Below are 72,089 nucleotides of genomic sequence, written 5' to 3' on the forward strand. Positions count from 1 at the left end.
TAAAACTATTAAGCTATGCCTTATTGCAGACTATGTGAAATTTTCTGCATATGGGATTTGTCGTTGTCATTTAATGTTCAGTCGTTACACATGGCTTTTCATTTGTGATTAGCTGTATGAGAGTGTTCAACTGCACACTACTTAAGAAATTTGTGGATTTCAATTGAAGAAAAATGAGATGGCACCTCGTTAGTCGCCGGAGGCTACGTGGCATAGAGGAAAAATAAAATAAAAATAAAAATAATAATAAAACTTTAATAAAATTTGTCTAGGTCAACAAATTCTAGCTAAATTTGGCTAGATTGACTCGAATGATAAAATATGAAAATATATGGCTCAATTTGCAAAATTGAAAGGTTTTTTACTACATTTAGGTTTATGACTTTTTGGACAATTTTCCCAAAAACTAATGGATTCCTCAAACTATTCCAAGTTCAGAGAAGTCTTGGTGAGCCCTCGAGATGGACCTAACTTCACCCTTATTAATAAAATCAATACAACTTCTTCTTTTTCCCAATTATTTTTTATTATTAATCTTTAGTTTGGTCTGTTAGTTATTTGAGTATATCTTTCCTTGTTGCATTTGGTATTGTTTTTTTTTTTTTTCTTTAATGTAATATTCTAATCTTAGTTCTTTAATTGCAATCCATGATCCACATAAATCATTTTCTTTAAAAATCTTACATTCCATTAAATTAAAATTTCAATTCTCTGATGTTATTTGTTGCCATAATTTTATAAATTCACTACCAAATACTAAGTTTATCTTATTCATCATCTTGAATCAATACAAAAATTGAAAATTCTTGCAATGTTGGAAGCCAATTCTTTGGCAATTTATAGTGAAAAGGTAGCGATTTTATCCAGATAGCAAATATGTGACATCCTGAATTTTTCAGCATGTTTTATACTAAATTAATCGGGAATTTCATTGACGCGTTTATAGGGCTATTCTCAGAGCTGATCACTCTTAAGATAACTAGACTATCTGGGTAAGTAACTAAGAAATTTTAAGGCAATAAACTTGAGAATTCAACCAAGAATCGGCTTCTTGACCGTGCTCATCTTTAGAGGCCATTGCGGCACAGTTAAAAATCGATTTGAAATCAAAGATAGGTCTATTCGACTGAAATGTGTGGCTGATCATGGGTGATTCCACTAAATTGGAAAATTCTCGTCGACCGACACCAATCTGATTTTATTGTCGTTTTGGTACCCTGTGTCTGTAATTAAATCCTCGAGATTTTCACAATAATCGAGAGCCGCCATTGAGTCGAGTGGATTCATAGTGGTTCGAAGAAAATCGACCACGGGTCATTTGCCTTAAAAAGTTCTGAAAACTACTCGATAGCCTAGATCGCGCTAAAAACGCGTTAAATGGAAATTAATCGCCGATTCAAGTCCGATTTCAGAAATTGAAGATTCTATCATGTCACAATAAATTCTAAGACCCACGACTCAGTCTTAGAAAAATTTTCTGACAACCAAGACTTTTTGGGAAAAAGTCTGTTTAGGGCTGTTTTCGTTCAGTTGAAATTAGGGATTAATTCTAGTTGTGAAATCGAGAAGCATGAGGGATCCTTGGATAAGGAAAATAATCAATTTGATAATTGAGGCATCAATTGATTTTTGTGAGAGTTAATTGAGAGAAAATCAAGAGGGAAATTGGATGCAGAAATGCAAGTGGGAACCAAGTGCTTTAATTTGAAATTTCTTTTGGGAATCTATGAGCTTATTCAAAGAAAATGAGATGAGAATTTTCTATTATAAGAAAATTCTTTTCTTTCAAGTCTTCTTCCCATTTTATTTTCCCATTTTTGGCTAAATACCTTTTCTCTCCCCGGGCTTTTTTGGCCGTAACTTCTCTCTCTCTCTCTCTCTCTCTCTCTCTCTCTCTCTCTTCTTCTCTCTTTTCCCTCATGCGAAATTTCCTCCCACCGACTGCCCCCCTCTGTTGGTTCCAACTTTGCTTCTTTCACTTTTTCTTCTTTGACTTTTCAAACTTCCTCTCTCTCTTATCTCTTCTTCTCTCTCTCCCTCCTCTTGTTCGAATGAACCAATGAAGCAGAAGCAGAGGTAGCAGCCACCGAGAGAAGAAGATCGGAATAGCTCGCCGTCGCCGCCCGCGCACTCCGCCGCTCGCCCTCCGCCTCTCCCTCACCCTCTTCAATCGCCGTCGATGCCTCTTTTCCTCTCCCTCTATCTACTGCTCGACGTCCCAGCAAATATGGGAAAATGCCGGAGCAGACAGCAGCAATCAATGTTGCATGGAGGAACCACTGCCCGTTGTTCCGCCGTTCCTGTATCCACCACCACCACCGAGCTGTCGTCCATCTCCCCTCACGCCAGTCCAACACCGTCTAGCTCCAGTCGCCTCTGTCCAACCTTGTTCGGCCACCTCTGCCCACTGCTCGACCACCTCCGGCCACCATTCGGCCTCACCGAAGCTCCCCTCACCCTCCGCCGGCCTTGCCTCGCCATCTCAACCACCGGACCAGCTTCGGCTAGCCAAGGGCAGTAGCTGGGTTAGTGGGTTTCCAGCCCCTTTTGGCTCATTTTTGGAGCGTTTCTGGGCCCCGAACCCAAGTCTTGCTTTGGGAAGAAACAACCCTCGTGTCGTCCCTGTCGGTTTGAACCGATTTGAGCTAAATTCCGATGAGTATTCTCACTAATCCTTGCTTAGTGGATTAATTATGCTTATGGGTTGATTAAATTTAATTAAGTGCAATTAGGTAGTTAGATTAGAGTAGATTAGTGATTATTAGATAATTGTGATGCATATTAGACATTTTGATTGTGCAATTAGCAAGTAGATATAGTCTACTATTTATTGAATGCATCTCAGGATTTTTCCCAACCCTAACCGGGCTTCAATTAGGCAAGATAGGCCTAAATTGGATTTTTAGTAATTAATTATTAATTTTCGAAATTATTTATTTATTTATTTATTTTTCCGAAAATTCAACCGGAATGACCGGTGACCGGAATTTCATGCTGATCGTCGTGGTGCGATCCGTTTATTTAATTGAGCTTCAAATCATGCCGAATTGATTTAATTGTGGATTTTTAGGATATGTTCCTAAGTGGTTGTTTTTGATTATTTGCTTGGGAAATGATCAGGTATTGTGGTCAGTATCGATAGTAGAGTGGAGGTTAAGTGTGGCATCATTAAAAGGGCACATGGACTCGGTGAATCAATGCATCACTTTGGCGAAATTGTGCCTAAGAGAATGCACATGGGGCCAACGTTTCGGAATGGCATCTAAAAGGACACGTGGCTCAATGATCTGATGCGTCACTTTGGTAAACTAGTACCTTAGAGAATGCACGTGGGTCCAGTGTTTGAGTAAGGCATCGTGAAAAAGGGCAAGTGGCTTGGTGACTTGATGCATCACTTTGGCGAAGAGGTCGCCTTAGAGAATGCACGTGGACCCAAGGTTTGAGTATGTCACCCTGGAGATTGCACGTGGCTCAGAGACTTGGTATGTCATCCTGGAGAATGCACGTGGCCCGACTTCTAGATATTCCACCGTGGGTATGATTTGGGTGACATGTAATCGACAGGTTCAATTTGTTTTGAGTAAGTGGGTGCCTATTATGAATTGTACTGACTTGCAAGTGGGATATGAGGCCAAGGTAAGTCCTCTAACCTGTGCGTGTTTAGGCAGCCCATAGTGTATTGGTTTACTAATCGGGGCAGCACCTCCACCTCCTCGTCTCGCTATACATTTCAATATTCCCCAAGAGATGACCGAGCTAGAAATCCACTTCCACATTCGCCCCCACCCAGAAGGACTAGAGTATATCCTAGTTAAGTCAATCGTTTGGGTTGACGTAGGAGAAAACACCCTGAGGCCCCATCATTATAGGTCATGGTACCGTGAGTACTTTGATGGGCGAAGAGAGGGACCCATTCCAGAGAATGACGTGCCAGTGTACATTCTAGAAGAAGCATTTGGGGAGGGTACGGCAAACCATGCGGATGGGTCGGTTGTGAATGTTCTGGACCCGACACTTGAGGCTAAAGCTCATGCTCCTGTGTACTCGATTGACAATGACAACTAGAATGACGAAGGTGGTGAGATCGAAGAACAGGAGGTAGAAGGACCGGAGGGGGACGAGGAATGGGGTGTAGCAGAGGAGGTACCGGAAGATGAGTCAACATCTAAAGTTGAGGATGAGCCTAAAGAAGAAGATGAAGAGCCGGAAGAAAACGAGCTCAGTGAAGTGGAATCGGAGGAGGAGGATCAAGACGATCCCGAGTACAACCCGGATGAGGATTAAGATCCCATCCCTTTTATGATCCATGTATATGTGTAGATAAGTGTGAGCCTAGAAAGTCATGCATGGTATTGTGAAATATACTATGAGCCTATAAAAGTGTGGTTGTGAATTTCAGTATGAAAAATACGGCATGCTTTTCTATCCCATTGTTTTATTGTCTGGGGATTTATAACTGCTTCCGCATGTGCAAATATAAATTAAAGGGTCGGCGATACATAGTCCTGGGATATCTCATTATAAAATCGACCAAGTAGAAGGATGTGTGCATGCCCGAGGATCGGGGTGTGACAAATAACATATAAAGAGTTTAAAGTGGGTAAATTAGGTGGTTACAGATTTTCAGAAGTTGGATTAAATATGTAAGTATTTTAGTAAATGGGTTGGGTTTGGTTTGGTTTTGGGTCACTAAACTTGTCTTGCATATAAATTGGTCGATTTGGATTGAATTATTTTCGATTTAACCAAAATCCGACCTGACTCAACCCACCCATTTGATAGCCCTAGCTGTGAACACCTGATATTGGTACAAAAGCTATTGAGCATGTGAAGCTAACACTATGGGCTTTGGATGTAATTTAGAAATGGAAAACACTCAAGTGTGCGAGTTATTATAATACTATATTCTTCGATTTATCAATAGATTAATTGCTAATTCTCCTATGGACGTAGGTTTTGATACTTAGACTGCACCACATACAACTCTCATGTTCATATTTACTATTCCTCGTTTTATTTAATTTTTTTGGATAATCTTCATCTTGTCGTGTCACGATATAATTCAAAAATCCAGTCCGTTTTATAACACTTGTTGAGATCTCGTGATTTGTCTTCAAAGTTAAAGTGTCTTATTTTACTTCGCAGGTCTTTCGTAAGGTAATTTGATAAAAGTGATAATGTCTTTGGTGACTATTTACCACATCATGTACCTGGCGAACCAGGATTAGTAGGAGCACTAAAGCCTCTAGATGATTGTGATAAATTTTGATTTCGTTTAGATAGTAGTAGGGTGTTCATGCTTTTGATGATCGATAACTTGTCTAAATTCAAACCAAACAGGATCTGGTCAAGTTTCTTGGTAACGACATGGACATAATTACTGATTGTTACAATTTTTTCGTCAAACACAACATCGACATAATCTAGTGAGTTCACTTCAGACAAACACAAGTTTCGTTAGCTTTTCTCTATTTCAGATCGATACCTTTGAGTTACGATGCCTGTGACTGCAAAAGCAGAAACAAATATTTCTGGTGGATCATTGGGATTTCTTGAATGATTACTTGCAAAGGGTAGAATCAATCCCTTGGTGACGAACGAAAATTGACTTGGCAGAGATGTAAAGTCTTCAGCTAAATCTCCGTTTTGTGATTGCGGATGCAAAAGAAACAGTTATATCACTTATGGTGAGTGATGTGTGGGAGTGAGTGGCATTGAGTAAATGGTCCCAATGCTGGTAAAAGAGGTTTTTGGCTCCCATTGCTTTTGTATGCTGAGCATGCTTAATTGGGAAGTTGCTACAACGGCAACTGGATGGACTAAGGAAGAGAGCGCGTAAGTTGCTGAAGCCATGACATTGAGGAAGCTCTGTTTAGTCGGACACCGCAGCAGAGTATCCAGACTTGATGAAGAAAGATGAGAGGATCGGATCAAATGACTTTCATATTTATTATTGATGATTGGTACCTAATCTTGTTCATTTTTTAAAAAAGATTTTTGTCAAGCAGCTTGGATTGATTTTATACCTATCCACTAACATATGAAGTGATCATACCAGTACGTAATCATTAAAGTGACAATTAGCAACCAAAATCCTAATTGCAATAAACTTTAGCACGTGCAATTAAACATTCACAAATGTAATTAAATATGCAATTTAAACATGCATTATAATCAATGGGCGAGCAAATAAAGGCCTAATTACACTAAGAAGGCAAGACATGACAATTCCCAACAAACCCTACATTTTTTTTTTGAAAGTTTTATTTTTGTTAAATTTCTTTAAAAAAATTTTAATTTTTTTCTGCCGGGCCGAGGTGGATTCGGTCTGACCCGACTCAAGTCTAAACCGATTGGGGCGAGTCGAGTCCCAGCCCGCCCGAGTCCGGCCCGATTGGGTTAGGCCTGACCAGCCCTAGTCAGGCCTTTGCTTAGCCCGAATTGGGCCCAACCGATGGGCCTAAGTGGAAACAAAGGCCGAGTGGGCTAGATCTGTGGATCTGGCCCAACTTAGCCTGCACTCCCTGGTCGCGACTGCTACTCAATCCCAACCAAGGGTGCCAGGACGGTGTGCACTTGGGCGACTCCGCCAGCTGAGGCCGGGACGATGCCGTCTCGGTTCGGCGGGGGAATGGCTCGGCTTCCAGGCAGATGGCGGCATCCCTCTGATCAACAACAATCCTAGGGGGGCTCTACACAGAGGAGTTGGGGAGGTGGAGGTTGCTCGGGCATTTCAACGAGCAGGTGGTACACACTAATGGAGCTAGGGACTTTCAGCTCGGCTGAGGCCCGAGTGCGGACCCTGAGGACTAATGGATCACAACAGGACGTCAAGCAAGGCAACGGGGAGGATAGGGAGCCGGAGCTCGCTGGAAACGGTCGAGGGAGCTTCGGCCAATTCGATACCACACACACACACCAAGTGTTTAGTGAAATGCCTACTTGGGTTATGAGGAGATGGCAGCGGTCGATGTTTGTCGGGTGGCTTATCGGCGGCAATAGGGCATCTCGGGGAAGCGTCGACAGCGGTAATGGTGGCCCGAAGACTCCTCTCCTTTCACTTCCTCTCCCTCTCGGTTCTCTCCGATTGCTATTTTTCTCCCCCTTCGCTGCTCCTCTTTCTCTCTTTTCTTCTATGCAAGTCCACGCATGAAGACCCCTGCAACACCAGCTGGCTGGCCATACTGCTCCTGACCCACGGATCACGTTGCTCGCCTGCCCCTCGCGATCCTACTGTTCCTTGCCGCCGCCCTCTTTTTTTCTATTTCTGTAAGTTGCGTGCAAAGGACGCCAGGGGGAGGAAGACAACTGGGCTGGGCCTTGTGCGAGTAAGAGAGAGAAAAAAAAATGGGGGCAGGTTGGGCCAAGGCCGGATTTGGCCCAACCCAGCCCCTTAGCAAGTTTTTTTTTTTTTTTGGTTCATTTTTTTGTTAATTAATTAATTTTTTTACTAAAATTTGTTTATATGTATTTGAAAAAAGAAAAATTAGGTATCAACACCCATGTGCATGAATAGTGAAATGGATAGGCATAATTACTATTTTGCCCCTTCTAGAAGATGAATGGCTTAATAAAACAAAAATTATAGGCATGAAGAGGGGATTGCCGCCTAAATGATGGATGGAAGAGAGAGAAAGTCTAGCCTAGCTAGTCTAGCTTACCTATCATAATTCTAGCTTAAGCATGATGGTTTGTATTAAATGGAACTTGGAAGGGAAGTTTGCAAGAAGCAATCTTGGCCATCCAATTAAATGGAACTTGAAGAGAAAGTTTGCAAGAAGCAACCTTGGCCATGCAATGGCTTTGGCCATGAGCAAATCAAGGAAATTGTGTTTTATCCATTAATGCTTAAATGAGAAAGTCGTGGATGAGCTCTCTCTCTCCTTCTATCTCATTTGCACCCCCCCTTCTCTCATTGCTCTCTCATTCTCTCATTTCCCTCACTCTCTCTCTCCCATTTCCCCCTTTAGCCGAACCCCCTCATCCTTTCCATCTCTCCCTCATGCCATCTCCATTTCTCTATTTTCCTCTTGGTTGGAGCAGCCGTGAAATACCAGAAGCCACACGCCCTTTTGCCATCATTGGTTGCCATCCGTGTTGCCATTTAGCTCATCATCAACTACCCCTCACCTCCTGTGCTGCCATCCATAGCCTTGCCGAGCCGCGTCGTTGTCGCTGCCACTTACTAAGTCGAGGTCTGGAATTGAGCAACTTCCTAACCTTGTTTTAGGGTTGTAGTTGTGCTTAGGAGTAGAATTAGGATTAGATTAAGATTGATTAAGGTGATGAGCTATTGTGATAAGCAATAAATAAAGGCGATAACCTATCATGATAAGTGATAATTGGATGTGATAAGCTATTGTGATAGGCTCTGCTTGAACACGATAAGCTATGGTGATAGGCTATTATTGGATGTGATAAGCTCTTGTGATAGGCTATCTTTGAATGCAATAAATTATCATGATAAGTTATTATTTGATGCAATAAGTTATTGTGATAGGCTACTATTGGATGAGACAAGCTATCGTGATAAAGTATATAGATACGATAAGCTATCTCGATCGTGATAAGCACTTATTATGTTGTAAGTTTTAAAATGGTAAGTGCTTATTCAATACTAATTTTAAAGATAGTACAAGCTTATGCAATCTCTATTTCCAAATGATAATTGTTCTTGTCATTCTATATTTAAAAGTAACGAGTACTTAGAAAAGACTACTTTGAAAGATGAGTTGTCGAATTGTTTAAGGAAATCATGATGTGATGTTATATATTATGTAATTGACGCATAATTACTTTGGTGGACGATTAATTGAGAGGTGATCACATTGCATTGTTGCATGACATCTTGGTATGCGATTATGGCTATTGTATGATGTATGAGCACAATACACTCTTGCATTGGCTAATGGGAAAGATAAAATTGGCTTGAGTAGTGATTTGCTTGTGTGTGATCACAAAATGGTTCTGTATTCATATAATTACGAGGGATAATACCCAATGGATTTCGAATGCCCCATGTCAACGGGATGCCATTTGCGGAAGGATTTTGGAACAAAGCTCCTTAATTAGAATGTCATCGTTGAGTGAGATCGAGACGTTACCATGCCAGATGGGATAGGAAAATGCCCAATTACGCTAGACCACCGATGTGAGTGTCGGTCTTGGCCGAGAGTGGTCGTAATAATATGGACTCTTGTGATGCCTCATGCATAGAAGTATTGTTATTTATATTTAGATTATTAAATTGTGATCATCATACGCTTGATGGAATGGTGCACTCACATAGTGACTATTTATGCTATAATTAGACACATGGTAGGATGTCACATGTTGAGTGGCTTAATTCCTATTTATAGATAATGTGAAGCAAAGGTTTTACTATTGATTTGCCATCGATAGATGAGTTGCATGATTAGGGCGACTCCAATGTGAGTTACCTCCTTACGCAAGATTTAGGGAGATTACTTGCTGAGTTTATCTCATTGTTGTTGTTTAAATGTTTCAGGCTCTAAGCATGTCTAAGCCATTTTGCTACATCCGTTTTGGGGTCTCTATTGACCAAAGTTCCGAGGTGACCTCATATCCGATCGTGGGGATAGACACTCGTTACAAGATATACATAACCACCATTTAGGTGGATGAGGGGTTAACTAACTTAGTTACCTATTGGTTTATAGCTTGGTACTATTGGTAGGGGAGTATCTGTTTGGCCCTCTCCGAGGATTCAATGGACCTTTAGACGGGGACCTAGGAACGGCAGCTGGGATCCCATGGACTTGAACATTCCTGATGGTGTTGTTACCAATCCAAAGTCTAACCTGGATGAAGACCCCAACCTTGAGCCATGGTACTTGGAGCCGATAAGGTGTTAGGGGCGTGTAGGGTGCATCACTTTTTGAGGTCGCCCTCATAGCATAGAGGAGCTATGCCAATCTAACCCCCTTTGGATGAGGATGAAGGAATCTGCTCTGCGGTCATGTGTATATGGCCAAGCCTTTTGATGTAAAAAGTAGTGTGTAATGGCTAATATGTATATATATGTGTCTTATGCTATTGATGTTTATTAATAGTTGGGTAGTTTTATTTCTACTTCCGCTTGTGTATAATCAAAAGATAAAATGGATGGGTCGAAGACACCTCTTGGAACGTCGCAATTAAATGACCGGAGGGAAAGAGGGTTCTCACACGTCCGAGGTTCTGGGTGTGATAGCTAGAGAACGCAATTGGAGCCATCGAGTTTGACATCACCTGAATCATCCATATCAAATCCAATAGCATAAAAAATGACCAAAACTCGAGAGGACCAATAACGACGACACGAGAGAGCGCTTACGTCAAGATTTCACCAGGAGGTGAAATGTAAAGTGTGAGAGATCACCGGTGACGAGACGATGAACATGCTGTCACCAAATCAATGAAACCACAAGAACGCAATGGCAAAGTGTCCTCCGCATTGAACAGCAACGTCAAACCATGGTGAATTTGACTGTCGGTGATGCAGTAGTGCTCAAAGGCATAATGACGACATACATCATAATAGAAAAATAAAAGCCCAGAGCAATTGCTCTGATACCATGATAGAGATAAAAGATTTAGAAAAAAGCTATGTATCTTGTAGTAAGGCACGAGATCAGAATAAATAGGTACAATGGAGGCCATTTTAGGAAAGAGCATTCTAGGAAAACAATCACAGAGAATAGATAGAGAATAATTCTAGAATATACAAAATTTATAAGATATTCTAATAATAGTGATCAGCCCAGAAAAGAAAGAATTGCAACCTTAATCCTCAAGTCATGACTTATAAGCTCGAGAAGCCACTGGAATATTATCAAATGATCATAAACGAAGTCGAACTATGACTTTCTTTTCATTAGGGTGCAGAGAAGTGGCAACTTGGGAGAAAGAAGAGTTTCTTATTACCTACTATCCACGAAACATGCTCAGGAAAACAGAAAAAAGGCACCAATGACATTAAATGGTCAAACAGCAGTGATGAGCTTATCGTTTATGCAGGAATGCTTATTTTATCAATATTGCACAACGAAAGAGTTCAATGCAACGTAGTAGACGTGAGAACTTTGGAACATTGATAACAAGAATGTTTTCAGGATGAAGATGAATATTGATATTGTTCTCCTTCTGCAATCTAGAAAACTAGTCCAAACTTTTCGAAATATCCGATTGTTGTAGAAGAAAAGATCTTTACTTGATCATGCTGCTTTGATGATACTAGTGACTTTACCCTTTTTTTCACAAGAAAAGTGAAAAAGAAACAGTACAAGTATGTAAAAGTTATCGAAGATCACTTCCATATCAGATGCCACGCCTAATCTGCAGGATGACTTCCTCAATAAACTGAATCTTTAAATGATTGCACCCCTAATCATTAAGTAATTCATGTCTTGTAAAGAAAGTGGAACTAAAACCTTCTTTTCATCATGCTGCAGAGAAGTGGCGGCTTGGGAGAAGAGCAGGATCTTATATCCTACCTCCCCAAAGATCATTCTCCGGAAAAAGAAAAACCTGTAAAAAGTATTAATTGACAAATGAAAAAAAAAATGGTATTAAATGATCGAAACATCAGCGATGAGCTTATCATATTTGAAATACTGAGCTCATCAACTTTTGTGCGACAAGAGAGTGCATATCTGGCAAATGTCAAAAATTTTGGTACTCAGTACCAAACGCGATTGACTTTTACTACTATTTCCAGAGGAAGACATCTGCAACATGAATATCTTCAAGATGAAGATACCTATGGATAGTGTTCTATAGCAATCTAGATATCTTCAGTCTTCGTCAGATAATAAAACCTTGCACGAGATATGCTCTTCACTAGGTTATCTTCTTTGAGTTGGTAAAGGGGTCGTAAAAGAAATGAAGAAGAACGGTATGAGGATTCATAATTCATCAAAGACCATTTCAATATCAGGTAATATGCAACTAATCGCCAAGTCGTTGTAGTTGTTATAGGATGATTCATCCGTGGACTTGAGAAGGGGAAAATGGATAAAACCTCTGAAGATCTGGTAATCTACATGAAAACCAGCTGAACAAACTAGACATTGGGTAAACCACTGGGATTCGCCCTAATGGCCACCCTTCCAACATAGAAGGGGGAGGTGAGGGGTTCAAATCCCCACCTTCTCAGGGGGGATGGGGTGGGGAAGCGTAAGTTTCAGGAGTGGGTTTCGACTCCCACGCCCTGTAAGAGGCAGGGCAAAAGTTTGAGAGTGAGTGTAGAGTAAGAATAGCGTAGGACTGACTGACCAAAAAAAAAAAACTAGACATTGGGTCAAACATTATCATTAATAAAGAGAGAGAATGTTGCCATGCAAGTCCTCACTCCTCCCTCAAGCAAAACTAGTCTGTGCAAGGATTAGAACTTGCGATCAAAGCCCTACCTCCTGTCCACTGCCACGATGAAGTTTCTTCCGATTAGCTTTCTCATCTTGGCTTTGGCAAATACCGCTGCTTTAGCTTACGACCCGAGTCCTCTTCAGGATATATGCGTGGCCACCAATGACCTGGAATCTGGAGGTTGGTCCTCAATTCTTGCATTAGTCATGTATTTCATATTTAGCTTATGATGCTGAAACCAAAACACTGATTCTTTTCTTATGCAGTATTCGTGAATGGAAAGTTCTGCAAGAACCCGAACCAAGCCACAGTTGATGATTTCCTCTTTACGGGGTTCAGGATTCCTGGAAACACATCAAATCCGCTCGGATCAAAAGTCACACCGGCTTTTGTCGACCAATTTCCAGGACTCAACACTCTTGGGATATCCATGGTTTGCATTGACTTCGCTCCCGGTGGCCTAAATCCTCCCCACACTCACCCTCGTGGCACCGAGATTCTAGTCGTGGTGGAGGGTAGACTACTTGTTGGGCTTTGTCACATCTGACGAATTAAACAACACCCTTTTCACACCAAAAAGACGACACATAAGACAAGCTCTCAAGCTGGCGACTGTGCCCCTGTTCACGCGATTTCTTCTTCGGTTGATTCCAGGTGGTTTGACCGACTGTTGAGGCTGCCATTTGGCAGCGAGAGACGCCTTGGGTCACTCTTCAAAACCCCCCGAAGTTTCTCCCTGGTACGTCGTTCTTTTGGGCCGATTATGGAGGAGATCGATTAGGGTTTTGTCCCGATTCTGCTGCTGTTTCTTCGTTCTGTTGTTGTGATGGCCTCGGCTTCGGCTCAGGCCCATTGTCTTGATGAAGGGCCGAGTGCGTCTGCTCCGGTACCCCAAAAACATGGCCATTCTTCCTATGATGATTCGTCTAGGAAAGATAAGGGGCATATGTCCCCGATTTACCCTGTCCCGACAGAAACAGACTGCCTAGGTACTGCTCATGGTCCTGCTGGTTTGCGAGAGGAGAGTAGAGACAGATCCTTGTCCGGTGTTGTTGTTAATGAGAACACGGGTGGTGATTCCCAAAAGGAAACTGCTGCTCGTGCTCGCTCCTCTCGCACTACGGTTGGGCCGAGAGGTAGAAGCAAAGGCAGATCAGGCTCTAAACGCCCTCAAAGTGTGTCGTGGTAGCCAAAGTGGCCTCTAAGGGATACGACCTTGAGTTCTTCCCTCCAACTTATGTTAATAACAGGCCAGTAGTTGAAATGACAGAGGAAGACCTCCAAGCTGCTAACCCAAAACTGCAAGAATGTCTCGTGGGATACTACATAGGTAGGAGGATACCTTTGTAGTTTCAAGCAGCTTTTAAAAAGCTTGGGGATCTAACTTGGTTGAAGTTATGGCAAATGGAAAGGGGTTTTTCTTCTTTCATATTCCGGACAGGGAATTTCGAAGGAAGGTGCTGGAAGGAGGGCCCATCACCGTCTCCAAGGTGCCGCTAGTTCTTCAGCAATGGAGACCGGATTTGGAGATGAGGAAAGATGCTCACCTCATGGTTCCTATATGGGTTAGACTCATAAATCTCCCTGCTGCTTGTTGGTCTTCACAAACTATAAGCAAAGTTGCTAGTGCTGTAGGTAAACCGCTATATGTAGACCTGAAAACAAAACAGATGAAAATGCTCACTTATGCTAGAGTTTGTGTAGAAATCACAGCTAAGCAGCCTCATTGTCAGTTCGTCGAGGTGGTACATCAAGGCGAATCTTGCCTGGTTGAAATAGAATATGAATGGAAGCCTACGGCTTGTGCAGGTTGTGGTATCTTCGGCCATAAATGCAATTTTGTTAATGCTCAATCTTCTGCTGATCAGTCCCGACAGCCTTTGAATGAGAGAACCCCTGCTCCTGCTGCAGTATCCTCGCCTTCTACCCATGTTCCTTCTCAGCAAGTGCAGGCCGGTGACAAGACACGAGATAACCCCCTCTATGTTAATTCTGATGCGGGTCTTCAAGTAAGAGAGGACCCTTAGAGTCCTCACAAAGACACTAATCTTGCTGAGAATCTTCCACCTGCTACTAGTACACCTACTGTTTCGACTTCTATATGCGAGGGAAGCCAGGATCTAGTTTGCTCTGCAAGTATACCTCCGGTTCTTGTTGAACCAGGTTGGAAGCAAGTCTCGAAGAAGAAAAACCGGGTTAACAAAGAAGCTGCCTCCTTCAGTCTAGTTCCACCCAATGAAGGTGGACAATCTCTTAAGTTGAAAGGTGCTGCCTCGGGAAAATCTGGTACTGGTTCTGTGCCTCGAGGCGTTAAAGGTTCCTTACCTAAAGCAGTTGATGGCTCTTCCTCTCTATCAAAAGCCAAGGCTATTCATCCTCCTTTGAACTTGGCTGAGTGTTCTGATGAGATTGACAATCCCAGTCCTTATGATGGTGCGGATAATGAAGACTTGCTCTTGGTTGGCTGTCCCTCACCAAAAGGCCTCCCCTTGAATGCTCCTGTTGAGACGTTACAAGATAAACTACTGTTATTATGCCCAGATCACCCACCTTCGGTGACTCCTATTTCGGCTACTAGTCGGAAAAGGACCACTAAAAAGAGGTAACCCTCTCTCTCTCATTCTCCATTGTAAATATGTACATATGCATTTGGAATATAAAAGGCCTCAATGGTCTTCTCAGGCGGGCTGAAGTTAGGAAGTTTGTCTCCATGCACAATCTTTGTTTTATTGGTCTTATTGAGACGAAAGTCTCTGAACCTAATTTTGATTCCATCTCCTCCTCCTTGTTAAATGGCTTGAATTGGGTTGCGAATTATGAATTCTCACCTCACGGCAGAATCTGGGTAGGTTGGAACCCAGAGTATGTTAATTTTGAAACTTTGGCGATCAACGACCAGGCCGTACATGGTCGATTGAGGATTAACTTTTCTGGTATGATTTGTTGCATCTCTATAGTATATGGGGAGCATACTTTTATTCGTCGTCGGCCTCTCTGGGAGGATCTACTACGCATGAACAATCTTCTGCAGGAGTCAGCTTGGTTGGTGGCCGGAGACTTCAACGCCTTAAAGGATCCCTCTGACCGGTTCGGTGGTTCTAACAACTGGATTCCATATTTCGATGAATTTGCTAATTGCTTAGCTCAAACTAAGTTAGAAGATCTCAAGTACGTTGGCATTCATTTCACTTGGTCGACGTCTGCTGGTGCGACTAGAAAGATGAGGAAGATTGATCGGGTGTTGGTCAACACTAAATGGAATATGGATTTCTCTTTCTCGGAGGCCTCATTTCTGAACTTGGGTATCTCTGATCATTCGCCCATGGTAGTCAGAGTTCTCAACCCGGTGATCACGAGGAGGCCTTTCAAGTACTTTGATTATTGGGCAAAGCTCCCGAACTTCACCTCCATCGTTCAACATGTCTGGGATTCGCCGGTTGATGGTTTCTCCATGTACAGGCTTGTGTCCAAACCAAAAATGCTGAAAGGTAGACTCAAGCATCTCAATAGAGAGGTATATTCGAATATTTCACTGAGGACGGATGAAGCTAGAGAAGCCCTTTGGGTTGCACAGCTTGATCTTCAACTTGATCCGAACAATTCTGAGTTGGCTGATCTAGAGAAGGTGCGACGTAGACTCTTCGTGGACTTGCGCATAAATGAAGAATCGTTCTACAGACAAAAGTCAAGAGTCCGGTGGCTTAAAGAAGGGGATCGAAATACTAAATTCTTTCATCTTTCGGTTAAAAAAAGACAACTTAGAAATATAATCCTCTCTGTTAAAAACTCCTCGGGGGATTTCATCACGGACATTGACTTGGTTCCGCAAGTCTTTGTCTCTTACTTTGCGGATCTTCTTGCTCCTCAAGTGTCCCTCACCAAGCCTTCCTTGCAAGAATTAAAGGAGTTTATTCAAAGGCCGTTGTCTATGGACCAGGTTAGCTCCCTTTCTAGCCCGATTCTTGACACTGAAATTCGAGATACTCTATTCTCTCTTCCAAGAGGCAAAGCTCCTGGCCCGGATGGTTTTACAGCGGAATTCTTTAAGAGCAACTGGGATATTGTTGGCTCGTCCGTGATAGAGTCAGTCAAGGAATTCTTCTCTTCTGGTCGTCTCTTGAGAGAGGTAAATAACACTATCCTCACCTTGGTACCTAAAGTGCCGAATGCGTGTGCGGTTTATGATTTTAGACCCATTGCCTGCTGTAATACTATCTATAAGATTATTACCAAGATTCTGGCTAATCGACTTGCTGTTGTCTTGAGTGATGTGGTTGATCCTTCCCAGAATGCTTTTATAAAGGGAAGAAGGATTAGGGATAATATTTTGATGGCGCAGGAGCTCTTTGCCGGTTTTCACCTAGACCCGTATCTCCCTAAATGTGCTATCAAAGTAGATTTCCAAAAACCATATGACACTATTGACTGGGATTTCCTTCAGCTTACTCTTATGGTTTTTGGTTTTCCTGATTCTCTGATTCGGCTGATCATGGTTTGTGTACGGACTCCGAAATACTCTATTTCAATCAATGGAGAACTGCATGGTTTTTTCATCGGTGGGCGGGGCCTTTGTCAGGGCGACCCTATGTCTCCTTATTTGTTCACCCTAGTGATGGAGGTGTTCTCAGGAATCTTGAGTGCTCGCACTTCACTCAAGGAATTCAAGTACTTTTGGAGATGCAAAGCGGTCAAGCTTTCTCACCTCTTTTTCGCAGATGATGTCTTTCTTTTTAGTCAGGCTGATCGGGTGTCCATTACCATGCTAAAAAAAGGCTTGGATTTATTCTCTTCTTGGAGCGGTTTGGTTCCAAATAAGAACAAGAGTGAAATTTTCATTTCAGGCGGCCGTCCTTCTCTACGTAACTACATTTTATTGGCTTTTGGTTTTCAAGAAGGAAAGCTACCGGTGCGATATTTAGGAGTGCCTATCATCTCCTCCAGGCTTGGGAAAACAGATTGTATTGCCCTGATTGATTGGATCACAGCTAGGGCCCAATCTTGGGCTCATTGTTTTCTTTCTTTTGCTGGAAGATTGCAACTGATTAGGTCAGTCTTACATTCCATCCAAGCTTTCTATCAAGTGTCTTTACCTTGCCGATTTCAGTCCTTGATAGTATTGAAAAAATTTTGAGGCAATTCTTATGGAAAGGAGCCACCCTCGGTAGGGGAGGGGCTAAGGTTTCGTGGGATGATATCTGCTTTCCAAAGATGGAGGGAGGCCTCGGTATTCGGAAATTGAAAGACTGCAACAGAGCAGCGATGATGAAATACATTTGGATTCTTTTCACATATAAAGAATCCTTATGGTGCTGTTGGATTCACTCCAATTTTTTAAAGAGGGATAATTTTTGGATCGCCTCATCTCCTAAAGTTTGCTCATGGGCTTGGAAAAAAATCTTGCAACTAAGAAGAGATTCTCGGCTTTCCTTCCTTTGGAAAATTGGTAACGGACTTTCGGTATCCTTATGGTTTGATCATTGGCACCTAAATGGCCCTTTTGATCTTCTTATTCCAAATCATCTCATCCAGAACTAGGGCCTTCCTAAGCATGTGGTTGTGGCTGATCTCCTTTCACCAATGGGCTATTCCTTTCGATCTCTTTTGGGAAGTTGGGGACTCTCCATCCCGACGCTATCCTTAGACCCGGACCTTTTCTCTTGGCATTGGCATCCATCCGGTTCCTTTTTGGTGGGTTCTGCTTGGGACCACATCAGGGCTAAGAAAAGTCGAGTTCCTTGGGCTTCTCTTATCTGGAATAACGACATTGCACCCAGGTTCCAATTCAATTTATGGTTGATAGCTAGAAATCGTCTGCCTACTCAGGAACTTCTTCTTTCTTATGGTAGGATTGATTTCGCTACCTGTGCTTTCTGTAATGAAGTTCCTGATTCCATTGATCACTTGTTTTTTGATTGCCACTCATCGACGTCCATTGCCTTCTTTTGGGAAACTCGTTGCAACCTCCCTTGGCGCCCTAGGACTTGGGTGCAGAATCTCCAATGGGCTATGTCTTTTCTTAATGGCAAAGATTTCTTTCACAGTATAGCTCGCTTTTCTTTTGCTGCCATGTGCTACATTATTTGGAAGAAAAGGAATGCCATCGTCTTTCGTGGGGAAACGATACGCCGCTGCACTGAAAAATCATATTGTCAAGATTGTCAAGGATAAAGCCATCACTTTCTCAAATGTCCCGGATATCCCAAGAAATAGAAGACTTAAGAGAAGTTGGGGTTTCAACCCCTCCATCTTTGCTGATCACTCTGACATTACTTAGCTTCGGAAGTGGAAGCTCCTGTGCGGTCCCGTTTCAAGCCTTTTGGCTCACCGATTCTCGGCCCTCTCCTTATAGTTCTTTGAGGGGTTTAGTGCCTTGGTGTTTTTTTTGTGTGACCTCTTCGGTCTTTGTTCTCTATTGTTGCTCTTTTGTTTCGGCTCCCCTCCACTCTGCTTGCTGTTGCAATTAGAGTGTAAGTCTTGGCGCCGTCTGTTTGTTCTTTTGTCCAAGCTATAAAATTCTTTACCTTTACCCAAAAAAAAAAAAAAAAAACAACACCCTCTTCACCAAAGTCCTGTACAAGGGGGACGCGTGTGTTCCCTATTGGTCTCATTCACTTCCAGTTGAATATCGGAAACACCTACGCGTTGTCCTTTTCCGGTCTTAGCAGTCAGAACCCAGGAGTCATTACCATTGCTAATGCCGTCTTTGGAGCGAAGCCACCGATTTCTATTGATGTTCTCACCAAGGCCTTTCAAGTGGACAAGAAGGTTGTTGACTATCTCCAGGCACAGTTTTGGTATGATGACAACTAAATGATCTATCATAAGTTACACAAAATAATTAAATTATGAGACTTACTACATTAGTCTTATTTCCATAAGTGGTTGCTTTAGACACATGACTACATACCACACGTATGATTGATTTGGAGTAAAAGATTGTTATCTTTCTAGTGGTTGCTCTAGATCCATAACTAGACTATGTACCACATGTATGATTGATTTCGAATAAAAGATTGTTCTCTCTCATGTATGACTAATTTTGAATAAAAGATTGCTCTCTCTCTCTCTCTCTCTCTCTCTCTCTACTAATGGGAAATTAGTGTGCAATAACATTGAACTATGTAGAATTTAGAACTTGAAATGATGTCATCTAAGATTAAATATTGCTTCCTATATCTACGGAATCTGTTCTTAGAAAAGGGTATCACGAAAAGAATGTCCAACCCTATAAAAAAAGTCTTATTTGAAATAGTCTTGTAAATGGGTTAAGAGACTGTAAAAAGAAATCATCAAGGGGACCGTTTATCCATCTGGCCCTCAGGTGGCCAAAAAGAAAGAAGAACAGCTTGTATTTCCATCTTTATCTTAAAGGGAGAAGTTTCCCTACAATCTCTAAATTTCCTTATTGTATTGAATTCAAGTGTGACAAATTACAATTGATGACATTTCTCACGATATAACCAACACAAGTTCACCTGGATAATTATTTGCAGGATTTTCGAGGCCTACAATATCACTTATAAGGGTTAATATTACCAAAAATCCTAAATTGTTACACTTGTAACAAATTTACCATAAGCTAATTCTTTTACCACAAAAAACCCAAAACTGGTACACATATGATAAATTTATTCTCCATTAGTTTCCGTTAAATTTTACCATCAAATTTCTTAGTTTAATGACACATAACATTTGACGGCCATAATTTCAATGTCAACTTTTTCCAAAGCTAAGCACTAGGAGCGATCGGGAACTGTTCATTGGTGCTCTCTAACTGGCTACTGGTTCACTGTTTCTGTGGTTTCTCGTGCGGCTGTTTCCGAGCTTGTTGATCGTTCGTTGGAGCTGGTTTTTGGTGGGAAGTGGCTCCTCCTTCCCCTCTCTAAAACCCCCATAAGCGAAGCCTGGTACGTCTTCCTTTTAAGCTTCGAATGGCTGAAGTAGGTTAGGGTTTTTTGCCCGTCTAGTCTGCTACTTCGGTTGTTGGTTGCTGCGATGGACCCTGAGTTGCGACGGGCCCAAGATGGGGATGAGGGGACTAGTTCTCGTGGACTCTCTCCTGTTATGAGTGGGAAAGCTCCTTTTAGTGGCTCACCCATAGACGAACAGGGCCGTAGCTCTGTCCCCGCTGACCCAACTAAGGATTCGCACCTTCCCTGTGCATCTGCTGGTACGTGTTCTGTTAAAAGGGGTAGGTCGCGGTCAAAGCGCCCTCAAGGCAGAGATGTTTCAAAAAACCCAACTGGGCATACTTGGGTTGCTGTTGCAAAAACGATTACCAAAGGCTATGACCCTATGTATACACCGCCGACCCTTGTCAACAATAAATATGTGATTGAATTGACAGATCAAGATATGGAAGCTGCTTATCCTAAGCTTCATGATTGTCTATTGGGGTACTTCCTTGGTCGACGATTGCCATTTAAGATCACTGAAGAAGCGGTGAAGAAAGCATGGAGCCCGAACTTATTCGAAGTTATGTCTAATGGAAAAGGCTTATTTCTGTTTCACATTTCTGATAGACTTCGCAAGAAGCTTCTTGAAGGCGGGCAAATAACTGCTGCCAAAGTTCCGCTCATTCTCCAACAATGGACGCCGGGCCTTGAACTGAGAAAGGAGACTCACCTTTCGGTTCCGGTGTGGGTGAGGTTGTCAAACTTACCTTTTTCCTTCTGGTCTGCCCAATCTATTGGCAAGGTTGCTAGTGCGTTGGGGAAGCCTTTATATGTAGATCAGTGAACAGAACAATTGAAAATCTTGTCCTTTGGTCGCGTCTATATTGAGATAACAGCCAATCAGCCCGCCTATGAAGTGACTGAGAAGGTGCACAATGGCAAAACATGTGAGATTGGAGTAGAGTTTGAATGGAAACCTGTTGCTTGTGCTGGATGTGGCATCTTCGGTCACATTTGTAATCCCCCTGCTGCAAGGCCTTCTACAAGGCCTTTTGCAGCTCATGTTGCTACAATACCTCCTGTTGCAGAGGTTGTTCCTCAAGCCCAGGTTGAAGGTGATGGCCTTGCTCGGCGAGTCACTCTGGATCCTCAATTGCCTACCTGCGAAGATGTCCCGAACAAGTCTCGTTCAAAGAATAATCGACCTCTGCTTCTGGAAGGAGCCCCGCTGGTCCCTAAACCTGTTGTCCAGTAGCTTGTTGCGACTAAGACCAATGATCCCTCGGTGTTAGCTGATAAAGGCATCTCTACTGGTATCTCTCCGACTTGTATCTTTGAGACAGAGGAAGGCCATCAGGTAGGTTTGACCTCTCCCTCTTCTCAAGCCAATCCCATTCTTGCTGATTTGGGGTGGAAGAAAGTAAAGGGGAAGAAAAAGAAACAGCTGGCAGCTGCCGATGCTGCCTCGTTTGGTTGGACCTCGCCTAGCAAAGCAGGGCAAATTCTTAAACTCAAGACTGCTATGCCATCTGAGTCCCTCCCTGTGTAGCCCTCTAAGCCCCCCAAAGGCCCCTCAAAGCCTACTCAAAAGGGTGGCATTGTTTGTCCATCCTAGGGTGTCAAGAAAGCAAATATGCCTCCTGTCCAACCTCTTGAAAGCTCGGATGATGAGATCAGCTCCAGTAGATTTGCTTTGTCTAGTGATGAAGACGTGCCTTCATATGTCCCCTTGACTCAAAAAGCCCCTGATGTTTCTGTTGGTGCTGGCTCCATCCAAGATCAACTCCTGCAGCTTCGGCCAGACCCCCTGGACCGTCTCTACCGGTTATTCCAAAAGCGACTTCGGCTAGTTGCAAGCCCCCCAAGCAGAGGTAGCTCTCCTTCCCCCTTTTTAGTGATGATGTTTTTTGGCTTTTGGAATATAAGAGGCATGATGAACCCTATCAGAAGGGTTGAGATCAAGAAGTTTGTGGCTTCAAATAAGTTATGCCTTATTGGCCTTTTTGAGACAAAGGTACCGGAGCCTTTGTTTGAGTCTATCTCTTCTACCCTTCTTAGAGGCTGGAATTGGCTAGCTAATTATGAATTTTCTCCGCGTGGTAGAATTTGGATTGGGTAGAACCCTAATTTTGTTACGTTTGATTTTATCTCTCTCAATGATCAAGCTATTCATGGCTGTCTGAAACTAAATTCTTCTAACATTACTTGTTGTATTTCTTCGGTTTACAGGGAGCACACTTTTGTGTGCCGAAGGCCTCTTTGGACAAACCTCCTTCACTATGATGAATTATTTCAAGATTCTGCTTGGCTTGTTGTGGGTGATTTTAACGCAATCAAGGATCCTTCGGATCGCTTTGGGGGTTCCAATACTTGGATTCCCCACTTTGATGAGTTCGGGCATTGCCTTGCGCAAAACGGAACTAGTGGATCTTAGATATATGGGACTCCGTTTTACCTGGTCCACCTCTTTAGGGTCAGCCAAGAAGATGAGGAAAATTGATCATGTGCTAGTTAACACCAAATGGAATATGGATTTCTCCTATTCGGAAGCCTCTTTTCTCAACCCGGGGATTTTAGATCACACTCCTATGGTTGTCAGGGTTGTTAATCCAATCTCGAGGACGAAGCCTTTTAAATTTTTTGATTTTTGGGCTGAACATCCAAACTTTCGTGCTATTGTACAACAGGCATGGAATAGCCCAGTGAGAGGGGTTCCCATGGTTAGGCTTGTCTCCAAGTTGAAGATCTTGAAAGCTCGCCTCAAAGCTCTTAATCAGGAAGCTTTTTCAGAGATCTCCTTGAGGACTTTGGAAGCAAGAGAAGCCCTACGGTCTACCCAGGTTGGCCTTCAATTTGATCCCAACAATATTTATCTTGCTGAGTTGGAAAAAGGCCAACGCCACATATTTGTTGATCTTCGTGATCAAGAGAAATCATTCTATAGGCAGAAATCCAAAGTAAGGTGGTTAAAAGAGGGTGATCGCAACACAAAATTCTTCCATAATTTTGTTAAGTCCAGACATCTTATCAATCGAATTCTCTCTGTCAAAGACCAATCGGGTTCAGTTATTACGGATCCCAGCCAAGTGTCGAATGTTTTTGTGTCATTTTTCTCGGATCTCCTTACTCCGCATTCTGGCCTGTCCAAGCTTTCGCTACAAGACCTGTCTATACTTATTCGAAAGCCCCTTTCGAATGACCAGGTATGTTCTCTCGCCTTACCGGTCTCCGATTCCGAGATCAAAAATACTCTTTTTTCGCTAGCTAAGGACAAAACTCTAGGCCCAGATGGTTTTATGGCTGAGTTCTTTAAGAACAATTGGGATATAGTCGGCTCTTTAGTCCTAGAGGTTGTTAATGATTTCTTCTCTTCGGGCTGCCTCCTTAAGGAAGTTAATGCTACCATTTTGGCTTTAGTTCCCAAAGTGCCCAATGCTTGTGCGGTGAATGATTTTAGACCTATTGCTGTTATAATACTATTTACAAGATCATCACGAAGATCCTGGCCAACCTTATTGCTCCGGTTTTAAATGATCTAGTAAATCCGTCTCAAAACGCCTTTGTCAAAGGAAGAAGAATCAGAGATAACATCCTGCTTGCCCAGGAGTTGTTTGCCGGCTTCCACCTTGACCCATACCTTCCAAAATGTGCGGTCAAAGTGGACTTTCGCAAGGCTTATGACATGATTGATTGGGATTTTTTGGAACTCACTCTCTTAGCCTTCCGGCTTCCTGAGTGGATCATCCATCTAATTATGGTATGTTTTCATACACCAAGGTACTCTATTTCTATCAACGGTGAGCTTCATGGCTTCTTCCTAGGTGGTAGAGGCCTTCGGTAGGGCAACCTGATGTCACCTTATATGTTTACTCTAGTTATGGAAATATTCTCGAGAATCTTGAACCTCAGGACTTCGGTCAAGGATTTCAAGTATTTTTGGAGGTGTAAAGCGACTAAGCTCTCTCATTTGTTTTTTGCTGATGATGTTTTCCTATTTTTCTAGGCTGACTGGAATTCTGCTGTGATTCTTAAAAGAAGCTTGGACATTTTCTCTTCTTAGAGTGGATTAATTCCTAATAAGAGTAAGAGTGACATCTTTCTCTCGGGTGGGCTACCTTCTCTTCGGAACAATATCTTGTTGGCATTCGGGTTTCAAGAAGGTAAGCTCCCGGTTCACTACCTTGGGGTACCTATGATCTCATCAAGGCTGGGGAAGGCCGACTGCTTACAATTGATTGATCGCATAACTGCAAGAGTCCAATCTTGGACACATAGATTTCTATCATTTCCAGGGAGACTCCAGCTCATTAGGTCATTGCTTCACTTAATACAAGCATTCTGGGCAAGTGTTTTCACCTTGTCATCCTCGGTTATTTTGGGTATCGAACGTATCCTTAAACAGTTCTTATGGAAAGGCACTTCCCTTGGTAGGGGGTGCCAAGGTCTCGTGGGTAGATGTTTGCCTACCTAAGGAGGAAGATGGTTTGGGTATCCGTTGTTTAAAGGATTGTAATAGAGCCTCCATGCTCAAGTATATCTAGATCCTCTTCACAGATAAGGAATCCCTCTGGTGCCGTTGGATTCGCTCCAATTTTTTTTAAAAAGACTTCTGGGTTTCCTCTTAACCTTCAGTTTGCTCCTGGGCCTGGAAAATGATCCTCCAGCTTAGAAGTTTCTTTAGACAATCGTTCGGTTGGGAAGTTGGTAACGGCCGTTCTATTTCTGTTTGGTTTGACAACTGGCTTCCATGCGGTCCATTACACTCTCTAGTTCCCACCTCCCTTATGGATAACTCTGGCCGCCCCATTCATGCGATTGTGTCTGATCTTTTCTCCTATGCTGGTAACTCAATCAAGTCTCAGCTGGAAGACTGGGGTCTCTCCTTTCCGTCCTTATCCCCCGTAAAGGACCGCTTTTTATGGCGTGGGGAGTCTTCTGGATCGTTCATGGTTGCCTTAGCCTGGAATCTTATCAGAGCTAGAAAAGAACGTGTTCCTTGGGCTCCTCTTGTATGGGATGGCACCATTGCTCCTCGGTTCCAATTTCTCTTATGACTTATTACGAAGAATCGGTTGCCAACACAAATGCTCCTCCTCTCGTATGGTAGGATTGAACATATTGTCTGTATTTTTTGTAATGCCCAGCCAGACTTTATTGACCATCTCTTCTTCGACCGTAACACCTCAGCCACACTGGTTTACTTCTGGGCTTCCAGATGTAGCCTACCTTAGAGAAACAACACTTGGGCTGACAACCTTGTCTGGGCAATGGAGTTCCTTTCCGGTAAGGACTTCTTTCACAGCATTGCTCGTTTCTCTTTTGGAGCATTTTGTTACCTTATCTGGAAGAAAAGAAATTGTATGATCTTTCAAGGTGAATCCTTAGCAATTCCAGCTCTCAAGTATCACTTAATTAAGGTTGTTAAGGACAAAGTGATCACGTACAAGAACGCCCCTACTTCTTCAAGGAACCGTAGACTTCAAAGAGGTTGAGGCTTCGACCCTTCCGTGTTTATCTAACAGCCTCGGGTTGGTGCTTTTCATTGAGTCGCTCCTTCCTTTGCCTCCTGCCTCATCAGCGGTCTTCTCCTTGGTGTGTGTAGAGATTCGGTTGGACCGCTCCTTGTTGTTCCTTGTGCTTTGTTGTTGCGTAGTCTAGCTTTTCTCATTGTATTGCCCTTCATGGCTTCTCCTCGGCTCCCTTCCACTCTTCCTATATTTGCCGCTAGAGTGTATGTTTTTGGCGCCATTTTGTGTACATTTGTCCAAAGCTCAATATAATTTCTTACTTTTACCAACAAAAAGAAAAAAAAAAAAAAAAAAAAACATTTGACGGCCATATCATTTTGGAGTTTCACTCTCAATTTGTCATAGATGTACTAGTTTGTCATTTTTCGATATATTAATTCACTTTAACAAAAACTAACGGAGGCTAAATTTGTCACACATATACCAGTTTAGGGTTTATGATGGTCGAAAAATTAATTCTGAGTAAATTTGTTATAACTATTCCGATTTGTGGTTTTTGACGAATAAAAAATTAGTTTGAAGTAAATTTGTCACAAATGTATCAATTTGAAGTTTTTCGTGATATTTAACCCTATTTTTAAATATGTATGCATGGACAAGGTCAAAACCTTCAATAAGATAAAGCAATCGATAAACAATCTCAAATAGACCATCGTTGGACATAATGGGAGAAATGTGGAGGCACGAATGCATTTCTTCCTACCCACTAATTTCTACAATTTACAAAAGCAACTGGAAAGCTAAGGGCGCATTTGGTAACGATTCTATTCCAGGAGTAGATTTCGATCGAAATGATTCTTTTTTATTCTGTTCCCGAGAACAGATTCTAAGCATTTTAAGCCGTTTGGTAACTGTCCAAAATTTCTGATTCTAGAATAGAATTGCATTTGATACCATACTCATTGATTGGTCCAAATCAATTTATTTTTATTTTTATTTTTTTTTTTTTTTTTTTTCTTTTTTTCTTTTCTTTTTTCCTTTTTCCTTTTTTTTTCTTTTCTTTCTTTTTTTTTTTCCTTTTTTTCATTTTTCTCCTTTTCTTTTTTTCTTCTTATGGCCGTTCGTCGGACCGGCCATCGGCCAAACGAGAACCAACGACCTCATCGGAGCATTGCCGACCCTTAGCGAGGCCGGACCCTCATCGGCCAAGCCTCGCCGGTGCCCAAGCCAACCTCGGCGAGGCTGGCCGAGGCCCGCCCGGCCACCGACGAGGCTAGGTGAGCCTTGCCAGGGCCAAGCGGCCCTCGCGCAGCCCCGGCAAGGCTTGCCTTCGGCAACCGGCACCGACGGGCCATGGCGGACAACAACTAGCGTCGGCGGCGAACGACGACCGGTGGCGGTGGCAGGTGGTAGCGAGCGGTGGTTGACGGTGGTGGACAGAACCGCGAGATGTCGGTCGATAAAGAAGAAAAGAGAAGATGAAGAGTTGGTTTTAATTCTTAGATTTATTCCCAGAATAAGAATCAATTTTTTTTTTAATTCTTGATTATGTTCCAAATCTATTTTCGGGAACAAAAAAATAGAAATTTGTTCCCGGGAACAAAAATTTTACCAAACGTGATTTTGTTCCCAAACTGCTCCCGAGAACAAAAAATCAGAATCAGTTACTATTGAGATGGTTACCAAACAGGTACTAAGTTGCTTCTCAACCTTAGCTTGGAATGATCTAAGACTCACTCTATATGGCAATTGTACCGAAAACAAACTTAGACATATCATGAAGATGGACATGACTCTGATCGAAATCCTTGTGTAATTCCTAGTAATTATGCAGCGGAAAATGTCTAGATCACATACCAAGGAGAGCCAGCAGATAAAACAAAACATAAGCTATCAATCAACATATAGGAATTCAAGAAAAAAAAAATCCTAACAACCCTGAGCCAAACCCATAAGGAGTACTCAAGAACTGTCGGAGTGAAGAAGAGTGTCTGCATAAATTGACATTATTATTCAAGTTTGGTGGAGGGACTCGGGTTCGGTCCTCATGATAAGTCCATGTTATAATTCTCAACTATTCCCTCAATTGGTGTTTTTCCTTCTCGCTCCGGTTGCATGGAAGCTTAGAGTAGGAAACTTGCAGATCGACAAAGTGTTCAGCTTCGCACACTCTAGTGAGTTCACTTCAAAGATACAAGTTTCCTTAGCTTTTCTGGTTTCCCGATCGACACCTTAGAGTTACATTGTCTGTGACTGCAAAAGTAGTCACAAACATTTCTTTTGGATTACTGGGATTTCTTGAATGATTACTTGCCAAGGGTAGAATCAATCCACTGGCGACGAATGAAAATTTACTCGGCAGAGGTGTGAAAGAAACAGTAAAGCACTTACGGGGAGTGATATGTGGGAGTGAGTAGCATTGAACAAATGGTCCCAATGATGGTTTTGCTGATATTAATCTAAAGGGAGAGGCTAGGAAAAGAGGATTTTTGTTCCCATTGCTTTTGGGTGATGAATATGCTTGATTAACAAAATACTACAACTCAGACAAACTGCTTCGAAGAAGCAATAAACTCGGGAATGGAGAGTCCCACCAGAAGAAACCGGACAGTTAAAGACGGTGCTTACGATCTTATAGCTGGAGTCATCCTAAGTAATTAACGTGGGATTGGTCAAAAGAGGAAAAGAGCAGAGGCCGCGTGCTTAAGTTGCCGAAGCCATGACTATTAAGGAAGCTCTGCAATGTAGGATGCTGCAGCAGCATATCAAGACCTGATGAAGAAAAAAGAGAAGATCGGACGGATCCAGTGATTTATGTATCTATTATTGATGATTGGTTAATACCGTATTGGATCTTAGCACCAGCGAAAGGCCTTACCAAAGTTATGTCAAGATATCCGATCTGCTTGGCCACAAATTACTTTATTTAGGCCCTCACAACCAATGGTTACTAATCGAGTAAAGAGCAATGGTCACAAATTTGGAACCTTATATAAGACGCAAGCAACTGGATATCGACTAATGCCGGAACTCACTAAACAGGAATGAAGCAGATTACAAATATAACCAAACTTAGGTGGAGAAGAAGATGAACAAATATGATGCAAGATCAGACAGACTCGCTTTGAGAGCAATAAAATGCTGTGAAGGTAATTCTGAGCAAATGCTATTAAACATGACTCACATTGCCAAATGTTCACAGCAATCCAATGTTCCAACCAGAGAGGACAAAATTCATAGAAATTTGGGTATTCAAACAAAATTCTCATGCTATTTAGGATATGATCGACATGGGGTGGTTTTCAGCAAGACATGAAAAAGAAGCGTCCACTAATGTAAAGACCGAAGCACAAATCAACTGCCCTAATCAAATAGAGAGAATCCCATGTCGTCGTCACTCTCCTCTTTCTCTTCCTTCTTCTCCTCTGCTGGAGCTGCTTCAGCAGCCGGTGCTGCACCACCTGCGGGGGCCGCAGCAGCTGCACCTCCTCCAATGAAACCACCACCACCACCGCCTCCAATGATCACCTGAGGCAAGAACAGGTTTGAATCAGTACAGAAAATGATGCATTCAGCACGAGATGAGCCACCACATGTCTATGAATGTCGTGGTATTCTAACCAACATATACTTAAAAAGTTCTACTGCATAAGAAGCCCCCAGCAAAGGAAACAGAGAAACAGAAATGCGTCCCCCATGGTGACAAAGCATCCCCAACATACATCATTCAATTTCATTCATGAGCCAATTATTGCATAGACATTTCACAGAGACATCTCATAGCCCCAATAAACATGTAAAACACAATAAACTCAATAACCCATGTTCTTCAAAGATTACTTCCATGTTGCATCTAATATCTCCAATGCATTTCACATTCTTTCCAAATCAAGAAAGGAAGCGTAAAATATCCAACTCGACACCACAGTGAACTGTCTTTGCATCAACAAACTTCATCACAAAACATGTCAGTACATTAACATTCTGTCCAAGACCAGACCACTCCCTCTTCCGACCAATTCCGACCAAGCAAATCCTCGCAATCTCCTTATCTCAAACCATGCTTCAAACAATTAACTACCGACCCAACCGTAACATAAGCTCATGAAATTCCTTAACAACAGTTTAGTATGCATATACACACGAGTAATCACTTTGATAATTACTAGAGCATCAACGAGGATCTAACAATACCTTCACGAACAATCGAGAAACAACGAGGATCTAACAATACCTTCACGAACAATCGAGAAACAACGAGGATCTAACAATACCTTCACGAACAATCGAGAAACAATCCGAGACCTTACTCACGAAAAGAGCATCAAAACACAAATTCCCCCCCAAAGAGAAAATCCCCGAGTCTCTACCAAATACTATCTCGACACTTGCGCCACCACTTCAATTACAGATCGCACACTTCCTACGAGAAAACGCAGCAGATTCGACACGACGTATGAACCAATCGAGTGCGAGCGCAGCGGGAGACCTGGAAAACGGCGGAGGAAGGGGTGACGAGCGAGAAGGAGGACTGGACGCCGCCGGAGGAGTCGGCGGCGACGGCGGACTGGACGAGCTTCCGCTGGAGCTCGAAGGAGGAGGCGGCGCAGGCCTCGAGGTCGCCGGAGACCTGCTTCGCCGTCCACTCGTCGCCGGAGCTCCTGCAGACGAAGGTGAAGACTCCCATTGTGTCTCTTCTTCGGAGGAAGCGAGCGAGATGGCGGCGGAGGAGGAGGGAGAGAGATCGGAGGAGTCGAATGGTGGGAGAGTGGAAGAGAAGGGACGACGGGGCAGATTATATGTGGGGAGTGCGGCAAAACCCTAGTTGTAGGTGAATTTACGGTTTTATCCTCCATTGATTAGAGAAATTCCCGGCTAAGACATACTAACCTTTTTTTTTAAATTAATATTTGAAAAATCCTAAACTAATACATCTTTGACAAATTTCTCCCAACTGACTATAAAAACCTTAAATTGGTATAATTAAGACAAATTTGCCATAAATTAATTTATTCAACCTTTAAAAACCTTAAACCGGTATATTGTCCGTTAAATTTGATTAATACAACAAAAAATCACAAAAATGTATAACTATGACAAATGGAGTTGGTATACCAGTCAACTGTCATGTGTTGATAGTAAAATTTAACAGAAACTAATATAGAGTAAATTTATCATAAGTGTATCGATTTAGAGTAAATTTATCAAAAGTGTACCGGTTTGAGGTTTTTGGTGCTCAAAAAATTAGTTTTACGTAAATTTATCACAAGTGTACCAATTTGGGGTGTTTTGGAGTATTAATTTTTATTTTACCTTTTATAAAACTTTTAATCTTAAGCTCCTCCATTCATTTTTTAGGAAAACAATTTTAAAAAAAAGAAGATATTTCAAAGCCAAAAAAAAATCATCAATGGAAAAAGTTTTCCAAAATAGAGGAAATTGTCTTTCACTTTTTAAGTAGGGGAAAACATTTTTCTTATCTTCTTGCACCTTATTTTTTTTTTTTTCATCAAACATCTTTCTCTTTTTTCTATTTTTCAAAAAATCAAATCTATATTTTTTTTCTTTTTTTCCTTTTTTTTCCTTTTCTTTTTTCTTCCTCGGTCAATGCCGGCCATGACCCTAGTCAATGACTGGCCACGGGGAAGGTCGAGCCTTGTTAGCTAGTGCTTGCCGGCCTGTGGTGAGGCAGGTGATACTCCGCCTCACCTAATTAGGTGAGCTCGAACCTTGCCTAACTCGCCAAATTTGACGAAACCCAAGCTTCCTCATGACTGGTTGGGTGAGCTAGGCCTTGTCACAAGTCAACGAGGCTCTAGCCTGTGGTCGATGACCGGTTGAGGAAGAAAAAGGAAAAAAAAAAGGAAAATTATTAAAAATCGATTCTAAAAACATAACATAATAAATTTTTTATTGCATTGAGTGTATGGAGAAAAAGATTTTCCTTATCAAATGGTGGAAAATAATTTCAAATTCATTTTCACTTTTTAATTGAACAATGGAAAATATTATGATTAAAAATGCCACATTTTCTGTGAAACGAATAGAGTCTTAAATTAGTTAACTTAGTTGGCAATTAAATTTACTCAGTTTCTTGTAATTTTCAGTAGAATTTGATTGTTTTTATAAATGAAATTGAGTTAAAGGAAAACCATCCTCATTTTCGCTCAGGTTTTAGACTTCTAGTTTAGTGGTTTGCTTTGAGAGAGAAATTTCATTTCCATGTGATTTTCGTACTCGACTTTTGGGGCTGAATTTTTGGGCCAATTCTTCGACAAGTTATCAAATTTAATTTTTGAGTTATTTTTAAATTTTAAATATATATATATATATATATTATGTTTGTCATATTACATTGAAATTCCAAGGGTCATGTTTTCCTCCCATGAATCTTAATTGGTGGGTTTTCCAATGATAATAATAACAATAATAAAATCTATCTATATAACCCATCTTTCAAGCGAAAAGAAAACGATAAAAAGAGGCTCTTTTTTAAGTGATCATCGTTAAACCTTTAATCCATAAATAAATGGAAGATTTTGAGCTAAATCATGCAAATTTGTGTAGCCTATATTTTGTCGAGATTGTCTTATATTAATTGTGGAAGAGGCTAGTAGTCCGCTTATAAGAATGAGGGAAAACCTCACCTAGTGAGAGAGGTCCAATATCACCCAACATGGACATTAGAACCTAGGTTATTAAAAAGTTTGAACCCAACACAAACATCCAAATACCCTTAGATGATCAATCCTTGGCTGTTTTCCATAAAACAACTCAAAAGGAGTATGTCCATCAAGGATTCGAGTTAGCATGTGATTAATCAAATGAGCTACCGTAACTACAAAATCTCCCCAAAAAGTTTTAGAAATTGAAGCTTGATACTCGAGAGGTTGAGCTACTCCTAAGAGATGTCAATATTTGTGCTAAATAATCCAATTTTGTTAAAGGGTATAAGTACAAGAACTCCTGTGGAATATCCCTTGAGAGGATTGGAAAGACTCACATTCTAAACTAAAGAATTTGCGTCCATTATCTTTATGAATTCTTTGGACAGATTTGTTAAATTGATTTTTGATGAGAGATAAGAATTTCAATAGATTTTAAAAAGTTTGACTCTTGGATTGCATAAAGAAAACTCAAGTGGTGTGAGTATATTCATCGACAATCATGAGAAAAAAACGTGAGCCATCATGATGTAGGGGGTGATAGGGACCCTAGATATCGATATAAGTAAGGAAAAAGCACTAGCAGCTTGAGATGTGCCAATTGGAAAAGTGTGCTCAAGGTTGTTTTGCCAAAGGGCAAATTGGACATTTGGGATAAGAAAACCATGCATTATGATCCAAACGTTGATGAGAAATAAGATTTTTATTTCTGATAATAGCATTACAAGAAATGCCTTTATTTAATTAATCAAAATCTTTTGAGAAACTAACTCAAAAATAGAGCCCTTGTGCGACATTACTCAAGTCCATAAGTCTGCCAGTCAAAAGGTCTTGAAATAAGCAATTGTCTAAATTGAATATGGCAAGACAAGAATTATCTTGCAAGCTTTTGAGATGGATAAGAGGTTGAACTCAAAATCAAGGATATACAAGACATTTTTTAGAGTAATATTTGGACCGAGATGAATTGTGCCAATTTTGGTGACATGAGTTATATTTCCATTTGGAAGAGGCATTGAATATGAGTGAGGACTCTTCTTAATATGAGAAAATAATTGATCATTGCAAATTATGTTGTCACTAGCACCTGAATCAATTATCCATGCATAAACTGATATTTAATTTATCTTGCCAAGAAAAGTACTTGAGAAATTTGCAGCCTTGTCATTATTTGATAATTGACCGAGAGCCTTCATAATGTTATGATACTGATCTTAGGTAATAGTCTGATGTGCCCCATCAACTTTTTGTGCGGAAACCTAATGAGCAATAGATTTGTTCTCCTTTTTGTCTTTGTCATTAGGTTTCTTGTGTAATTTCCAACGTGTATCAATAGTGTGATATGGATGCCGGCAATTTCACAATATCTATTTATAAATTTAAAATTTTGTCCACTAACCTTCCCTAATGATGTGGCATTTTGTGAGCTATAGGATCCTTTATAATTAACGGCTGATAGGACTTGATAATGGCCATTTGATTTGGTAGAGCTGATGGATGATCAAGGGCTGTCCATTCTATTCTTGCATGTTGATCCCAATTGCTCAATCCATCTCACCGATCCCATCCGTACGATCTTGTGGGACGATCCAAGTTGTTTGTGTGAAAAACCCTAGGGATCCCTTGATTCCTCTTGGACGTTGCAATTGCAACTCCTCCCCCTCGACTCCTAGATCTTTTGAGGGCTCTACCATTGGTCGTACTGCCTAAAGCAACATCGGAGAGATAGGCAGCAAGACTCATCCCTTCGCCGGCTCAACCCTACTTAATCGCAATGAGCCATTGGTTTTCATCCTGGATGCCCACCTGGCAGATTCGGCCAAGTGGTGATGAGGGGTCCATCACGAGGATTTGTGATCAAAACGACAAATATGACTCGTTGAGGATGAGTAAGAATCTCATACCCTTCTCTCTTTCCTTCATCTCCTTATACTGTTTCAAGTTCGTTCCATAAAGGCTAAAAGGTGGTTGAAGCAAGCGGCAACTGAAAGGTTCCCTTGCTTCAACTCCGGTAAGCTTTGGGTGATGGTGAACAACTTCGCACGATCCAAATGCTCGTACATTTCGCAGATATTCTCCTAGAACCTCTTGGGGTCTTTGGTTGGTGGTAGCCTAGCCACGACTTCAAGGGCTAAACAGTCGTCGATCCAAGTGTGAACCAATTGGTTGCACTTCTACCAATGTCTCTCGAGACGCTCCTCGGCAAGGAATGGAATTGTGCCATTAAGAAACTCATCCTTATCCTTTGTGGTAAGGGCTTATTAGAGGTCCCATGCCCAAGCATTATAATTTTCCAGTCCATTGAGCTACAAGTGGATGAGTTGCAATTCTAGTCCATTGGCCAACGATGTGAAGAAGGGGTCGTTGGGCTCAGGGCAGCTGCGGCCACCATTGACTGGGAGCATGCACGGCATGAATCTGCTCGGAAACGTTGGGTAGAGATTTCTCCCTGAAACCAGTAAGGATCTGATTCCATGACTCAAATTCACATGACCCGATGGTTTAAAATCAAGTGGAAAGCCTTAACTCGGTATGAATCCAGTCTTATGACCCGAATCTATTAGACTCGACCTCTCATTCGGGTCGGTCACGTGCGAATGAGAGATATTTCCTCCTCTATTGGGCTGAGTTCCAAAACTTGAGACTCTCCTCTCCAAATGGGCCATTTTGAGCCCATGCCTGTCCAGGCCCGTCAACCCATTGGCCTTGGATAGGATACCACTAAAATGGGGGCCAATGAACTAAAAGTAGGAGGAGGAGCGGCTCCATTGGCTGCATTCTGGCCATCACTAGGGTTGGGAACAATCTCCTGCTCATACGGATCAATTTGATCCAATGCTACTGGATTTTGGTTTTGGGAGGTTTCCTCTGTTGAGGAGTTCTCAACATTCTTGTTTTTTGCCATGATATCAAGAAAGGTTGAATTCCAACTTAGTTTGCCGATTTGTATTGAAGGATGGATGTTTGCAATAACAACTTAAGAAAAGGAACAGAGGGCAATTTTATTATTGCGGAAGTTAGATTAGGGAGGGTGGCTTTGATGCCATGAAAGAAATTGAAGGATATTTTGAATGGATTGTAATTCTGTATTTCTTATATCATTGTACATGTACATGGTTCTATTTAGAGTGCTAGAGAAAAGCAGGAAAGAAATATGCATGATTACATTACGATTACATTTCCTGTTCTACCAAGCCAATTATGGATTAACAAAATCAATTACTGATGAATCAATTAAAATCAGTATCTCCTACAATATCAAACCATATTTCCAACAGTTACGCACTCATTTGCACGTCCTCTTGTACGCAAAATGCAATGACACAAAATAAGAACCAATCCTCTAAAAACTTACAGAAACTTCATCAATTTTCCACAGACTCGCAACTGTAAAGGCACTTCATTACGTGAAACGCGGCTTTAAAAGTGGGAGAGGGTCACAATACTATAGATAACAAAAAAAAAGCACAGTATTAGAAGCAATGCACGGGAAGTACTGAAGTAACTCAATCATCAACTAATTAGAACACAACGAATCTCACAATATATCATTTTTCTTACAATCTATTTCATCAAAGAAGACAACATTATTTTTTGTAAATTGGAACACTTCACAGCCATCGAAAAAATATTTTATTTCAAGCTTGCTATGACACGACTGGCTTATTATGGTCAATGAGAGCGATCCTTCAATCTGTACGTGTCTCTTGAACGGCATTTTCGCTTGTGCTAAATGCTTGGTGATGTCCCTCGACAACCGTCCACAATATGCGATCCATGTCCTTTACCATTTCTGTTTTTTTATCCAATTCCAAAAGTGGTGGTACCAAACGGCAAGTCTGGGTTGAGAATCCATAAGGTAATTATCCTTAAAATTGTTGTACAATCGATGAAAAATATGAAAATTGTTGAAAATCTATTGAAAAAGAAGAGAAAAAATCAATCATCTCAGTCGTGCAAACACTGTCTTTAAGGATTATTATATCTTAAGCATGTCTCTAAGGATAATTATATCCCTGGTCTTAGGTGTGCAAACACTGTCTTCAAGGTAAATTATATCCCTCAGAGTATGAAACTCACTGATAAACGAAAATAAGGGGGTGCAAAAGGAGTCAAACCTCAAGTAAAAGTATTCCTTCTTGTTTGTGTTACTCGATAGATTTCAAACATAAATGATGTTAAACGTAAGGCAATCCACAATTTTACTTGCTCGTCTACAAAATTAAATTATAAAAAAATGTGTTTGATTGAGAGTGGCTCTTTAAATAAATGGGGCATATTCAAGAACTAATAACAGACTGACGCATCATTCAACATACCAATTATATAATCCAGTAGTAAGTCACAGCAAACCCAGAACGGACATTACAACCCCTTGCTTTCTCTTCCCAGGTAAGATAACGGACGGTCAATTTGTAACCACTTGAAGGTACAGAACATGCACCAAAATTTGTGGATTCTACGCGGATACGAGACTATATTACATTTTTGACCCGACCTTTATTTCTAACTTGAGGAACGTTCGTTTGTAATAATATGCTAAGACAAGCTCCAAGCAGCACCACCTTTCATGTTAAATTTCTTCAACCTCCCAAAGAGCATGACTATTATCAGAATGAACTTGCCTTTGTTGCTCCATCTTCCTACAAATCCGTACTCAGCGTCCCTGCAGGGGCTGTCTCTGTTTAGCCTCCTTTTGCAACTGTAGCCGACTGAAAATCCAACATTGCCATAGGCGCTGCATTGGTTCAGTAATAATCATCGTTAAAAACTTTCGGAATTTAACACATCCACAAGAACAGAATCTAGAAACTCGGCGAGAATAATTGCAATGTACCTTATAGTTTCTATCGTGATGTTCAAGACATTGAAGTTGAGCGGGTCATTCTTCAAATTCTCTCTCTCGGTGAGGCAGATGAGAATGATGAAGATCACTAAATATGACAGCTGCGAAAACATCAAGCATGTCAACAAGTGCCTCCTAGGCTCATCTCTTCGAATTTTTGGTGCTGTCTCGCCATTTCTTACTGGAAGAAATGAGGTATGTGGCGGAAGATACCTGTAAAATCACAATGTTTGTTAGAAGCTGGTCGATTCACTCTTAACTTTGAGAGTTCTTTTCCCTTGGAAAAAAAAGGTGGTTGCAGAGAAATAAGTCAAGCCTGTGCATGTTTTCTGGTTGTCGCATTGACTGCATTCGACAGTTATCCTCTGTATATTTGATTCTAGTATTATGTTCCCTGTTTCTTCTGTCTACATAAGAAAACACACGAGACTGATCGTACACAAATGGCAGCAACAAAGCCGTAATGAATGTGGGGCGCGGTTCTGAGGAACAAGGGGCGGTTCTGAGGAACCAGTGGCAAGAACATTTCAAGGAATAAATGGCAAGAACAAAGCTGGAATGAATATGGAGAAAGAGAGTTTGGTGCGGTTCCGAGGAACAAATGCTGGAACAAGATGGAATAAAAAGCTTCTATGAGCTGACTAGTCGAAGGCCAAATCTTTTCTTTTCGTTACTTTAAAAAAGTGAAGTTGAAGATCGCTCCTCTACAATTAGGGAGGTGACTACATTGCCCTCACGTGAGGAAATTGCTTAAGAGAATCCATACCCCAAAACAATCGTCTTTTTTATAAGCCGCCATATATCATGAATATTGACCAACCAATCTTAACTAAATATAAATTAATGGGCTTTACTAGCATAACAATTCTTGGACTATTATGATGATGACAATTTGTTGTGGGTTATAAATTATTGAAGGCATAGACCCACACAATTTAAAATTATTTTTTATTTGATTTTATTTGATTCAAAATAGACTTTTATTTTCATTGTAAATTGAAGACTGTCACTTAATCATTAATCTAAATATACTTATTACCTATAACTTGTAACCCACAATTAATGGCACATGACCTATAAAATAATCCCACATGGATTCTATTTTACTTCAACCGGGTCATTGATTGATGATGGCCACATTCTCTTATACTCACATTTAACGTAATAATCCAATTTTTTTTTTTAAAACAAAAAAAACAAGTTCTAGGTCTCTTTCTCCCTCATCACTTCTCTCTCATGGGTCCAATCTTGAGGCCCACCCATGGCTGCCATCGCTGTCGATACGAGGGCTTTAGAGGTACACTCATGACCACGTCCTCTGAACCCTTAGACCCCTGCACTTGGACCTGAAACTCTGGGGTTTAGAACCCAGGAGTGCTAGTCTTGGGATCTTGAGGCTGATCTTAGGACCATAACATAGGCCCGGGACTTCGACACCTAGACTCTACACCTCCGGGGCTAGAGCTGGGACCCTGCCCTCGGTTTCTCGGGTTCAAGCGATGAGTTCCTAAGTCTGACCTCTAAGGTCAGTCTCAACCGCGAGGTTCAGAGCTCGTGCTTGGGTTCCAAGGTCTAGGCCTTGTTGTCTCGAGTCTGGACGGCCGGGTCTCAGAGTATCGTCCTGATTATCTTGGTCCCCAAGGATCTTGGTCTTGGTGACCGCGTTTTTGAGATGGAGGCTCAAGGTCTCATGGCCATGGTCTCGTGGTCGGGTACTAGATTATCCTTGATTCTGTTTCTCGAAGACGTGCTCAGGTTTTCTGATAACAACTATCAAAAACCAACTTCTAATTTTCACTTTATAAGCTCGATGAAACGCAGAAAAACAAGACCATTTTCTTTGAAAGTATCTTATTATGGAAACCACCCTCCAATGTCTAATTTCCACAAAACAGACGACAAATATGATATGCCATTGGATAGGAAAAGGGAGTTTTGAATTTGATATTGGGATTTGAAAGTAGATAGTGGACCAGTTGCAAGAGTATAGACTAAGAATATAATATGGCACAAACCAAAAGATCAATAACGCCATGTTAGCATTATGCAATTTCGTTCCACGGGATGCCACCACCCACTAACCTGATAAATTGATTTGCTATTCGATAAAGTGGATCCCTAACATGTGGAACCGTTTGAGTTTTAGACTAGTAGAGATCCTAAAGCTGAAATATTTTTCGACGAAAGCCAGGTAAGAATAGAGATGTGATGAATATGGGGTCAAGAATCTTCTTCAAAGCTTAGAAGAAAGAAAATTTTGTTCCCACTAGGAAGATTATAAGAGATATCATGAGTGGATGCGAATGTTGCATTCACTTAGGCTCTGTTTGCTTCACAAAAAATAAATAATTTAAAAAAAATGATAGTTTATATTTATTACTACTAAACAAAAAATATTTTTATCGTCCATGAAAATATTTAGATATAAATTTTTTTCGATAATAAAAATATTATTCATTGATTAATTATTTTAAACGATCATTTTTAAGAAAATATTTTCTAAATCATTCTCAAAACATACACACTCTTAATGTGTTTTAATTGAGATCAATTCATGAAATCTCGAAACTGCTGCCTCTTTAATATTGAGCGATAATTGCAGAGTACAAAAATCTAATGACGTGTCATCATTCTACGAAAATATGATAAATTTAGATGGGTGTGCAAACTAACTCAATTATAGAAGTACACAAGAAAAGAACGAAAAATCAGGTTGTGCCTTTCCTCTGTTCTGCGTTTTACGAAGTTTCATGAAATTCCATTGGGGGCAGGAGACACGAAACTATACTTATTTATCATATTGGATGAAAGTGAAACATTTTCCTCATTTCTAGTAAGTAAATTTAATAAAGCATATGACTCTCTGTAATCTAGCATTAACCCGTATTTTATAAGTTCAACTGATTAAGCCATTTAACGTATATATCTTACTTATTCTAGGCCATTGACTGCTGAAGAAAATAGAAAAAATGTTTATCCATAAAAATACAACGGTTAATATTCAATACTAATGTGGATTTATGAAATTGAATATTGAGTAAGTTGTTATGGTTTAGAGTTAATTAAGTATTGAATATTATCTACTTATTTAATTTGTGTCTGCATTATTTAGTATCCGAATTCGGTGGGGAATAGGATTTTAAATGCGTGCACGCTCGCGGGCAGGTGTGAGAATGAGACAGAGAGGGAGACTCACATCATCAGGACGAAGAGCACCAAAATTGCCGGAGAAATGATGGAGAGATCGAAGACGGACTCGCCGGCATGTCTCGTGTTCACCGCCTCAAACAGTGCCCCGACGAGCTTCTCGTACGGACTCAGGCCCTCCATGGCCGGTGAGTCCCACTCCATGCAGCACAGAGCCACGAACTGCACCAACACGAACTTCCCCACCGTGGCGGCCAAGCAGAGGCAGTGAAAGCCCGGAAGCAAGTACGCGTACCCCATCGCCCCGGAATTCCTCAGCATGTAGTCAAACTCGGCCCGCCCCGTTACACGCTCAAGCAGCCAGATTGCTGCCCTGAGACACGGGGGGTAGAGCGTGTTACCGAGGAGGACCTGTGGAAGGAGCAGCCACAGGAGGCCCGGGTTGTGCTTAAAGGCCAACATGTTCTCGTTCGTGGGGACAAAGCCGCAGTTGGCGAACGTTGACACTGTCATGAACACAGAGAACATCTGCACGGTGAGGCCTCTGTGCCGAAGGACTTTCCTCGCGCTTGGAACGAGGCTTATGTACGCAGAAAGCAAAGTTGAGCCGCCTGCGTGGACTATGAAGTGGTAACCTAGGACTACGTAGCTCAAGTACTTAGTTGCCCTGTGCTTGAGGAGTCCCTCACCAGACGGAGCTGGCTTCAACGGCATCCCTTTCATTTCGGGGTCGAATTTGAAGGTATTGGCCTCAGTCACCGGGTGGAGAGGAGGAAGTTCGAGTTTGATATTGTTGTCGGAGTGGTCAGAGGTGACCGAATTCGCCTCGCGATGATCGCGTCCTGCAAATTCGGATCTTGAGAGATAAAGCCCGAGCATGGAAGTGAAGACCTCCCCACCGAAGAGCATAAGGAGGGTAATGATGACGAGCTGGGAGTTGGAGAAAGCCTCCATTTCCACAGTGGACATGCTTGAGACCGTGTTTGCAGAGACAGAGGTGAAGAATATGTCGAGGTCACAAGGCTTGTAGGAGGACGATTTGGGCTCGCAAAGCTTTAGTGCCCAATAGCCGACCGCGGAGACGAGGACGAAGTAAGTTAGCTGAGTCCAGAAAGAGTTGGCTCGGCGGGCCAGGTTGCGGAGGAGGGAAGATGCCACAGGGTGGCAAGAGTGTTGTGGAATGCTAGGCAGGCTGAGCTCCACCTTATTACCGAACAAAGAAAGCTTCTTCATCCTTTTGAGATTCTTTATGCAGCAGGGGAGGTTTTAGTTTCCATTAAGAGGTAGACAGGGCCGGGGTTTTATAGTCGCGACTTGCTCCCTGTAGTTAAGGTTCACGTGGACTCTCACTGACAATGACAAAGGGCACGACACATTAAACAAATTTTAAATTTGAAATGTGAATGTGACCAAATGTGTCAAAATATATTTCGATGTCTGGCTAACACAAATAACATGGTAAGCTGTATAGGTATGCCGGGAGTGGGTTAAAAAGCTAAATCCACACACGACACTTTTTTTTTATTCGTGTACAAACAAATTGACACATTTATGGAACGAACGCAATTAGGCTTGACATGATATGTTTAATTACATATGTACCCAGGTCGTATAATTAGGTTCTGTTGAAAATTGTTAGAGAAGTGATTTTGGTTGATAAGCTATATCGATCATTTATCGCAAAATAGTGGTATTCACATTAGTTCTTACTCTAAAAAGGTAAGTTGTGATGTAGTTTTCTCTATCGTAGTAGGCTCTGTAAACTATGTAATTTATAGAAGGGTTACATTTTTCCTCATCCCCAAGTTAAAAGAAACACATCTAATTGATGGTCACATACATAGACATGATCCACTTGCAAACTTAACTAAATAATAATGAAATAGTATATTTTCCTCAATTCTAGGTTCGAAGAAACTTTTTTAACTATGCCTCCAATTTGTGAATTACAAATATGGATATTGCCTACATGCAAGTGTCCATAGTTCTTAATCTACCAATTAAAAGAATAGTCAAAAGAAATTTCTTCTAATCCAGCATGTAAACAAGTTAGAGGAACTCTATGGCCTTTATAGAATAAGCCGATCAAGTATTTTTACCCTCATGATGTTTACACGGCTTTGATCCACATGACCCTGGTCTAGGAAAAATTCACTCCTAACAGTGTTGTTGATGTTTCAAAGGAGCCATGTTTTCCTTCGTTCCTAGGAAGAAATTTCTCTTATTAATACCTCCGATTGGTGAATTACGAGTATGAACATTGGCTCCGGTTAAATTTAGCTAAATTTGCATGTGGTTGAAATTCATATCTTGCAAATTGCTAATAGGATGACGGTTGGGAGAAATTTCTTTCAATATGGAATGGAGAAAAACATATCCATTTTTTAAGTGCCTCGTGTTCTTTTAAAAGCTCAAAGCTCATGGATGAACATTGTTATGTCTATATCTGTTGAGGAGTTTTCTTCTTAAGTTCATTAACTTTGCAGAAGGAGCGGTATTGTACAAAAGTAACACTATAACTATGATGAAATAAAGAGGGCGCGAGATGAGAAATATGATATTCTAGTAAGGTCGAATGCCTAGTGGCCTATGAGAAGTGTCGAATTGCTTGAAATCAGTTGAAGTCAATTGTAGAGTGTGTTCAATAGTTTAAACCATGGCTGTCGAGGAGTCAAGGTGCAACATCTTTGATTTCGACCTGTCTTTTGGTCCCAACTAGAAGGCTAAGCTAGATAGGTCAATATTCTTGAAAAATAAGAGTCAAATTCATTGAATGAGAATAATGAGTATGTAGGCTTAGGTGTCTTTAAGTAATTAATGAAATGGGGTGACTCATGGCCTAAAAAGATGATGGCAAGTGATCTTACAAGCCTAGTAGAGTGCCACCTCTCCTCCATAAATTTCCACCTTGAGTTTCATAGGTTTTAACTTTCCAGTTTTTCGAAACTGCCAAACCTTTCCTATTTTCCAATTTTATAGAGATCTTTGTGGTTCGAATTTGGAGAAACTTCCTCATGAAAGTTATTCAAAACATTTTCACCATAACATACTATAATTTCATATTTTTATGAGGCGAAATGGTTGTGCAAAATCCCAATTACTTACCATGTTAACACTATCCATGCAGTAAAAATGGCGACCTCTTTGTCTTCTCGAATTTTTATAAATTTTTTCCCTTTGAATTTGGGCATACCTTTATAAAAGTTTTAAAGGGCATCTATGTCTAAAAGATATAAAATTTCAAAGAGTTTTGTGAAAGTTTGGATTTCAAAATGGGTCTTTCTCTCCGACCATTGAACCTACTCGATGGATGAATTTTTGGGGTGTGTTAAATGATTTGCTGCTCTTTCCACAAAACGAATTTTGCTAGGTTTCCTTCATGAAAAATGTTTTTTAAGATCTTCTCTACAACATATTAAAATTTTATTATTTTTCGAGCTCGTTTGATAAGGTAACGGTGCTGATTTTGGGAATTGCTTGAAATTGTTTTTCACTCTAGGATAAGAGGGTCACACGCCCAACTTAGAAGGAAAGAGGGCTGCACGCCCAACTTCAGGAGCAAACCAATCTAAAGACTTCTTGGCTTGAAGATAAGAATGCATTAAATACTCTTAGACCTTAATGTGTTAAAGAGCAGAAACTTGGAGAGCAAGTTGGATAATGTGAACACATTTAAGCCTAATGATTGCATGAAATCTTGGCAATTAATGACATATGCAAGTCATATGTTTAGGCGTCCCCCTAATGATTATATATATTTAATGAAGATGTGAGTCATATAGTTTAAGTGTCCCCACAAACATTACATGAAATAATTCCATGACGACTTAATCCTTTAAGTGGACCAATGGAAGGAGGAGCAAGTGTCCTCCCTTGGAACTAGACTTGCCACCCATCTCTTTAGCTTGCCACCTCTTTATCCTAGGTTGTCCACCCAAAGAAATGTGATTAGTCCACTTGGAAGGAAAATTATGAGGGTTTGTCTATAAATAGAGGCATTCCTCTCCTCAATTCCACACCACACACCACCCCATCTCTTTTCCCTCACTTATTCTCTCTTTTTCTCTCACGCCCTTTTACCGTCGTCCCTCTCACTCTCTTGGCCTTACTTGCCCACCACCTTACAAGACAGCTCTCTCTTAGTAAAGACACCTATAGTTTATTGAGGTTCATTGAAGGTAAGTAGAATATCTAACTCTTGACTAGGGCAATAGCTTACGTAGTTGAATTAAATAGTGTGCTCACTTGTATAAACCATGTATATTTTGTAATGTTCTTTTGTATGGTTTCCTCATGTTTGCATGCTTGAATGTGTTTACACCCCAAGATGAAGTTGAGGTTCGCTTGGCTTGGAATCGACATTAAGTCGCAATGGCTTAAGCTACTAGGCCTTAGATTGGCATTGAAGTGTGTTAGTTTCAAGTCTTGCTTGGTGCAAACATTGACTTAAGCGTGCAAATCAAGTCACAAACCAAGAATCATGCCTAGCTTATCATATAATATGACATTAAGAGTCATGGCACACTTACTTGAATGAGCATGCCTTCAGGTCATGTATGAGTGGACTAAGAAGAAAAGTAAGAATGGACTTGTGTGATGTACTTTTATGATGCACTTAAAGAGGAAAAAGCGCCTATCACCACAAAACGTTGGCAGTGATGCCTCGTTCATTGAACATGATGCCTTGGTTGAGCTAGGATGCTTGGGTTTGAGCTTGGATGCCTTGGGTAAGCTAGCCACGAGATGCCTTGGTTGAGCTAAGGTGCTTGGGTTGAGCTTGGATACCTTGGTGAGTTAGCACCAGGATGCTTCGGTTGAGCTGGGATGCTTTGATTGAGTTAGGAAGCCTAGCGAGAAGCTACAAAGCCTCGGTTGAGCTGAGAGGGTGTGGTCGAGCCAAGGCAACGGTAAATGAATTTGCATGAATGCTGGTTATGCATAAGTATGATAGGTCGATATATTTCTTGATAAGCCAAATGTAAGTATGCATTAAAGCATGTTGTGATGGACATTTGCATGTAGTCGAGGATAGCAATAAGTTTGCTATTGATATGTTATTTACATCATATTGCGAGTGTTATATCTATTGGATTTTGATGATGAGATGTCTTTCTAATAGAGAATTAGAGGTTTACTTATTGAGTCCATGACTCACCCCGTTTTTTCCCCCCAGAATTTTAAGCATTGAGGAGTTACATTCTTGCTAGAGGAGCTAAAGTTTACTCTGGCCTTTTTGAGTATAAAACATGTAGTGGTTGTAATTATAATGGCCCATGATAGAAGCGCTTGTAAATATAACTGATGTAATTGTTTGCGTGCAAATGATTGTTTTCTTGGCTGCTTGTTGTTATCTGGATGTTATAAGTATGCTTCTACATGTGCATAATGAAAAGATAAAAAGAAATGGGACGGCGACGCGCTTGAGACGTTGTGAAAATAATCCTTATTGCTTGAGACCCTAGAGATGGAGTTGGGGTTGTGATACGAAGAAAAAAAAATCAAGAAGATCTAAGTGTTAAAGCTCTGAAATGCCAGAAATTCAGAAGTGTAACGCTCCAAAGAGAGAAGTCCATTCATCAAAAAGTAACTAAGTGAGAAATGAGTTAATATGGTATTTATAGTGGGAAGGCTTGAATGGTCAACGAATAGGATAGTGTCGTATGACAATCCATATTAGGTTTGTGCATGTCACGACCAAAACATGCAATGATGGTTTACTGCATGTCATCAGGACACGGGTTAGCAACAAGTTGCCACGTATAAGGAGGACATGGACTGTCACTAGCCCACTTAAAAGGATTTTTTCTTTTGAACAGCACTTAAAAGGATTAAAATAGGCCAATTTATCACATGCTCCAAGCCGATCAAGTCAAAACTCCTTAAAAATTCTCTGTTGGATTGGGATATTTCAAAGATTCTAGTACTAATCATAAGTTATACCTGAAGCCTGTAATCAGTTCTAAAGAAAAGGATATTTGTGAAGAAGTCAAAAAAAAAAAAAGTGTGTACTTTCTAAAATAATATTGATGAAGTGGATGAGTCCTCAAGAAAAGAAAATTTGTTAAGAAGCCAAAAATGTGGGTAGCTACTAACCAAAAAAAAAAAAAAAAAAAAAAAAACGGATGAAGTGGATGGTTAATTAGTGCAAGTTGGTAACGAATCTTCTTCTTTTCTTTTTTGGCAAGGTGAGAGCTGTTAATAGGTTGGTTAACAATTTAAAACAAATACGAACATAATTTTCTTATGATTTTCTAAATATAACTGTTCCCCTTTCCTTTATCTCTTAATGCTGTTTAATCTAAAACTGTTTCTGCATAGTGTAATCAAGATCTTTCAATTGCAAGTGTAACCACAAAATGGTAAAAGTTAACATTGCCCCTTAACTACATCAGTAACTTAGAGTTAATTATATATGTGAGTGTAATTGTAAATTTGGGATGGATATTAATACTCGTAAATTTGCTTTATATATAAAATAGGTGATGCAGCAATTTTTTATTGGGTGTGCACTATGGTCCAATAGTTTTAATATTCCTATAGGATGGATCATATTATTTAACAAATTAGTTCTTAATTTATTTTAGTTATCCTTAACATCCCTCTTTAAATTTCCATCTCTACTCGTGTGTTCGAGTGTCCATTGTGCAGAGGCTTATTATGAAAAATACCGGATGATTTAAATAGCTTTTGGTAAAGTTTCATTGTCCTCTCAAACTCAAGAAAATCGCCCAAAAATTCATAAATCTGTTACATTTTGCCTAGTTTAACCTTAAACCTTTTAATTATGCTAATTGAATCCTAAATTATTTAACATTTTGACCAATTATGTCCGTTCAACTAATTTTAACCGAAAATTGCTAACATGGACATTGACCGTTCTAAGTGACATGGTTGACATTAACATAGATAATTTTTAATGATATTTAATATTTTTTCAAAATTTTCATTTATTTATTTATTTTCTTCTTTTTATCTTTTTTTTTCTTCCCTTCTTCTTCCAATATGTTGTCGGGCATTGATGAATTGCCAAAGGCGAGGGCCTCACTAGTGCCTAGTAAGAGCGAGCCTCGCCCATCCTTGGTGAGGCTCAACCCTTGCCAAATCTATGTTGGGCATGCCTCATCTCTAGTCAATCGTTGACCATCATCAAGACTTGGTGATTGACTAAAGGAAAAAGGAAAAGAAATAAAGAAATAAAGAAAAGAAAAAGGAAATAAAGGAAAAAGAAAAGACAAATATATAAATTCGAAAAAAGTCAAAATATTTTAAATTTGTCCACATTAGAGTCATTCATGCCACATAGGACAATTGACATCCATTTCAGTAATTTTTTGGCCAAAATTGGTGGGATGAATTTAATTAGCAAAACATGAAAAGATTACAACTCAATTGATATAATTAAAAGATTTAAGACTAAAGGGGTAAAATTGTGATAGATTTAAAACTTTTTGGATAGTATCTCTCTCTCTGGCATTAGAGTTTAAACTTTAAATCCTTGGATTTACCTCTGTCCCCCTTCCTCCACGAGCACTCACCCTCTTTAACCTTCAATCATTAAGAGCTCACCCTTCATAATATTCACCCAATCATACGTAAATTCCTATTTACACTTTTAATCCTTGCATTTTACCCTCTTGAATATGAAAATCATTCCAATTGTCAGCATCATCAAACTCTTTGGATTAAATCATGCAGTGTAAGTGAACCAGCTATTACACATTAAAACTATGTTTGGTCATCTAGATCTCTTGTGACGTCCCGGTCCACCACCTTACTAACGCAAGTTACATATCTTTTCACTTATAGCACAAGCGGAACCAAAAGTGTAAAATTAAACAAACATAAAAAAGATGACGAATGCAAAGAGTGAAGCAAATGTCATGTGCTTTCCCATTTCATTTTCTTATCTTTTATTTACATACATGGGTGATAACAGGGCTACACTAGGAGTTCAAAAGGATATACTACTCCCACAGGCTATCCACTCAGCTATCGTCGACGCCCTCAAACTATCCATAAAATACCCCCCATCTACACAGTTCAATCCCAAAAAGTGTCAAGACCGTGCCTCAAAAAAAAAAAAAAAATATGAATTTGTACCACCATCACCAGCTTCCTTGCCTATGGCTCCTTATTGCTGCCGGCCTCATTGCCGCCGCTGTTGTCTTTCGGGAATGGTAGAGGGCCTACCAAAAGTCCTCTAATCTAGGCGTAGATCGCCATCCAAAGTGTAGATGTGTAACACACAAAGATTACATAAGGGAAGTAAGGGTATGTGAACTCATACAGCTGCCCCTCAAAGTCTATTGGGACACCGTAACGAGAGATGGGGGCCTAATGTTAGCCATAACCATGAATCTATAAAATATAAACATCATTAAGGGTGAGCTAAAGCCCAGCAAATGAAATATCCAAAGCCCTATACTAAGAAATCCACCTATCACACGCTCACGAAAAACATCTTGCTTAGACACGCGACTGGAATAATTAAACTCATAGAGACTATAATGACAAAATAACTAATAAAAGTATCGTACACTCATGACAAAAGAACCTAATGACTCGACATATGACTCAACCATGCACGCACATAAGTTTCGCACTATTCTTTGTTCTCACTTTTTGTTTTCAATCCAAGACACATGGCCAGTGCACTCACTGAAGCATGCAAGGAGGAATAACTCCAATGTAGTGGAATTCCAGTGTGCCCTTTGGTATGCTACGGTGTACATTGGTACGCTCTTCAGCCCGCTTAGGTTTCATGGTCCATTGATCATGGTATCCCAATCTGCAGAGCATCTAGGGTATGCTCTCCCTAGGCTTCTTGGGTGTGCTCTCCCTAGGCATCCCAAATTTCTCTCCGACTTCATGGGGCATCGTCGGTGCACTCTTCGATGGTATTCACTACAGATTATCTTCAACACACAGTTTATGCACAATTATCTTATCGTTAAACATGCAGACTTCGCCACAAAGACGACTCTTAACTAGGATCTACGAATGTTGACCAAAAAATAAAAATAAAAATAGGATCGATGAATCACAAAAACCTAAGGCCTAATGCATGTCTACATTCTTCAGATGATCCAAAACTAAATCAACCCAAAATTGATGACTATCAAAGACACAATTTGGTTACACCACACACCCCACCTAACCAAAGCTACTCGGCACTTTGTTGCCACAATTTTAAGTCTAAAATCATCCAAATTTGATGCCACCAATGACCTAATCGAACCATGCACTAGCCGAACGTCTTCCGAGGCTTTATTATCACACTATTTCAAACATAGAACACGAAATCATTTGCAGCTCTACATTGGACACATCACTACCTTAGCCGAACCTCACCACTTCCTTGCCGTGACACAAACTCAAATCTAAAATGACGGTGCACTCAATTCACCCTAGCCGAACCTATTTAGGTTCTCACCACTACACACATGACCCAAATTAAGCTCAAAACCATCTAATTAAGGAAAATTAACAACCCACACGGTCTTACGGTGCAACCCACAACACCACCGACCACCGCAACCTCCATGTAACACCACCGCCATATGAAAACATAATTTCGAGCTCAAATCATCCAAAAAATGACTCTAATGACTTACAATGGTCACGGTACAACTCATGGCACTATACCACTTGAAACCGAACCCAAGATCAACAAGAACATAGCACTACAAAAACATCCAAGCAGAATTTTCTGTGCCGCGCAACAAGAAAGACGATTAGCATAGAGCAATGGAATTCCACTTGCCTAGGACACTTCAACGACAAAACTGATCAATGACTCAGGGACAAACGATCCTTGGCATCTTTGGCTTGCATGGTGTATGTGACATTCTAATTTTCAGGTTTTGTTTTCGATTGAATAAGTTGAGCTTTTCATCGACGTGCCTATAGTTCTTTTCTCTGAGTTGGCTACTCACGAGATAACTAGCCTATTAGATGAAGCCGTTAAGGAATATAAACGCAATAGACTTGAGAATTCGACCAAGAATCGACTGTTCGACCGTGCTAACCTGCAAGGGTTATTACGGCATAGTTAAAAATCGATTAGAGACCGGAGATGGGTCAATTCAACAGAGCCATGTGCTTAAGTGTGGGTGATTCCACCTAATTGCAAAATTCTTGTTGATTGGCACTAGACCGATTTTCTGTCGTTTTGGTACTCTGTGTTCGTAGTTGAAATCTTGAGATTTTTACGATAATCGAGAGTCGCCAATGTGTCGAAGATGCACAATGTAGATCGAAAATAATCAACCACGGGTCAATTGCACTAAAAATTCCTAAAAGCTACTTGGTAGGTTAGGTCATACTAAAATCGTGCCTGATTGAAATTAACTGTGAAATTGAACCCGATTTCAGAAATTGAAAGTTTTGTCATATCACGATTCATTTTAGAAACGTCAACTCATCCTCCGAATATTTTTCGGCAAGTCGGGACTTTCAGCAAAAAATTCAAAGTAAGGCTATTTTGGACCGGGAAATTCGAGGAACCGTTTTTGGGTGGATTTTTGGGGTTCAAGTTGGTTCAATTGGTGAGGAAAAATGTAAATTGAAGCATGGGCACCTTGGCTGAATTTTCGGGCATCAATTGAGCTCAGTTGGAGAAAGAAATTGAATCAAATTGGATGGAAATTGTCCAAAATTCGTAGGCCAAGGGGGCAGCAACATTTTGGACCATTTGGGAAGCTTGTTGGGGAAGCTTGAGGGTGGAAATTGGCTGAGGATGATAGCCAAGGGTGGTGGGGCATGAACTTGAGTGAAATAGGATATTTAGCTTGACTTTGTGGCTTGGTGGCCCCCCTCTTCAGTAGCTCACTCCTTCTTCTTCCCTTGGCTTGCTTTCTCCATTTTTGAAGTGTTTGAGAGCTCAAAGAACCATAGCAAGCCAGCCAAGAGACCAGCTAGCTTGTTGACCGCTTGCTGAAGCCACCTGAGCGTCGTTGCTGCCACCATGAGTCGTCCGTTCGTTGCGGCTGTTCCGTAGTCCCGGGCCGTCATTCGCGTCTAGGCTATCATCCCCTACCATCCTGAGCTCGCCTTGGTCACCGTCGGAGTTGTCCAAGCTGCTAGAGCCACTGCCTAGTCCCCCTGCTCCCACCGCTACCATTGCTGCCTCGCCGTGCCCCTTTCCCGTGCAAGCCCAACCATTCGACTAGCCATCCTTCGGCCTAAAGTAGAAATTAAGTCTCAGCCCAAGTTGAGACTTGTGGGCTGTTTTCCAGACCTGTCCGGACCTCTGCTGGTGTCACCGCAGGCTTAGTTCTCGCTCGCCTCCGCGTCGCTATCGTCATGAACTCATCGACCCGCAAAACCGGTGAGTTTACTTGCTAAACTCTACTTAGGGAGTTAATTATGCTTAATGGGTAAATAGTTTAGGCTAATTAGGGATTATGTGGTTAGTTAGTTTAGATTAGTGATTTAATTGTTTAATTATGCATGTTAGGTGGTTAGAATAGATTGATTAGGGGCTAATTAGATTGTACTATTTATCTAGATAGGTGCATTATTTTTCTAGGCCCGTCTAGGTGGTTAGATTAGCATTTCCGACCTAGGTTAGCATTTATTGGATTTAATTTGCATTATTTAATTATTTTTGTAATTTATTTAATTATTTAATATTTTCCACAAATTATACCAGGATAGTCGGTGACTGGAATTTTGTGCTGATTGCAATGATGTGCTTAGTTTATGTAATTGAATGTTAATTTGTGTAAATTGAGTGGTGATTGTGATTTTGAGTATTTATTTCAAAATTGTGAAATTTTGGTATTTTAATCAAAAAATAATGGGCATTGGTTTTTAATGCCAAAAATGTCTTTAGGTGCTATATTAAATAGTGGGGTTTTAAAAAAAAAGGAAGATATAGTATTTTTGGCTCAAACTGATCGTGTACACACACACAATTATTTTCACCAGGTGTTTTTAATATGAAGAAAATAGGCCGAGATCGTTATCTTAATTGAGGCATTTAAGTGCAAAGCACAATGCCCTTGGCCATGATTGAATGATCATGTGATGGTTTATTGTCATGGCGAGGTGACATACGTGGTGTTGTGGGAACCCAATGGGTTGTGAGCCAGTAAAGAATTAAGTGCTACACGATAATGAAACCTTGTGTGCACCACCTCTAGTATCTTGTACCGTTGCTTAAGTGTAGTCAAGGTCTAAGTGCTACATGGTGACTTCAGTCACATGGGAGCCTCCTCTAGAAGCTTTGCAGTATTGTTATGCATAGTCAAGAACTAAGTGTTACACGATAGCATGACTTCGTGGGAGCTACCTTTAGTACCTTGAGCTATTGTTTATTATAGTTAAGAAGTGTTACACAATAGCGTGACTTCGTGAGAGCCACCTCTAGTACCTTGAACTATTGTTGATTATAGTTGAGAATTAAGTGCTATACGACGGCGTGATTTCGTGGGAGCCACCTCTAGTACCTCGTACTATAGCTGATTGTGGTCAGGGACTAAGTGCCACATGATGTTGGAATTTCATGGGGAGGGAGCACCTTTAGAACCTTGAGCTTGGTATTGAGTATTGAGTTAGAATATTGAGTGGGGATGTTGAGGTTGAATTAGGAATTTGAATATTAAGAGTAAATATTGGATGTAGATGGAACCACCGATATGATTTGCCTGCGCTTGATTATGGGACGAAATTGTGTGACACAGTATGGGATGTGTCATAACCATTTGACCTTATAATCGGGACCCTTGTGATCGATCGATCGATTGATGGACTGATTGATTGATTGAATGATAGAATTGATTAGATTGATTGTATTGATTGAATTGATTGATTAATTGATTGACTGAGATTGAATTGAGAGGTTCCAAATGCTCGAGTGTTATTATTGCACTTATGTGATATATGAATTGTGCTAATATGTAGAAAAGAACTTAGGCGAGGTAAGTCCTCTGTATTATGTGTATAGACTGTCTCTAGGCATATTTCATTCCTAGTCGGGATTTGGGGGGTGAAGTTGCTGAGACATTGTCTCACCCCATCAGGGGCTCATCTTTTCAGGTCCTTAGATGGTGGCCCCTCTAGTATGTTTTGGTTAACCTCAGAGGGTTACTGAACTGAGTACTGACTTCCCTGTCCTCGGAAGTCACTAGGTCTATGAACTTATGGTGACCATCGTCTGGGTCGATGAGGGCTTACCTCAGAGGGTACCTCATTTAGAGCGTGGTTTTGCCACGGGCTCAATGGATATAGGGATGGTCCCCTCTAGGGTTTTGAGATCCCCGCCATGATGGTCAACGCCACTCTAGGCGAGGGCGCAACTGACCCTCCTAACGGTGTTGTGGTGGACCTAGAACCCCCGGAGGCCTCGGAGATTTCGCATGAGGATTCATGTGCCTAGATGGCTTGTTGACTCTTTTTAGAGTAGGCTTTTAGTTATATCCTAGTTTTGTATATAAACCAGTGTGTTTATAAAAGTGTTTTGGGTGTGAAATTATTGTCCTGCTTTTCTATCCCATGCCGTTTGCTGTTAGGGGATTTATTTATTCGCTTCCGTATGTGCATTAAAATAAATGGGTCGTCAATGCGTCCTAGGACGTCACAATTTCATCAACCACCGAGGGATGTACGCGTGCTCGAGGTTTTGGGCATGATAGTGTAGCTTCTCGTAGCCGAATCCATGAGCAAATATTGAGAATTGGGGGCGGCGAGCAATCGAGAGGGAAAGAGAGAGTGATTGGCGAGAGATGACAGAGTGAGAGAGACAGTCAGGTCAGGAGATGAGAGAGAGAGAGAGAGAGAGAGAGAGAGAGAGAGAGAGAGAGAGAGAGAGAGAGGGAGAGAGAGAGAGAAAATAGCTTTTTATTCTCCTTGGATCTCCCTTGCATGAAATCCTATTAGCTCATGTGGGCAACATGCCTAGTGTCACAGCCTAAATGTCAAGTGACGGGGGAGAGAGAAGAGAGAGGAGGCACAACTATTTGGGGAAGAATAGTATTAGTTGTGTTTAATTTTCACTTATATTGGACACCGAGAACCTAGAACTATATCTATAATTCATGCAATTAGCTCAAAAATTTCTCAGCTAATGTATGGGTGATGCATGCATGGGCGAATGATTCCGAGCTATATAAGGATGTTTGTGGTTAAGTGTATGGGAATGGTGTGTATGAGGATGGTTTCGAAAGGATAAAATGCAAAGGCGAGGATAGAAAATAGTCGCCACTAAGGTGTAAAGGACATGCCACCAACCAAGGATGAGGACTATGATCGACAAAGTTCACCTCCAAGGCTTAAAGGACGAACCACCTGCCCAGAATAAATGACTTCCAGATAGAAAAGCTCACTACTAAGGCCTAAAGGAAAACCAGCAACTAAGGATAAAGCGCTTCTTGGCTCACCACTGAGGAGTAATCCACTCTGCAAGGATAAAAATGCCGAAATAAGAGACATCCACTCTCCAAAGATAATTACTTAACCAGAGAATAAGTATTTTCATTCATCAAATTGTAGTCTCATTACAATGGAGAGTCTTTGTCTATTTATAGGAGAGATGACATCTAGAGAACTGCTGAAGCATTAAAGGACTTGGGAACTATAAGCATAATAAAGACCTAGAAGCTTAAAACTTTGACTCTTGAAACTTACATAACAATAAATACTCCAGAACTTAGAGATACCATTAATAACATAGGAACTTGTATTATTGACTCTTCAACCTTTTTGTCTTATCTTCAAAATTCGTCTACTGAACTTGACTAAAAAATAACCATCTCAAGATATTATCAAATACCTAAGGAAGTTGTCCAAAATAACCTCCCATAGATATGTTGTTTATAAACTTCGAAATCAACAACTAATATAGTGAATCGAGAATTTGGTAACTCTTCAATCGTCAGTAACATTGTATTTCTAGGTAACTCTTTACTTGGTAACACATCAATAGCTGCCTTCTTGGTAGCGTCATCTTATTGGTAACTTGGTAGGGAATAGATCAGTACCTCTTTATTCGGAAACTTTAGTATTGACCATTGAAACATGTTATGCCCAAATCCTATCTTGGCTTGAATGAGCATTAATGGTGCCGAGTTAGTTGATGGAGCTAAGTCGGATGCTCCCTCATCAACGAGCCGAGTACCATTGTTTCAAAAACCTAATATTGACACATCTCCAATTACTGCCAATTAAAATAACCTAATCATCGTTAGTTAGCTCACTAACCGAGTAGATCCAAAATTTGGATGTCACATTTTTGACCATGATAGGATATGAAATCCGGGATTTTAATTATATCCTATTTACTGTTTGGTGAATTACAATAATAAAGTTAGATATTTTTGCATCATATTATATACATTTTTTTTTGGTATAAATGGCATATTAGTGTAAATGAACCTTAATGTTCACAAACGAAATTGGTAAAAATCTCTCGCGACACTTTACCCTACTTTATTTTTATTTGCTTTTTTATTTTATTTTTCCTCTCTTTTTAATTATTTTCTTTGTTATTTCTCTTTTTCCCTTCCATCACTCTCTAATAAAATTTTATTTAATAGTAAACTATACTAATATACCTAAAGTATGTAACAAATATATATTATATATTGAATTTGTATTATAAGATAAAATTAAATGCGAATATATAAATAAAAATAAGATTAAATAAAAACTAAATTGTTATTTTTTGTTATTTTGAATTTCTTACCTTAGAAATTAAATAATATTTATATTGAAATATAATTTTAATTTTGTTAATTTAAGAAGTTTGTTATTCGAGGAAAACAAATTTCCTATCATAAATATTGGAAATCCTATCTATCTTTATCCCACCTCTCCTATAAGATATTTTAATCCAACCTATATTTTTCTTATACCTAACTTTATTTTGTCTTGAGCAGGCACTAAACAAATGTAGGTCCTATCTTGAATTTCATCACAACTACCAAATGCGGCCTAAATTCTTTTATTATGAACAACATTTCCCTATAGGGGAAATCCTTCCTTATGACTTGAGAAGCACTTGCATTGCATATTTTGGCCCCCAAAAAAAAACGGTGAAGATTGATGAAATAATTTGTAAGTTTGGCACAGTAAAGTGTATGGATCAAGGTTGAGGATCTATGCAAGAGAGTGAAAGTTCACAAACTAAGTTGGGTGTGACGTTCAAGAGTATGATATAGAGATCAAGCGAAAGGATGATTGTTTCGGCGATCAAATGAATGTTTTTTAGCTTTTGCTTAAATGTTCGCATTAAAAGAGCCATGCACCTCATAAAGATGTGGTGTAGGTAAAAAGTGAGTCAATGTATACAAAACCACTCGACCCAAAAAGAAATATGTATACAAAACCTAATTACATAATATCATTACTTCTTCTTTTGGGGAAAAATTAGGGCGCATTTGGCAATCTTTCTTAAAAAAAACAAAACTTATTTTTTTGTCTTAAATTCTGAAAGTAAAAAACAATCTTAGTATTTTAAAGCATGAAACTGGAATTATTTTATGTTATATTTATATTTAAAAATATAAGAAGTGTTCAAATTGAATTTATAATCAATTTTGAAACATAACACAAAAAAAGAAGAAAAAAGGTAAACATCAGTACCAGAAAAGATACATATTCTATTGTAAGAGATCACAATCATTTTTTCTTTCAATAATGTCCTCAATCAATTGGTGGAAAAAAAAATAGAGTCGAAAGCATCGTTCCATCTCTCTCTCTCTCTCCAGCCTTTCTTGGTCTCTTCAATTTCTGGAGGGGAGGGATTTGACCTTAATTTCTCCTTCCCTCTCTAGTTGCTTTTCTTTTTATTTCATTTTATTTTACTCTTTCAATGTAGTTTTAGATTTGGAAATTTTTCTCTCCTAATCCTAGATCTGTAAGTTTTTCTCTTTGATCTAATTTTTGATTTAGGAGTTTTAATGAACAAGATTACGTCTCTTGTTTCAACGGTGTTTACAATATTTTTGGTACAAATCTATGCTCATTCAATGTGCTTTTGTTTGAAGTTTTGGTGCCTTATATTGGCTTAAGGGCTCCTCTCTCATAGATGTCAGATATGAACTTATTCAACATTTTCATATTATCTCCATAAAATGATGGTATTAGGGATGCTTAACCTAGGAACACACTATTGAAGGGCAAAACCGTAACTATAGATAGAAATCCTGCTGATTACAAATTTAGTGATTGGCCGCCCATCCTTTTGCTTGGATAGAGTCACATATTTGTTCTTGAAGGATGAGCATATTATTATCTTTGCCAACTAAGCTTTGATGATATACCTTGATTTTCGTTTTTGATTTGTTTTGGAGCTCTACAGGCTTGTCTTGTTATTATGACTTTTTTTCCTATGGCTCTCTTTTCATGTATCACTTTTGTAATAAATGAAATTTTCTTTAGATGAAAAGAAAATCAATAAAAAAAATGTGTAAATTAATAGTTTCTTTTTGTCTTTCACATTTGTCATTTGAGAAATTTGAATATTTTCTATCTTATCAGCAACCTCAGAAAAGAACTTATATTTTGAAATGTCATTATCTTTAACGTACTTCAATTTAAAAACTTGAATATTCTCTATCATATAAAAGAACTCAAATTATGAAACTTTTTTTTTTACATGTGTGTACAAAAATGTTCTTTAATTGTGCTCATAATTATTGTTCGACCATTAAATATTCAAATATCTCGACTTAGCACAATCTTTTAAATACCAATTTTTTTTTTTTTTTTTGCAGACAGATGACGTGCATGTACATTTGAACAAGGATACTCAATACTATTATTAAGTGATAAGCTAGAGCATGCTACAAACTTAATGAGAGCCAAATGAAGGAGATTTAATGATGTTAAAAGAAGTCCAGTTTCTCATCATAACAATTCTAATTTGTTGACCACCAGCACCGTCTCTCCAGCAGTCCCACTTACTTGTGGGGTTTACCCTGTTAAAGGTGCGTATATTTGTAACCTAATCGACGCAAAACCCGTTTTCCAATCAAAAGCTAAAGGGAGATGTGTTGGAATAGACTTTAGAAAATGATCTCCAAGCACTATCTATATTTTAGCTTTTCATGACAAGAAAAAAAAATTCTTCCTTCTCAAATCATTTACCACAAATTTGTTTGATATATTCCATATTCGTCCACTGACTCCTCAAAACGTGACAACTGTTCATATTTATTATTATCTAATTATACTGGCCATATCTCCTATATTTAATATTCTTTGCCTTATCAACTCTCACGGCAACATCATATTACTATCGAAAGATTAGTACAGTCTAGTACTTGAGTGGGTCTTAGATCATGAACCACCATTCTGGGAGTCCACACAAAAGCTAGCGGAAATTTGAACTTATGTAGATAGCATGCGAATTGCTTTCTGTTATTGAATCACCCGTCATTGAACAAGATGCCCAGGTACTTGATGCCGCTTTAGAATAAGGATTTCAATATTCTTTCATTAAATCGTGTCCAACGAGTCACTTATCAAAGAAAAATGTTAGATTACGTGTTACGAAACAATTATTGATATTTTGGTGTTTATCAACATCTGTTGAAATTGTCCCACATCAATTGTGAAAGGTGCTGGTGGTTGGTATATAAGTGTGAGGAAATGCTTTATCCCTTGAGCTAACTTTTGAGGTGAGAAAGGTCAACAAGTCCAAACCCAAAAAAGGTCACATGGGAGAATTATGGGTTGTTGTGTCTTTAATCTAGGTCTGATGTGTGAGGGGGAGATTTGATTGTTGATGGGAGAGTTATGGATTGTTGTGTCTTCGATCCAGGTTTGATGTGTAGATTGTTGATAAGAGAGTTATGGATTATTGCGTCTTCAATCCAGGTCTGATATATGAGGGGCAGATTGTTGATGTTGTCTTATATTGATTGTGGAAGGAGTTGATGGTCGATTTATAAGTGTAAGGAAAAGTTTCATCATTTGAGCTAGCTTTTGGGATAAGGGAGGCCTAAGACTGCCCAACACATCCCATGCACAAGCTAATGGTGACAAGAAAGGAAATTCCCAATGCTAGAGTTTAGTAAGTCTATCCTCTGATTGCTTCTATCTTTATTTGTGTTAAATTAATGTCTTGAGTTTGAATTCGGATGATGATTTGTTAAACCGAATTTTATTGAAAAAAATTTCTCAAGTAGAAGAAATTTCGTTGGACTCCATGAAGGATTACAAAAGAGGAAAAAAAAAAAGGAGTCGAATCCCTCTCTCTTCCTTTATGGAGGAGCCAAATCCCTCTCCAAGTTATATTCATCTAGGTGGGGCCCAAAGTCAAATATATGACTTTGGGCACAAAATATTCCACGCCATGGGTTTTTTCCTTTTAGCCGATGGAAATAAAAGGAAAGATGTCCCTGCACATGGAGCCAAAAAAATTAAAAAGATAAGGAGCCGCTGAACCATACGTCTGCTGAAGCCCTACGAGAGAAGAAGAAAAGGAGCTGCATGTAGAAGCCGCACATGTCAAGCTGAGAGAGCCCGCATGTGAATTCTTCGTTTCAGCGTACATAGAGCATTTTTAATGTGCAATAATTTTATGCCGTGAGTTTATGTCTAAGTGAGTTGTTTATTTACAAACACTTTGGGTTTGTCTTAAATCTAGGTGTGGAAAATACTCGAGCATGTGAACGATTGTAAACTTTGATTCTCTAATTATAGTGGATTATTTGCTATTTGCTCTCTCCCCGTGGACATAAGTATCGGTACTCGGACTGAACTGCGTAAATTTCTAGTGTCCTTATTATTTCTCGTTTATTTTTCTGGTGATTTCGACGTAAATTGCAAGATCATATCGTTTCCGTATATTATATTCCAACAATTGGTTTTAGAGCTTGGATCGGATTTCTTGATTGTGATTTGGAGCTTTTGCTTGTCTGATTATTACCTGGAAATTTTGTTGTTGCAATTATGTTTGAGAGGAAATATGAAATTGAGGAATTTAACGGGAGCAACAACTTTGTGTTATGGAGTATCAAGATGCAAGTTTTATTGACAACCCAAAATTTGGCCAAGGCATTGGATGGTGAAGATAAGTTGCTTATTATAATGAAAGTCTCAGAGAGGGTAGAGCTAATGGAAAGAGTAAAGAGCACAATCCTATTAAATTTGTCGGATAAGGTCTTAATAGAGGTTGTTGAGCAGAAGGATGCTGCAGTATTATAAGCAAAATTTCAAGCACTCTATGTGAAGAAAGGTTTGAACAATCGCTTGTACATGTTGAAAATGATGTTTCAATTTAGATATATTGAAGGTACGTCTATCAGAACCCACCTAGATGAATTTAATAAACTCATGATGGATCTGAAGAATGTCGGTAAGATACTTGATGATGAAGAACATAGCATGATGTTGTTAACTTCTTTACCAAAGTCATGGGAGCATTTTACTGATTCACTGTTGTAGGGGCATACTACAATTACCTCAGAAAAGGTAAAGTCCGCCTTATTCTCTAAAGAGTGGCAGAGGAAGTTGCGAGATGATGGTCTGGCGCAAGGAGTAGCGCAAGCACTGATGATTCGAGGTAGAGAACAACATCGAGGGCCTAGTAGCAACATAGGTAAAAGCAGATCAAAATTACGCCATAGAAAGTCTAAGGGACACGTGAAGTGCTTTGACTGTCACGAGGACGGGCACATTAGGAGAGATTGTCCAAAGCAGAGGAATAAAGTTGATAGGCAGAATGCCACAAGTAGTGTGGCAAATGTTGCCGAGGTGAGCAATAATGATGCAAAAGCTGTTTTATGTGTGACTGCTACTTTGTCAAGAGATGAATGGGTGCTAGATTCGAAGTGTTCTTATCATATGACATCTCATAAGAATTGGTTTATTACTTACCAGACTATAGATGGTGGTAGGGTTTTTTTGGGGAATAACGTAGTTTGTAAGGCTGTGGGGATAGGGACAATTTGAATTCGAATGCATGATGGGGTGGTGCGCACATTGACAGATGTGAGGCATGTATCGGATCTTAAGAAGAACCTTATTTCTTTGGGGACACTCGATGATATCGGGTGTAGGTACACCGTTGAAGGAGGAGTGCTGAAGATCTCTCGAGGTGCCATGACAGTGATGAAGGAGAAGAAAGTGAATACTCTTTATCATCTACTAGGAAAGACCGTGACCGGAACTACTACTGTTTCATCAGGCGAGTCAGACTCTAACTTAACTCAGTTATGGCATATGCTTTTATGGCACATGAGCGAGACAGGTATGACGATACTGAGTGAAAGGGGGTTGTTGAAGGGTCAAAAGATAGAGAAGCTAGATTTATGTGAACACTGCATCTTTGGGAAGCAACATTGAGTTAAGTTTACTACAGCTATTCATTCGACCAAGCGACCAGTTGAATATATTCATTCAAACGTCTAGGGCCCATCTCCGATTCCTTTGAAAGGAGGTGCTCGATATATGTTGACATTTATCGACGATTATTCAAGGAAGGTATGTGTAAAATTTTTGAGGCACAAATATGATTATTTGATCGGTTCAAGAAATTTAAGGCATTGATTGAGAAGCAGTCAGATAAACAAATCAAGTGCTTGAGAACCGATAATGGCATGGAGTTCTGTGGTAATAATTGTACTGAGTTCTGCGAGAAAGAAGGTATTGTGAGACATCACACAGTATCTAGGACACCACAGTAGAATGGCATGGTAGAACGAAAGAACATAACTTTGCTTGAGCGAGCTCGATGCATGCTTTCGCATGTAGAACTTGGCAAGGAATTTCGGGCTAAAGCGGTAAATATGACATGTTACCTGGTTAATCAATCTCCATCATCTGCTATCGAGTGGAAGACTCCTAAGGAAGTATGGTCGGGGAAACCTGGATTACGTATATTCGGATGTTCTACGTATGCTCATGCGAGTGATGATAAACTTGAGCTGAGGGTGAAGAAGTGTATATTTCTGAGTTATGCACATGGGGTGAAAGGTTACCGACTGTAGTGCACCAATCCCAAATCACCCGATTTTCTAATAAGCAGACATGTGATCTTCGACAAGACTGCAATACTTCAATAGAGGAGTTCTGAGACATAACCAGCAGAGAAGATAGATCATGGTGTCATTAGTGAGGTGGAGCTTGAGGTGGAGACTTCGGAAACCTCGAAGGTAATAGAAGTTGAGACTGCAGATGAAGCTGCAGTTTATGAAGTCAGTGATAGTGAACAACCAGTAAAGCCACAGCACACTATAGCCGCATATAGATAGAGAAGACAAATTAAATTAACGATACATTATGGTTATATAGATATTGCTTATGCATTGACTATAGGTGATGAGGTTGAGACAGATGAGCCTTTGTCTTACGAGGAGACAATGGCTAGTTTGGAGTTGTCGTAATGGCTAGGGGTTATGAGTGAAGAGATGAAATTACTCCATCGAAATTAGACATGGGAGCTAGTCAAAGTACCCAAGAACCAAAAGATTGTCAGAAATAAATGGGTCTTTAAATGGAACGAGAGCATTCCTAGTGTTAAGGTAGCAAGGTATAAGGCGAGACTTGTGGCGAAGGGATATACACAGCGTGAGGGCATTGACTACAATGAGGTGTTCTCTCCTGTGGTAAGACATACTTCTATTCATATTTTACTTGCTTTAGTTGCTTCGCGGGATCTCGAGTGAGAGCAACTAGATGTGAAAACTAAGTTCCTTCATGGTGAGTTAGAGGAACAGATTTACATGAGGTAGCTAGAGAGATTTGCTACTCCGAGTAAGGAAGATAATGTTTGCTTGTTGAAGAAATCTTTGTATGGGTTGAAATAGTCTCCTAGGCAGTGGTATAAACGTTTTGATGCTTTCATGGCTAGTCAAGACTATTTGAAAAGTCAGATGGATAGCTGTGTTTGCTATAGGAGATTGGAAAATGGTTCTTTGATTTATCTACTCTTATATGTTGATGATATGCTGATATCAGCTAAGAATATGTCTGATATTGATGTGCTAAAGAGGAGGTTAAATGCTGAATTTAAAATGAAAGATTTAGGTGCTGCAAAGAAAATTTTGGGTATGGAGAGTTTGCGTGACAAGGCTGCGGGAGTTTTACATCTATCTCAGAAGAGATATATTGAGAAGATCGTGGCACATTTTAATATGCAGTCGGCAAAATCTGTGAGTACACATTTAGCGAAGTACTTTAAACTTTCAAATATATTATCATCACAGACTGAGGAGTAGGAGGAGCATATTTCCCATGTTCCTTATTCTAGTGCCATGGGTAGTATTATGTATGCTATGATGTGCACTAGGTTTAATATTTCACAAGCTGTGAGCGTGGTTGGTCGCTATATGAAGTGTCTTGGTAAAACTCATTGGGAAGCTGTGAAGTGGATCCTCAAATATTTGAAGGGAATAACGGATGTGGGTATAGTGTACCAGAGGGACAGCAATGGCAGTGAGACCACTGGTTTTGTGGATTCGGATCACGTCAATGACTTGGATGATGGCAGATCTTTAGTAGGGTATGTGTTTACGTTAACGAGTGGTGTAGTTAGATGGAAATCGTCCTTACAGGATCACATTGCATTGTCTTCGACTGAGGCAGAGTATATGGCACTAACCTTTGTAGTGAAGGAGGCGACATGATTACAAAGTTTGCTTTCGGTCTTTGGATTAGAACAGAAAAGTGTGGATATACACTGTGATAACCAATGTGTGATATATTTAGCGTATAATCCAGTTTATCATGAGCGAACGAAGTATATCAACATCAGGTACCACTTCATTCGATATGTCTTAGCTAATGGTAATGTTATTGTCAAAAACATTGCTACAGTAGATAACCCAGCAGACATGATGACTAAGTTTGTTCCTTTGGCGAAGCTTAAGCTTTGCTTGAGCTCTATTGGCATCTGCGGAGAGCGAGCCCCTGTCGGACCGTTGGGAGAGTAGCATGGATGATGAGCACTATCATTTGGCTTCAAATATTGAGCCAATGTGGAGAATTGTTAAATTAATGTCTCGAGTTTGAATTTGGATGACGATTTGTTAAACCGAATTTTATTGATAAAGATTTCCCAAGTAGAAGAAACTTTGTCAGACTCCATGAAGGATTACAAAAGAGGGAAAAAAAAAGGAGTCGAATCCCTCTCACTTCCTTTATTAGCGGGAGGAGCCGAATCCCTCTCCAAGTTATATTCATTTAGGTGGGGCCCAAAGTCAAATATATGACTTTGGGCACACAATATTCCATGCCATGTGTTTTCTTCTTTTAGCCGATGGAAATAAAAAGAAAGATGTCTCTGCATGTGGAGCCAAAAATTAAAAAGATAAGAAGGAGCTATTGAATTGTACGTTTGCTGAAGCCCTACGAGAGAAGAAGAAAAGGAGCCACATGTAGAAGTCGTACATGTCAAGCTAAGAGAGTTACGTGTGAATTCTTCATTTCAGCATACATAGAGCGTTTTGAATGCGTGGTAATTTTGTGCCGTGAGTTTATGTCCAAGCGAGTTATTTATTTACAAACACTTTGGGTTTGGGATTAAATTTAGGTGTGGGAAATACTTGAGCATGTGAGCGATTGTAAACTTTGATTATCCGATTATAGTGAATTATTTGCTGCTAGATCTCTCCTCATGGACGTAGGTACTAATACTCAGACCGAACCACGTAAATTTTTGGTGTCCTTATTATTTCTCATTTATTTCTTTGGTGATTTCGCATTGACGTAAATTGCAAGATCCTGTCATTTCCACGTATTATATTTCAACAATTTGAGGGATAATTATATTGGAAATCTTAAAATTTATTGAAAAAATGCAATCAAGTTTAAAATAATTAAATTGTGCAATCAATTCTTAGAAATTGTAAAATTGCTTCAATCAAATTCCTTTGTTAACTTCTCAAATATGCTTGATGAAAAATTTTGTGTGATTTTTTTAATCTAAGGTCTTTTTTTTAATGTCAAAAGAAAATACTTAATTCATATCTCAAGATCCAAACATGATACATGAGAGGTTCAAAAAAAGGCAAATCACAAAGAACAAAGCAAAACCTTACATGCTATTGTGATGTTCTCATCCCACAAGAACATATCAATCTTAACATCAAGACAGAACAGACAGTGATTGATCATTGAATCGTGCATCATCTAAAGTGATAAGCACACATCATTGTTGACATATGATTTTTAGTTGACGCATCATTAAAAGGTAAAAATCGAGATTTATGTTTTTTTATCGTGATTGAGCCTTATCTCTCGAAAAAAAAATGTCGTTTTTCATTTCTTTTTTTTACATTGTCATTTTAAAGCAATTTCTAGCTCATTTCAAGAAAAACCCGAAAAGTCAAACGGTTGACATTTTTGTCAACCCTAGATCAAAATTGACTTTTTACCCAAAAAAAGATTCCATTTAGCTTTAATTTCACTTTTGTCAAATCAATTTCTTAAAAATTCAAATATTTGACCAAAAACCGACCTTTTAGGAATGGTTGACTTTTGGTCAAACCTTTGACCAGAAATGGAAAAGATAAAAAATGCATAAATACATTTTTTTTTAATGCTAATTTCACTTTTGTGTCAAAAATTTCACAAAATTCGATAAAGAACCTAGATTTATGAATTTTTCAGTTTTAGGTTCTAAATCAACTAAAAAATAAAATTACTTTTATTATAGTCATAATTAGGTATGGTTCATTTTTTGACATTTGGTTTAGGCACTATCTAAAATCTGTTTGCACATTCAATTTCACAATTTATCAAGTCAAAATATGAATTGTCATTTTGAGCCCTAATTAGGGGATGAAAATCGATCATTCATAACTTGCAAATGAACAATTGTTTCTCACTCGTTTCCTTAAGATAAGTCCAAATTCAAAATCAATTTTATGAAATTCACACAAGAACTCATCAATTTGAAGAATTTTATTCTTCCAGCCATTGGAAAATCAAGCAATTAAGATTCAATCAATAAAATTTGAATTGACACCCATTTATGGTTATGTTTAATTTTATGAATCTAGGTTCAATTTTAATATTAGGCTTAGATCCATTTTTGACCTAAGCTCAAGCACTTTAATTCAAGGTCAATTTGAATGAGATAAGTGATCTTACATATAAGTAGCTTATTAAATAGGGCAATTGTAATACTAATTGAGTTTAACTTTAATTAATTTGCAATTTTGCCCATTAAATTGAAAATTTTATCATTTTAACCCTTTAGGCCTAATTCAAAGAACCTATCGTTTCGACTCTTTTTTTTTCACGGTAATAATTCATTAGGTTAATAAAAAACCCTTAGATCACGTTCATAAGGTTTGATTAGCTTAATTGTATCTTAATTGACCAATTTCCTCTTAAAAATGATAAAATTCCTTTTCAATTGGTCATTTAGGGACTAAATTGTATAAATTTTAGACCTATAGGGGTCCCAAGTGGACAAAACAATCGGAATCGGGCCAAACCGGTCAAAAATCGGCCGAACTAGATTGAACCAATCTAACTGATCGAACTAGCTGTTGGTAGGGTTGGCCGATTCAGGCCCTTTCTGGCCAGTTCCTGACCTCCAGAGATTGTATCTAGAATTCTCTCAATGCTTATTTCACTTCTGCACCTTCAATTTCCCAAAATTTTACAGATTGATCCTCAAATTTTATCAAATTGCAAATTAACCCATAATTGGACATTTTGACGCAATTCTTGATTTTGGCTTGGTTTTTTGTAAGTCAAATCTACTAGATCAATTACTTGACACCTTGAGATCATAATGGAGCTTTTGAAATCAAATTTTAACTGTTGGATAGAAATTTCAACCATCGGATCAAATCGATGATCAAAATTGCTTCATTTGGGGGGTATATAAATGAATTTTCCCTCAATTTTAAGGGGGCATCATTTGGAAAAAATCCACTCTCTCTCTCTAAAACAAAATCTCTCTCTTCCTTCTCTTCCTGTCCAAACTCTCCTCTCTCTCTCTTTCCATCTCTTGCACGCGACCCTCCTCCACTGCCATTTACCGAAGCACCACTGGCTATGCCACAACTTGAACTAGCTTCTTAGGTCCCTCTCCTTCTCCGTGATTAGCTGTAGGACCATCAATGGCCATTGAGAGCTCTCGCCTAGCTTATTCTTCCGTTCGGCCAAGGACCTTGCCGGTCCTTATCATAGCCTGACAAATTGGCCAAATTGGTGGCCGTTCGGTGGTCCTTAACACCTCAACTGGTCCCGATCTGATTGTATGAGAGTCCTTGACCCTCTGGTGGTTAGGATTTCGAAGTCCAGTCACTGGATCCTCTCTGGCGACTTTTATTCACTTTGGTGGTTGAAGACCAGTCCAATCAGACTGGTTGTGATCCCAAGTGGAACCGGGGGCCACTGGCAGCTCAGCTGTCGTTTGACTAGGGGATCCTCTCCGATCCCCTAGTTATCCTAGACCTGTGTCTGGCTTGCACAAGGCCGATCATTGGAATAGTGGTGACCTTGATCCCTTGTTGGTGCATGAAGGCTGGTCCGTTCGGACTGGTTCTGTATCAGCTGTGAACCAACGATTCAGTCGTGTCTCTAAGGTCCTAGGTGATTTAGATATGATCCTCAGCGGTCTCTGGAGATTCGAAAGTATTTCGGCATTTTGCTCCGATTGATTGCAATAGAAATCGACGAAAATCATGACGAAGGTAACGATTCGAAACTTGAATCCGATGAAGCAAGATCAATCTAGTCAATTGGGGTTAGGATACAAGATTAGGAACTTTTTCATGATTAAAATCAATGATTATGAATGTTGCAATGATTCATTGATGATTTGAGTGATAATTGTGTTCTTGAATCTATTCTGGAAATTCATGTCTTTGGAACTGACTTTCTATTAAGGTAGATCTGAGGTCTTAAACCTTAGTTTTTGATGTCGAGTCATCCTAGGCTTTGAAAATACACATAATGAGCTTCGAATCGATAGGTTGCATGCCCTGATTGAGTGATGTTTAGCCCTTGAAAAGAACCTCCAAATATGAGCGATTCTGTAGTAGTTTAGGTTTTTTTAAAAAAATTCTATTTCTGTTATGCCTTCTGTCTTTGCTATTTTTGTGCCGAATTTCATGGTCTTTTTTTTTTTGGATAAAGTTGTCTGCATGAGTTTTGTTTCAAATTGTCTTGTGCATCTTCTATAATTTTTTTTTTTTTGTGATTTTTGGATGTGTTTAATTAGGTTAGATCTACTAAGATCTAAACCTAGGTCAATATGTTCTGTATTAATATCTGATTTTGTCATTTTTGTGTTGATTTTTGTGTTGAGTGTTGGAATAACTTTTCTTCATGAAAGTTGTTCGTATTAGTGTTGTTCATGTCTTATATTTTATTTTCAAAAATTTAAGATCTATTTAGCTAGTTCAAAATCGCCTAGATCTAAACATAGGCCAGTCTACTCTGCATTGGTCTGAGTTTTTTTTTTTGGTAAAATTGAGTCCGCAAATGAACTTGTTTGGTCTCAAATTCTTCATGAAAGTTGAAATAAATAATGTACATGGTCAATTGATGCATGCTTTGTAAGGTCTTTATGTTAGCAAAGTAAGTCAATTGCATGCATTAGAGTAAAAAGCATTGCAGCAACATGAATTGGGCATATAGTTTGTCGGTATTGCCATTTTTATCATGACTCATATGATCTTAATTGAGTTTTGAACTCTTAACAAGAAATCTTTATCATTGCATGCTTTATATGTGAGATTTTTTGTAGGATTTATGCATGTCTTGAGGATGGCTAAAATCATGCACATTTTGTAAATTTAATGTTGAAATGAAACCTTATCATATGTGCATCTTTCCATGCTTATTTAAGTCATTTAGAGACCAAATCTTACGATCATGCTTTCTTGACGATCGAACCACATGTTGCAAGGTTTGTATACATGTTTAGGTCATGTCCTTTGAGTATCATCTTGCACATTAAATTTGTCTCACAAAACTATTCATCACACTTAGGATTCCCAAGCATATCATTAGGAATCATGAATCGTGAATCATTTCATAATGTCATTTAATTTATATGACATTTTGCATGTTGACTTAGGATTAAATGATTATCCAAACTTTCCGTCGCATCCAATCCTAAGTCCTAGGTGATTTCTTCATGCCGTTTGTGCGTTCTTTGAATGATTTTGAGATTTTATAATGAATGCTTGTGTTTTGTTTTCTTAATTACTAATGTGCACACTTTTAGAGATCTTGAGAGTACCAAATTGACCTAGTTTGGACTTGAGCTCTTCTAGGAAGATGTAAGGCACACTTAAAGATTTCTGATGACACTAATTTCACATAGGTCGCTCATCGTTTAGGCTACTTTTCCATTTTTTTTTTTATAGAAGTAGATCAAAATCTGAACAAGGGAACAAATTCGGACCCTTGTCCTAACCCTTGTTTGGATATAATTTGATATTTTTGTTCAATTTTATATTTGGAATCTATATTTGGTCTCTTAATGAAACTTTCTTGTCATCATGTTGGCTATGTTGTGGGTAAATTTGATGATTTTTAGACATGTTTTGATAGGAAAAATCTTTATAATATTAGTTGAATGCCCTGTTATTTTGACAATTTCCTGACATGCTGTTGCTTGTTTTATGATTTTTGTAAATTCATGCGTTGCTCATTAATGTACTTTCTTCACAAAAGTTGTTCATTATAATGTCTTACATATTAAGAAATTATTTCACCAACAAATTGTCATTAGGTATGGCTTAATTTTGTTGTCGTTACATGCTTGTTTTGAATTTTCCTGATATAAACATGATTGTGATTGTTTAGTTATACCTTTTAGATTAGTTTGTGCATGAAATTAGGCCATGCCATCTTCATGGAAATTGTTCTAAATGCTTTGATCTTTGTTATTAAACAATTGACCTTTTCAAAATTGCATCTTTCAAAAAAAAAAAAATACTTTGGTACATGTGATGTTTCTAAAAGACAATTGAAAATTTAAAAGCCTACGACGCTTGTGAGTACATTTATGTGAGTCCTGGGCTAGCTTTGGTAATTGAATATGTTTCATAGCCTAGATATTTTTTAATCTTATAAATTCTCAAACCTTTTTTTCAAATCTTGATTGGACATCGTGAAAGTAAGAGTTTGAATTGAATTCAAAATGCTTGCGATGTTTGTGAGTGCATTTATGCGAGCCTTGAACTAGCCTCGGCAATTAAATGTCTTTCATAGCCGAGACATCACTTTATCTTAAAACATTTTATGGAGATTTCAAGATATGTTTTTGAAATATCACATGTACCACTTATACATTAATCACGGTATTCATTAGAAACGTATGTGTTTGTGATTGTACGCATGTTTAAATTTCTACAGTGCATGTGACTTTTAGATGAATGGTAGGGTCAATGCATGATATCGAGGGAAACCCCCTGGAATCACATAGATTGCTTGATTATGAGACTTTTAAACGTTATTGGTCATATGAGAACACAATTGGTCAACAATTGCTATAAGTCACAAAAATGAATTGGGTAAGTGTCTTAGTGGGACCTTTGCATGAAAGACAAAGGCCAACTTCGATGCCCCAAAATTTGACTTTCGTATTGAACTTTCTTTAAACGATTGATCTTGACATGATGTCGTGTTTTTGATTGTTTTGATGTGTATGTTTGTTTCTTTCCATTGTATGCATCTAGTTATAGATTTCTTTGACTAGGTTTAGATTAGGACCTTGAAGATGGAGAAAGCGCGGAGACAGCGGAGGTCGATGTTCATTCCGACCATTATCATGTATTATTCATTCCCTTGACATATGTCTCGGGTTTTATTTGTTGTATAAAGCCCGATAAGTTATGGGTTTTCTCTTCCTCTTATCTTTTTCAATTGTGTTTCTCTTTTATATTTTTCTAGGATTGCATGGTAGATTTATTGCTTTCCTTGACTGTTTACTTATTGTCTCATAATTTCAATTCCATTGATTGCTTTCTTTTCTTGTTTTCTAAAAGTAGAATATTATAAAAATGACCAAACATGCATGATCGCTTAGTTTAAGACTATTGATCCAAAAAATGTAAGAAGAAATGCATGGACATGTTAGGAAAACACAAAATACTATTTAGGTACTGAAAGGTTGCTAGTAGAAATATTAGCGTAAACCAAGTCCCCGAATCTAGATATATAGTTGCGTATGAATCGAGGAAACAATTTTGATCCTTGATTGGGTTTTCTAGCTAACCCCCAAAACGAGGCTAATGGCGACTCTCGTCAGATTTTTACGTTGTCATAAACAATTAGACCGCATAAATAAACCCGTCATGCGGGGTATGAGTTTTGATGAAATTCACCATGATTTAGCATACTTGATATGTGAGTACCTCAAAGGATGAAGTGATGCCATCATTATGGGTGAAGTATACTATCGAGAGGGTTACCAATGGTAAAGGTACCCTTAAATCCAATATTCACATTCGACCTCTTCCCCCGAGGTGTGTCGCCTGTGTGGATATGGATCGCAACACTCCATTGTCACACGAGATATGAGCTTGGGAGAGCTCGCGATCTCGTGACTCACGAAAGGCTTGATTTGAAAGACGAGGTGATGACATCTTTTGGAACGTGAGCCATGAGGGAACTCTCATGATCAAGTACCCCTAAATTTGACATTTCTCCCTTTTCTCTCCTCGTGATGGTGAGGGATCGAGGGGCAGTGAGATCGGGTCGTGACAATCGTAATATCTTTCTCCAATAACTCCTACTTGTCCAGTGGGAGTGCACATTTAAGTTCAGCATCCTTAAC

The 72,089-nt window shown here is 39.6% G+C and overlaps 2 protein-coding genes and 1 pseudogene across 2 annotated transcripts; 1 reads left to right on the top strand and 2 right to left on the bottom strand.

Annotated features, from left to right (window-relative positions):
* The first annotated feature begins 12,428 nt into the window (after nucleotides 1–12,428).
* LOC104439592 lies at nucleotides 12,429–19,204 on the top strand (annotated as a pseudogene).
* Nucleotides 19,205–28,831: 9,627 nt separating this feature from the next.
* LOC104437358 (60S acidic ribosomal protein P3) lies at nucleotides 28,832–30,513 on the bottom strand. Its single transcript, XM_010050298.3, has 2 exons — nucleotides 30,219–30,513; nucleotides 28,832–29,257 (listed from the first exon to the last, which is right to left on the bottom strand). The coding sequence occupies exons 1-2, from the start codon at nucleotides 30,414–30,416 to the stop codon at nucleotides 29,093–29,095; spliced, it is 363 nt and encodes a 120-aa protein (XP_010048600.2). The 5' UTR covers nucleotides 30,417–30,513; the 3' UTR covers nucleotides 28,832–29,092.
* Nucleotides 30,514–36,679: 6,166 nt separating this feature from the next.
* Nucleotides 36,680–41,630, bottom strand: LOC104439593 (sodium transporter HKT1). Its single transcript, XM_010052639.3, has 3 exons — nucleotides 40,437–41,630; nucleotides 37,232–37,453; nucleotides 36,680–37,132 (listed from the first exon to the last, which is right to left on the bottom strand). Exons 1-3 carry the CDS (start codon nucleotides 41,618–41,620, stop codon nucleotides 36,934–36,936), a joined length of 1,605 nt encoding a protein of 534 aa, XP_010050941.1. The 5' UTR covers nucleotides 41,621–41,630; the 3' UTR covers nucleotides 36,680–36,933.
* Between the last annotated feature and the right edge of the window lie 30,459 nt (nucleotides 41,631–72,089).

This window comes from Eucalyptus grandis, chromosome 3 (genome assembly GCF_016545825.1).
Source record: "Eucalyptus grandis isolate ANBG69807.140 chromosome 3, ASM1654582v1, whole genome shotgun sequence".
NCBI classification, from domain to species: domain Eukaryota; kingdom Viridiplantae; phylum Streptophyta; class Magnoliopsida; order Myrtales; family Myrtaceae; genus Eucalyptus; species Eucalyptus grandis.

What these genes read in the sequence shown, in the direction of transcription:
- LOC104437358 (XM_010050298.3), bottom strand. Translation starts at nt 30,416, where the DNA reads ATGGGAGTCTTCACCTTCGTCTGCAGGAGCTCCGGCGACGAGTGGACG. An exon ending in CTTCCTCCGCCGTTTTCCAG is followed by an intron (nt 29,258 to 30,218) that starts GTCTCCCGCTGC and finishes TTCTTGCCTCAG; the next exon opens with GTGATCATTGGAGGCGGTGG.
- LOC104439593 (XM_010052639.3), bottom strand. Translation starts at nt 41,620, where the DNA reads ATGAAGAAGCTTTCTTTGTTCGGTAATAAGGTGGAGCTCAGCCTGCCT. An exon ending in GTGCTCTTCGTCCTGATGAT is followed by an intron (nt 37,454 to 40,436) that starts GTGAGTCTCCCT and finishes GTGATTTTACAG; the next exon opens with GTATCTTCCGCCACATACCT. An exon ending in ATCACGATAGAAACTATAAG is followed by an intron (nt 37,133 to 37,231) that starts GTACATTGCAAT and finishes GAACCAATGCAG; the next exon opens with CGCCTATGGCAATGTTGGAT.